General features: G+C 42.4%; 1 pseudogene across 1 annotated transcript; it reads right to left on the bottom strand.

Moving 5' to 3' along the window:
* Positions 1 to 46149: 46149 nt before the first annotated feature.
* Positions 46150 to 55847, bottom strand: LOC309601617 (transmembrane protein 267-like; annotated as a pseudogene). The gene is made up of 2 exons: positions 55524 to 55847; positions 46150 to 46485 (listed from the first exon to the last, which is right to left on the bottom strand). The product of its transcript is annotated as a transmembrane protein 267-like (transcript).
* Between the last annotated feature and the right edge of the window lie 5545 nt (positions 55848 to 61392).

Raw genomic sequence — 61392 nt, 5'->3', positions numbered from 1 at the left:
TCCCACAACTGGTGGCTTTCATTGTCTTTATTAATAAATTGAGAATATTCTGTCAATAATTTGACTTCATTATTTCCTAATTAAGTTTTTAAATTCATACAAAACACTTGACTGAAAGTTAGAAAATAAAACCCAAACCTGTTTGCTACAAGTAATACATTTGGTAATTCCCTTCGGCTTTTTATTTCTAGAGGACTTGTAGAACAGACTTTGCTCATGAAAGCAAAGCCACTTGAGGCTGTTTTTCAGAAGTTAAACAGCGATAATCTGGTAGCTTCAGTTACATCATTTAAATAAATCTAGTTATTCCCACACAGCTAAAAGGTTTATAGGTATCGAGTACAAGTACATGCAAAACACTTGTCCCGCCACGAGAGGTCACTGCTTTTACCCGGATTGCTGCAACTCGCCACGGCATGGACCATGCATGAACATCACCATGTCCCCCGCTCACCTCCGAGCCAAAAGAATGAGACTAAGTGAAAAACAAGCAAACAGCGTAAAAAAAAAAAAAAATCAAACCGCAGAAGACAGATCTTTATGAATGACTTCAAGATACTATCTGAAGCGTCAATCCCCGCGGGGGTCAGCGTGCCGCAGGGATCCAAGGCACCCTCCCTCTGGGTTTAGCCCCGAGCACATCCGAGACTGAGACTCCATTAGCAACACGGATAGGCTGGCAGGAAGCCCACACCTGTGCAACAAACGCTAATACGAAAGAAAGCTATGGCATCCCTGGGGGCAGCACCAGGCTGCCTTTGCCCTGCGCGATGGGGGGGGAGGGGTGTAACACGCCCGCCCCGCCATCTCCGGCTTGGGTGGGCGCCTCTGTCGCGACACAGAGACGATCAAGGAACACGCCTAGGGCGCCGTCGCTTTCAGGCTTCTTTGGGGGCACTCCGCAGGCGGGGGAAGAGCCCGGAGGAGTCCCGCAGCAACAACCCGCGGTGCCTCGCTGCGCGGGGCAGCGGCAGGGACGCGCCCACCACAGCTTCACCCAGCCGGAGTGCTTCTTTCGGGGGGGGGGGGGGGGGGGAAGTACGCGAGACAGCACCCAAGGTCCTCCAACACCAGGGCTACGGGATCTTTCACAATGCATTTTGCCTCGCCAGCTACACCGAGCAGCTCCCAGCGCGATTTACAGACTGACACCTACCTTAAGTGACACTCAGAAATACCCTTTTTTTTTTTTCTCTTTTCTTTCTTTTTTTTTTTTCCTCTTGCTGCACTGCAGACGCTACTTCAAACGCACTTACATCCACTGAAAACACAGCTCCCAGCTATGCCGACCCATCCCCACGCCCCGCGGGGGGCTGGAGCTCCGGCTCCACGCGGTGCCGCAGCCCCGGCCCCCTACCCCACCGCCGCTGCAAGGAGAGGCAGGGGACGCCGCCCGGCCCAAGCGCCTCCAGGGGCCGAGCCACCCTCACCTATCCGAGGCAATAGCTCCCAGTATCACTCACCTCTCCACACAAAAACACAGTGCGCTGGCGCGCGGCGCCTTTAAACAGACCCACCGCCCGGACTCCGGCCAGCATTCTGAGCGGCAGCTCCCCTGGCCAATCACAGCTGCCACCGCGCAGGTCCCGCCCACCGGCCGGCCCGCAGCTGGCGGAGAGGGAGGGGGGAATGGTGTGAGAAAGTGACGCAGCGTGGCCAGAGGGAAGCGCGCCAATGAGGACGCGGCAGAGGCGGTGGGCGCTCAATGGGAGCCGAGCGCAGTGTGGGGGCAGCCAATGGGAGCGCGCTGCCGACCGCGGGTGAGAGTAGGATGGCTGCCGGTCCCCAGCGAGGCGAGGAGGCAGTTGCCCGGCAACGGATGGCGAGGCCCGCCCGGCCCCGGCGAGAGCCGCCCGTCGTGTCGCCTCGGCCCCGGCCCGGGGGCCCCAGCTCTGTCCGGGACTGTCGGGGCCGCGGGTGAGGGGCTGGGAGGCAGCAGCGGCGGGCTGAGAGGAGCAGTGGGGCTGATGGGGGTGCCGAGGCCGTGAGGCGCAGGCCGGGGCGGGCAAGGGTCTGCGGGGGCGGGCAGGGCGCCCGGTGCCACCCGGTGCAGCAGCCTGTGACATCTCCCTTGCCTGTAAAACCTATCCTCCGTCCTTCCCGTGGGCGAGGACGAGGCACTCGGGGCGTGCACGGGGGCTCTGCCAGTGAAATTGCTTCACGGAGGATGTGATGTGATGTGATGTGATGTGATGTGATGTCCTACCTGCTCCGAATCTTCCTGTAACAGTCTCTTCCCAGCTTGTTAAATCCACAGTGTATCTCATGGCGTTATTTTGGCAAATTCACAATTAGCTAACATATGGGTTTCACATGCAAACCTCTGTAGCCTTTAGGCCCCATGATGATTTATATCTATAATCCATTGCTGCACAGGTTCCAGAGCATCCCCAGAGGATTCCTTCCTGCCGGTACTGGGAGTACGAATGTTTGTTGCAGATGGGAAATTGCTTGATAAATTCACACACAAATTTTAAAGCCTGGATAATTTGGTTGTAAAACACCACTCAAGTCAAAGAAATATACTCCCTTAGCAACTGGTGTCAGGTTCTGTGACATCTGATTGCTACAGCTAGCAGAAGACAACACCTTGCTCACCTCACACAGTATCAGGGTGTTACAACCAGGTTATTATTTTCACTGTCTTAGGGGCAGGTAAAAATAATGCAAAAGAAAGGGGAAAAACTCCCATTGAAAGTCTTAACTCCCATCCTGTTTGTTCAATCTGTTTTGAACTTGTAACTGTTCTGCTATCGTCATGTAAAATCATAGATTTGTCATATAACTCTTTGTAGTGCAAGTATTGAGAAATACTACTGAGAAATTGAGAGAAGTTTTGTTTGCGCGTGTTACCCTGCAGTCTTCTAATAAGCTTACGCCAGTTTGTATACAAGCTAGTTCCATTTGTAATTCTGAAAAAACATGTTGACAAAATGCAAACTCAATAGGCCATGGCATAGTTACATCATGTAGACACACTGTATCTTCTGTGCCTACAGACCAAGCAGACTTCTTGTTAGAAAAATTGAACTTTGCTCTGGGAATCTAAAACTTCAATTCCTTCTTCTTTTCCCTTCCTACCACAAAAAAAACCCCAAAAAAACCAAAAAAAACAAAAAACAAAACAAACCCGTAACTGTATCCTTGTTCTAGACTTCAAAATGGGTTCCTAATGCCAGCCTCTCATTATATGGTTTGGTGGCATAATGTTTCCTCGCATTGGGGTACTTTGACTGTTCTGGCTTTAGAGAAGAACAGACGCTCAGGAAGAGATGAAACAGTCCATCTCACTGAATTTGCAGGAGCTTATGTTAGGGCTGCGAGTGCACCCTGAGACTTTGCAACTCCTTGCCTGCTCCCTGGGGTCTTAGCTGCCTGTGCGTGAGGCCGGCTCTGATACAATGCACTCAAGTAGCCTGGGATGGGGCTGCAGTGAAAAGAGCTGTGTGAGAAGCCTCCTCGGTGGCCTCTTCCCCTTCACTTGGGAGCTGCATTCAAACTTGGGCCCTTGCCTGAGTGGTGCCATGGATGTGCCTGTGCCTGGCTACATCCCTTGCTGATCCTGACCCACTGACTTGACTTCCCAACTTCACCTCTGACCTGCCTCATCACTACAGACTTGTCTGAAAATCTGGACTCTTGGCTGACCCTGCTTGCCGTCACTGGCCTTGCTCTGCTTTTTTGTTTGGGCACTGTGAGAGTGTGCCCTTGTCAGCAAGGTCATGGCCCTGCCTGCCTTGTTGTTACGTTCTGGCTTACCCTCCCTTGCAGAGCAGCCTTCCCTTGCTGCTCCCTGACAGCTTAAATGTGCTTGCCTGTAACCATGTACTTACATGGTTGGGTGGGTTTTCTTTCTGATAAATGTTGTATTTGCTTTCAAAATGGTAAAGGCAGAATTGGTTTTTGCAATTGTTTTTTGGTGTGTAGTCAACAATATATGTAAATAGCAATCTTCTGGTTTTTATTATATCTTCACAGATCTGATCAAAAAAGGTGCCAAAATTACTAAGATTAACTTGGGGAGATGATCCATATTATTGCTTTCTTTTCCATGGCACAAGATGATTAATGACTTCTCACAGTCTTTGACATTAACTGTGTTGTAGAAGATAGTATGACATAGACATGCATGAAATCATTGTTATTAATTTAAAATAATGTATTTGCAAAAAAAAACCCCACCAAATTAACCACCTATAGCCAATAGAACTATAACCATGTTCTCCTATTGTGCCTGTAACAAAGTGCATTTAAAGATTACACCCTGCAGATGATGAAGGAAAGCTAAAAGGTAAAATGTAACAGTTCCTAGATTTTCAGAATTTTAAAACTGAGGTTAAAGACACAATGCATTCCTATTTTTTTAATAATTATCTGAAGTTAAATTCAGAGACCAGGTATCTAATCTACACTGTTATAAAAGCAATGTATTTGTCTCCTAAGGATGTTTCTGGATCCAAATACTAATTTAAGCTTACATCAAGTCCAGATGTCCTCCTCTTGCAGACTAGAATCATAGAATCATAGAATCGTTAAGGTTGGAAAAGACCCTTAAGATCATCGAGTCCAACCGTTAACCTATCACTGCCAAGTCCATCACTATACCATGTCCTCGAGCACCACATCTATCCGTTCTTTAAATACCTCTAGGGATGGAGACTCAACCACTTCCCTGGGGAGCCTGTTCCAATGCTTGACCACCCTTTCGGTGAAGAAGTTTTTCCTAATATCCAACCTAAACTTCCCCTGGCACAGCTGGAGGCCATTTCCTCTCGTCCTATCACTTGTTACTAGGGAGAAGAGACCAGCCCCCACCTCGCTATAACCTCCTTTCAGGTAGTTGTAGAGAGCAATAAGGTTTCCCCTCAGCCTCCTCTTCACCAGGCTAAACCACCCCAGCTCCCTCAGCCGCTCCTCATAAGACTTGTTCTCTAGACCCTTCACCAGCTTTGTTGCCCTTCTTTGGACACACTCCAGCACCACGATCCAGCCTGTCCAGGTCCCTCTGCAGGGCCTTCCTACCCTCCAGCAGATCGACACTTCCACCCAACTTGGTGTCATCTGCAAACTTCCTGAGGGTGCACTCAATCCCCTCATCCAGATCAACAATGAAGATATTGAACAGGACCAGCCCCAACACTGAGCCCTGGGGAACACCACTCGTGACCGGCCGCCAACTGGATTTGACTCCATTCACCACCACTCTCTGGGCTCGGCCGTCCAGCCAGTTTTTAACCCAGCATAGAGTGCACCCATCCAAGCCGTGAGCAGCCAGCTTCTCCAGGAGAATGCTGTGGGAGACAGTGTCAAAGGCCTTACTAAAGTCCAAGTAGACAACATCCACAGCCTTCCCCTCATCCACTAAGCGGGTCACCTTGTCATAGAAGGAGACCAGGTTAGTGAAACAGGATCTCCCTTTCAGAAACCCATGCTGGCTGGGCCTGATCCCCTGGTTGTCCCACACTTGCTGCATAATGGCACTCAAGATGATCTGCTCCATGACCTTCCCCGGCACCGAGGTCAGGCTGACAGGCCTGTAGTTTCTGGGATCCTCCTTCCGACCCTTCTTGTAGAGGGGCGTCACATTTGCTAACTTCCAGTCATCTGGGACCTCCCTGGTTGACCAGGACTGCTGATAAATGATGGAGAGTGGCTTGGCCAGCTCCTCTGCCAGCTCCCTCAGTATCCTCGGGAGGATCCCATCTGGCCCCATAGATTTGTGGGCATCCAGGTGGAGGAGCAGGTCAGTGACTGCCACCTCTTCGATAACTGGGGCTTCATTCTGCATCCTATCTCCATCTCCCAGCTCAGGGGCCTGAAAACCCCGAGGATGACCAGTCTGACTATTAAAGACTGAGGCAAAGAAGGCATTAAGTACCTCTGCCTTCTCCTCATCCTTCGTGGCAAGGTTACCTTCTGCATCCAACAAAGGAGGGAGATTCTCCCTGGCCCTCCTTTTGTCACTGACATATTTATAAAAACTTTTTTTGTTGTCTTTAACGGCGGTGGCCAGTTTAAGTTCCACCTGTGCCTTCGCCTTTCTAATCTTCTCCCCGCATATCCTCACAACATCCTTGTAGTCCCCTTGAGTTGCCTGCCCCTTCTTCTAAAGGCGGTAGGCTCTCCTTTTTTTCCTGAGTTCTAGCCAAAGCTCTCTGTTCAGCCAGGCCGGTCTTCTCCCCCGCCTGCTCGACTTATGGCACATGGGGACGGCCTGCTCCTGCGCCTTTAAGACTTCCCCCTTGAATAACGTCCAGCCTTCCTGGACTCCTTTGCCCTTCAGGACTGCCTCCCAAGGGACTCTGTTAACCAGACTCCTAAACAATCCAAAGTCTGCCCTTCTAAAGTTCAGGGTAGCGGTCTTGCTGACCCCCCTCCTTACCTCTCCTAGAATTGAGAACTCTCTCATTTCATGGTCGCTGAGCCCAAGACAGCCTCCGACCACCACATCGCCCACCAGGCCTTCTCTGTTCGTGAACAGCAGGTCCAGTGGGGCACCTCCCCTGGTTGGCTCCCTCACCAGCTGTGTCAGGAAGTTATCTTCCACACACTCCAGGCACCTCCGAGACTGCTTTCTCTCTGCTGTGTTGTATTTCCAGCAGATATCTGGTAAATTGAAGTCTCCCACGAGAACAAGGGCTAGGGATTGTGAGACTTCAGCCAACTGCTTGTAGAATACTTCATCTGTTTCCTCATCCTGGTTGGGTGGTCTATAACAGACTCCCACCAGGATGTCTGCCTTGTTAGCCTTCCCCCTGATCTTAACCCATAAGCACTCAACCTAATTGTTACTGTCGTTGAGCTCTAGACAGTCAAAACACTCTCTAACGTACAAGGCTACCCCACCACCTCTCCGTCCTTGCCTGTCCCTTCTAAAGAGCTTGCAGCCATCCATTGCAGCACTCCAGTTGTGTGAGTCATCCCACCACGTTTCCGTGATGGCGACCACATCATAGTTTTCCTGCCGCACAGTGGCTTCCAGCTCCTAGTTCAATAACTAATTCTTTATAGCCTAAGATTTACTACTTTTTCTTATTAATCAGTACAATTTATTTTATAATTGTAGTCAAGAGCATTATTCCTTTTTTTCAGCTTTATGAGGTGCCTATCTGCTTTTCCCATCACTGAGTGTATTGCAAGGGAACACTTATAAAAATTACTATTATTTCTTCACAAGAAAGGATCTGCCTATACTGCTATTGCAATAGAATTTATAACAATTGCTTTATATGGATTTCTCAGAAAGATTGCAATAATAACATTAAAGTTGTTGGTGGATCTTGTTCCAAACCTCTTAGGTAATTAATTATAGTCCTCTAACCAAATTATGCTCCAGACATGTGATTGCCACTATTTCCAGCCCAGCTTGTGAGAATGCAGGTCATTTTTCTTTTGTGGCTCTAGAGCTTAACCAATCTGTCCAGTGAGATTTTCAATCGAGACTGTATTTGGTAATTTGGACTAGTGTACCAAAATGAATGCCGCACCTTGGTAACCTTAGAACTGGAAACCTGAGAAAGGAGAGGTCCATTTACTAATGATGGTATTACCAAAGAAACTCAGAATAACTCTGAATAACCTTGGAGCAAAAACATGCTCAGATGCTGCTAGTGAGAGGACAAACGCACTTCCTCTTCCTCCGTTAAAACCCATTCATTGTTTGAGGCTGTTTTGATAAAAGAGGAGTTTGAATTTGAGTCTCTCTTGCCATTTTTCACTTGTGTAAAAATGGGTGGGATCTCTTAATCCACTACTGTTTTGAAAGAAAAATGTTTGTGGTCCGATGACTCACCTTTACTTCTAGTTTTAAGCCACTGTATCAAATTTAGGGCACTGGTTTTATTTCAATAGACCCAACAGGTATTTTGCTTCTGTTTAGTAATTCTTAAGCAATCCTATCTGTGACATTTTTTTCTAAAGCCTCCTAGAGAGATAGAGACTGTCATATTAGGTTAATAACTCTTAAAATAAATGAAACAGCCAGATGATTAAAGCTGTTTCTAAAAACTGTTTAAGAGTGAATTTATTGGAATTTTCAAGAATATTAAATGAATTCCAGGCCTAATTTGAATTGAATTCAATGGGAGCTAGGCTTCTAAAAATAAAATACTCACTGGGGTTTTCAGATGCAGCCAACGACATCTTTAGGCACCTAAACCCATTGAAAAAAGACTTTAGCTAGCATTTTCGGGGAAAACAAAGTCATGTGCCGTAATAATCTCTTCCACAAAACAAGATGTTGAGATGACTTCACTGAAAAAAATACTGATTTTATTTTGTTGCCAAGTACAAAATAGCAAAGGTCAAAAATAATGCTCAGGTACAGAGAGTGTGAGGTCAGCCAAGTGAAGGTTTGGAAACTGGAAGGTTTTTCTTTTACATATTTTTTGTGTCAGGGTTCAGGGATAAATTAAACTGTACCAGACAGTAGATCTTTCAAGTGCTGTTTTGATACTTCGTATACCAATATTGAGGAAGAAATTTTTTTAGATTGAAGTAGAAGTTACTTCTAATTCAATTCCCAAAAGAATGCACAGGAACCCAAACTTGAAACACACTTGGCAGCTGGGAGATGACTTCTATCTTCTCATAATTTCTCAGTTTGATCTACTGAATCCAAGAGAACCTAATATGAGATAACACACGCTCTGAAGAACTGGGAGATGTAAACAAACTTATCAAAGCCTGTCTTTTAAAGTAGGTCAAGTAAATGCAAATATTTCAATAGTATTTGAGTTGCAGATCTGGCTGGGTCTTAAAATATTTGTGATATTGTAACAATTCCAGTTATTAAAAACTATAAAAATGCATTTAGATCACACTTTGCTGCTTTTATACAGTATGCATAAGAGGAGGAAATGCAGCAGTGTCATAATTTCAAATGTGAAGCAGTAATTTTTGATCACCCAAGAATCTAGGATTTGGGGGCCAGAAAAGCTGACAGTCTAAAAAGGGGTCACGACTAGAAAGCAGATACTGCTCTCTAAACTGGAGGGAGAAATGAGTGAGCTGCACTGCATTCTTACAACCAGCAGAGGACAGGTCTGCAAGCCAGGATTGTATGAAGCTTCCCAGCAGCCTGTACCTAAACCAACAGGGACTACTCTTCCCATAACAGACTGAGTATCCAGGAGTTCCTACTCTTGATGGCAGCGCTGCTGTGGTCTCATCTAGAGCCACAGTTTCACTTTTTCTTGTCTTTACTGTCAGCTTGACTTTGCTCCCTTCTTTCTCCAATCTCCCAAACTTTCCTGACTTGCCTCTACCATGTGGGAATATTTAATGAATCTGTAAGTGAAACAGTCAGATGGTTCACAGGGGCCTCAGACATGCCTGCGTCAGCCTGGAAAGTTAGTTGCATAGCTCTAATCCTGTGAAATGCTGAATATCTCTAATAGGACAGGCATAGAAATTAGGGTACACTCCATACTTTACTCAATACTTAGGGTACACTCTATACACTCAAAAGGGCACTGGTTGCATTGATAGGAAAGCTATGAGGAGCTGAGATGTCATCATAAACCCACCTAGAAATCTATGACTCAAGACAGAAGCGTGAAGGTAAAATCTGGAATCATTAGCAGAACATGAGGAAGAAAATAAATAGAAACGGTAAGATACTGATCTGAATCTGATCTGAATTCTCTCAGTGCCAGGAGGCACACAAGGCGCGAACATCGTTCTTCCACTTCGATTGGTCTGCGGCTGCGTGCTCTGGAGTCACCCAAGGGCCACAGCGCAGTCTTCTGTTGTTTTTTTCCTCAGGACATGACTGATCCAGTTCCATCTCCTCCTCCTCACTTCATTACTGATTTTCTCCATCTCCGCCATTTTGTTTTTTTTGAAAGTTGATGCTCGTTGTTTCTGCAACTTTTTATTTTTTTTCCGAGAGGAGGTAGTTGGCCTCCTGCCCAACCCCCATGACTTGGAGGGCCAGTGGTTTTTCTGTCAGGGTGGCCTTCCCTTAGGCTGCGTTGGTTCGCGGCACCTTCTTCAATTTTATCCGGTGCACCCTCCAGAGAGGGATCCCCTATCCACCACCCAGGGGACGCGCCTGCTAGCCGTGCAGCCCCAGCCGAAGGAAGATACTGATACCATACTGTAATATATGGATGTTGTGAGGATATGCGGGGAGAAGATTAGAAAGGCAAAGGCACAGGTGGAACTTAAACTGGCCACCGCCGTTAAAGACAACAAAAAAAGTTTTTATAAATATGTCAGTGACAAAAGGAGGGCCAGGGAGAATCTCCCTCCTTTGTTGGATGCAGAAGGTAACCTTGCCACGAAGGATGAGGAGAAGGCAGAGGTATTTAATGCCTTCTTTGCCTCAGTCTTTAATAGTCAAGCTAGTCATCCTCGGGGTTTTCAGGCCCCTGAGCTGGGAGATGGAGATAGGATGCAGAATGAAGTCCCAGTTGTCGAAGAGGTGGCAGTCACTGACCTGCTCCTCCACCTGGATGCCCACAAATCTATGGGGCCAGATGGGATCCACCCGAGGATACTGAGGGAGCTGGCAGAGGAGCTGGCCAAGCCACTCTCCATCATTTATCAGCAGTCCTGGTCAACCAGGGAGGTCCCAGATGACTGGAAGTTAGCAAATGTGACGCCCCTCTACAAGAAGGGTCGGAAGGAGGATCCCAGAAACTACAGGCCTGTCAGCCTGACCTCGGTGCCGGGGAAGGTCATGGAGCAGATCATCTTGAGTGCCATTATGCAGCAAGTGTGGGACAACCAGGGGATCAGGCTCAGCCAGCATGGGTTTATGAAAGGGAGATCCTGTTTCACTAACCTGGTCTCCTTCTATGACAAGGTGACCCGCTTAGTGGATGAGGGGAAGGCTGTGGATGTTGTCTACTTGGACTTTAGTAAGGCCTTTGACACTGTCTCCCACAGCATTCTCCTGGAGAAGCTGGCTGCTCACGGCTTGGATGGGTGCACTCTATGCTGGGTTAAAAACTGGCTGGACGGCCGAGCCCAGAGAGTGGTGGTGAATGGAGTCAAATCCAGTTGGCGGCCGGTCACGAGTGGTGTTCCCCAGGGCTCAGTGTTGGGGCTGGTCCTGTTCAATATCTTCATTGATGATCTGGATGAGGGGATCGAATGCACCCTCAGGAAGTTTGCAGATGACACCAAGTTGGGTGGAAGTGTCGATCTGCTGGAGGGTAGGAAGGCCCTGCAGAGGGACCTGGACAGGCTGGATTGATGGGCCAGGGCCAATTGTATGAGGTTCAACAAGGCTAAGTGCCGGGTCCTGCACCTGGGTCACAGCAACCCCGTGCAACGCTACAGGCTTGGGGAGGAGTGGCTGGAGAGCTGCCTGGCAGAAAAGGACCTGGGGGTGTTGGTCGACAGCCGCCTGAACATGAACCAGCAGGGTGCCCAGGTGGCCAAGAGGGCCAATGGCATCCTGGCTTGTATCAAGAACAGTGTGGCCAGCAGGACCAGGGAGGTGATAGTGCCCCTGTACTCGGCGCTGGTGAGGCCGCACCTCGAGTACTGTGTTTGGTTTTGGGCCCTTCACTACAAGAAGGACATTGAGGTGCTGGAGCGTGTCCAGAGAAGGGCAACGAAGTTGGTGAAGGGTCTGGAGCACAAGTCTTATGAGGAGCGGCTGAGGGAACTGGGGTTGTTTAGTCTGGAGGAGGCTGAGGGGAAACCTTATTGCTCTCTACAACTACCTGACAGGAGGTTGTAGCGAGGTGGGGGCTGGTCTCTTCTCCCTAGTAACAAGCGATAGGACGAGAGGAAATGGCCTCCAGCTGTGCCAGGGGAAGTTTAGGTTGGATATTAGGAAAAACTTCTTCACCGAAAGGGTGGTCAGGCATTGGAACAGGCTCCCCAGGGAAGTGGTTGAGTCTCCATCCCTGGAGGTATTTAAAGGATGGATAGACGTGGTGCTCGAGGACATGGTATAGTGGTGGACTTGGCAGTGATAGGTTAATGGTTGGACTCGATGATCTTAAGGGTCTTTTCCAACCTTAACGATTCTATGATTCTATGATTCTATGATTCTATATTTCAGCAATTTAGCATTCTTGGTGCTCTGCTGCCCCAGGCCCATGAGGACTAGATTCATAGAATCATAGAAATCATAGAATCATTTAGGTTGGAAAAGACCCTTAAAATCATTGAGTCCAGCTGTTAACCTAACACTGCCAAGTCTACCACTAAACCATGTCCCTAAGTGCTACGTCTACCCATCTTTTAAATACCTCCAGGGATGGGGACTCAACCACTTCCCTGGGCAGCCTGTTCCAATGCCTGATAAGCCTTTCGATGAAGAAATTGTTCCTAGTATCCAATCTAAATCTAATAGTTGTAGAGAGCAATAAGGTCTCCCCTCAGCCTCCTCTTCTCCAGGCTAAACAGCCCCAGTTCCCTCAGCCGATCCTCATAAGACTTGTTCTCTAGACCCTTCACCAGCTTCGTTGCCCTTCTTTGGACACACTCCAGCACCTCAATGTCCTTATTGCAGTGAAGGGCCCAAAACTGAACACAGTACTCGAGGTGTGGCCTCACCAGTGCCAAGTACAGGGGGACGATCACTTCCCTAGTCCTGCTGGCCACACTATTCCTGATACAAGCCAGAATCCCATTGGCCTTCTTGGCCACCTGGGCACACTGCTGGCTCATATTCAGCTGGCTGTCGACCAACACCCCCAGGTCCTTTTCTGCCAGGCAGCTCTCCAGCCACTCTTCCCCAAGCCTGTAGCGTTGCATGGGGTTGTTGTGACCCAAGTGCAGGACCCGGCACTTAGCCTTGTTGAATCTCATGCAGTTGGCCTTGGCCCATCGATCCAGCCTGTCCAGGTCCCTCTGTAGGGCCTTCCTACCCTCCAGCAATGTGTATTCCATCATCTAATACACATTCACTGTATCTGTGTGGTGTCCAGGCAGTGCAGCATCAGAATGCAAATGAAATGTGTGTGCCATTTCAGCTTGCATCAGCCAGAGTCACATCCTCTGCCTTCCCAGTGTGCTGTACAAGGTGTTCGGGAGGAAGAGCTCCTGTGCATGTTCAGAGTCAGAGAGAACAATCCTGACTCCTGCTCCTGGCAGAATGCTTTCTACATGTCATTTTAGCAGGGAGAGGATGGAGTTATGCCAAATGTATGTGGCGTACACAATATTCCCTAGAAACTGGAAGAAGAGTTAGATGAGTTGCCTCATTGCTGTTAGGAGGCTGTTGGCTCATCAGAGATGATAATTATGTTTCTTATTTTATCTATTTTGGAAGGAGTCAGTTTCTTTCATCAGATATGCATCTGTGGGAGTATGCTACCTATTCTCTAGTGACCTTGTGTTGTGGTTTAACCCCAGCTAGCAACTAAGCACCACACAGCTGCTCGCTCACTCCCCCCCTTGGTGGGATAGGGGAGAGAATCGGAAGGGTAAAAGGGAGAAAACTCATGGGTTGAGATAAGAAGAGTTTAATAATTGAAGTAAAATAAAATAGAACAGTTAAATAGGCAAAGCAAAAGCTGCACATGCAAACAAAGCAAAACAAGGAATTCATTCACTACTTCCCATCGGCAGGCAGGTGTTCAGCCATCCCCAGGAAAGCAGGGCTCCATCACGCGTAACGGTTACTTGGGAAGACAAACGCCATCACGTCCAGTGTCGTGTCCCCCCTTCTTCTTCCCCCAGCTTATATACTGAGCATGACGTCATATGGTATGGAATAGCCCTTGGGCCAGTCTGGGCCAGCACCCCCCCTGGCTGTGCCCCCTCCCAGCTTCTTGTGCACCCGGCAGAGCAGGGGAAGCTGAGAAGTCCTTGACCAGTGTGAGCGCCACTTAGCACCTATTTAGAGACAGCTTAGCACTACTTAGCAAGAACCAAAGCATCAGTGTATCATCGACATTGTTCTCATCCTAAACCCAAAACACAGCACTATACCAGCTACTAAGAAGAAAATTAACTCTATCCCAGCTGAAACCAGGACACCTTGCTACAGATAGTAATCTTTTATTTATTTAGGGAACCTATCAGCAGCTGCTTCTGTCTACTGTCATCTGCCATGCTTTCTCCCATGTTTGCAGTATGTAGTTAGACATAAGAATTACAAAACAAATACAAGAGACAACTCTGAGGAGCTAATTTAAGTCAAATGTAGTGAATGAAAACAAAAAGTAATTAGTAGGGGAAGAGGAGGAAGAACAGAATTATGCTGCTATATTAAGTATTTTTGGCTCACTAGGAAAATATTTAAATTAGTTTGAAGTTTTCAAGGAAGGAGGGAGGGAATTGGAGACTGTGCCATATGGGAGAAGGCAGTGCCATGCAGTGGGAGGGAGGCTATGGAGTGAGTAGCCAGACTGGCATCATCATTAGTCTTCAAAGAAAGGCCTTGACAGACACATGCAATCCTCAATGCTAATTACGACAAATTCAGCAAAGAGGGTAGGAAGGACCCGGCTGAAGGATTTGAATATGGAATTGAATGAACAAAAGCAATAGAGATTATTTTTATTGCATAGCTTTGGCTGCCACGCTTTGAGCCCAATGAACAGGCTCGGTTATTATCACTGAAACGATATTTCATGATAATAACAGCTGGGAGCAGAGATTGTTTGGAATAGGTAAAAAATATGTGGGTTTGGCTAACTTAAACTGAACTAGTATCTGGAAAGGTATCTGTAAAATAACATAAGAAAAAAACCCACAGATTCATGACTGGAAAAGTAGAAACAAAATAGGCAACAGCACAAAGATGACTGCAAACAGGAAAGAATAGGGACCAAGAATGGAACTAGAAAAATGGAGCAATGAGAAGGAACTGCATACTGGCATGTTAAAATAGAAATCACAGGAGAGGTAGCTATGAAAGCAGGGTGCGACTGAGGAGGATTTAAGTCTACCAATAGAACTAGGAGGTACAGCAGAGCACTTGCTACAAGACATTGTCAGGAACACCTTGTCATTTGGCTGGTAATCTGACCAGCATCATTCTTGCGTACAGGTGGTGTTTTCTGCCACTGCTTTCTCTAGCACATAGATATTTGAAAGGTCATTTTAATGCTACAATCATCCATCATTGATGAAGTCTGGTATCTTTGTTCACAGTGCCATATGCCACAGGTATCTTCATCATGGAGCTTGCTTCATCATGTTACTGTTACTGTTTCTTTTCTTTTTTTTTTTTAATAATTTTGATTCTTCTCTGTTTTCTACCATGAGCTTTTTTTTCCTGGGAATTTTGTGCTTATTCTTCTTCATCCATTTTTTAACTTTTCTAATCCGTGGGCTCACACAGAACTTTCTGCCTTCTATGTAGAGACTGCCAGAGCAAAAATTAGTTGTCAGTTTCAAAGAAAAAATGTAAAAAGCCCCAACTTCATACTTATCACTCACATATGAAGACCATAAAGTTAGAATGGGTTAATCTTAAATTATATTTTATACTATGTCTATTCCCTTTTGTCTGGTTTCAGATATGGTAAAAGTTAGGATCTAAAGTTTACATGATTACACTTGTCTTCCAAAATCTGAAAAAAGCTTTACTACTTCAGTGAGTCTGAAGAGAACCACAGTGCAAAACAGTACATTTCTATTGCCAATAAATAAGTAGACCACTTTATTATTATTATCATGATCATCATGCAAATGTCAAGAAATAAAAAATGTCCAGAATGTCTTTGAAATGTATCGATTTAAGCCAAACAGTATGATATTGTACCAGTCAAAAAAAAAATATAAATAGCTTATGTACAAAAGTAAAGCTGATATAATGAGTTTAGGCAAGGTTTGTAGAGGATCAATAGTTGGAAAAAAACAGAGAAGCCTTAAGATGTGTAAGTCCTCCTTCAGTTCTGAAAATAAAGCAAGTGTCAAAGTTAGTGCAGGCTGAATAACAATCAATATTATTACCAAAAAGGAAATTCAGTTTTAGCAGTCAGAAATTTAAATAGCACAAGGAAAGACAGTTCTTAAATCACACACAGTCTTGTTTTTCATTGAATTTGTGTTAGCATTCTAAGATTCTACTTATTTAAATGGTGCCTAATAGGTTTTAACTTGACAGTACCCCTTTCACAGTGAAGCACCCAAAACATCTCTTACATAACAGCTTCTAGGTGACACAGGCCATCAGCTTTCTGGATTTCAAACTTCTCCACTCTTCTGAGAATTCCTTTGGGAATTTCATCTGAAATTTTCGTGCAACAGTTAAAGGCCCCAGGAAACAAAGCTAAAAAGAGTAATAACAACATTAGAAACAACATAGATATGAAGGGGACAAGCCATAGCTTGACTTCACAGAATCGCAGAATGGTTGAGGTTGGAAGGGACTTCTGGAGGTCATCTGGTCCAACCCCCCTGGCCCATGACCATGTCCAGACACCCTTTGAATATCTCCAAGGATGGAGACTCCACAACCTCTCTGGGCAATCTGCTACAGTGTTTGATTGCCCTCACAGAAAAAAAGTGTTTTCTTGTGTTCAGATTCAATTTCATGTGTTTTAATTTGTACCCATTGCCTTTTTTCCTGTCAGTGGGCACTACTGACTCCCTTGTCTTGTTTCATTCCCATCAGGTATAGGAATGATGGTTACAACACCTTGATGAGATCCACCCTGACCCTTCTCTTCTCCAGGCTGCACAGCCCCAGCTCTCTCAACCTTTCCTCATATGAAAGATGCTCCAGTCCCTTCATCATCTTAATGGCCCTTCACTGGACTCTCTCCAGTAAGTCCACATCTCTTTTTTACTGGGGAGCCCATAACTGGACCCAGCACTCCAGAGATAGATAGCCTCACCAATGCTGAGGGGAAGGATCACCTCCCTCAACCTGCTGGCAATGCTCTTTCTAATGCAGCCCAGGATACTGTTAGCTTTCTTTGCCATGTGGACACATTGCTAGCTCACGGCTAGCTCGTTGTCCACCAGGACCCCAGGGTCCTTCTTGCCAAAGCTGTTTTCCAGCTGGTTGGCCTCCAGCATGTACCAGTGCCTGGGGTTATTCCTCCCCAGATGCAGGACTTTGCATTTCCCCTTGTTGAACTTCATGAGATTCCTCTCTGCCTATTTCTACAGCCTGCTGAGGTCTATCTGTAAGGCAGCAAAACCATGTGGTGTATCAGCCACTCCTCCCAGTTTTTTATCATCTGCAAACTTGCTGAGGGCAGACTCTGTCCCATCGTCCAGGTCATTAATGAAGATGTTGAACAGCATTGGCCCCCATGTTGACCCCTGGGGTACACCACTGGTGACTTGCTTCCAGTTGAACTTTGTGACACTGATCACAAACTTCTAGACCAGGTCATTCAGCCAGTTTTCAGTCCACCTCACTATTCACTTATCTAACCTATACTTTGTCAGCTTGTCTATGATGATGTTGTGGGAGACAATATCAAAGGCTTTACTGAAGTCGAGGTGAACAACATCCACTGCTCTCCTCTTGTCCACCAAGCTAGTCACCCCATTGTAGAAGGATATCAGACTGGTTAAGCATGATTTCCCCTTCCCCATGCTGACTACTGATCACCTTCTTGTCTTTCAGGTCTTTGGAAATGCTTTCCAGGAGGATTTTCTCCATCACCTTCCCAGGGATTGAGGTGAGGTTGATCAGCCTGTAGTTCCCTGGATCTTCCTTCTTGCACTTTTTGAAGATAGGAGTGATATTTGCTCTCTTCAAGTCTTCAGGAACCTCTCCCAATCACCATGACTGTTCAAAGATGGTCGACAGTGGCCTCACAATGACATCATCCAGCTCCCTCAGCACTTGTGGGTGGTGCAACCCATCAGTCCCCATGGCCTTATGTATGTCCAGTTTTTTTAAGTGGTCCCTAATTTGGTCCTCCACTGATGATAAGTCTTCCTTGCTCCATACTTTCCCTCTGGTCTCAGGCCAATTTTAATGGTAAAGAGTGAGGCAAAGAAGGCATTGAGTACCTCAGCCTTTTCCATGTCATTTGTCACCAGTTGTCCTGCCCCATTCAGCAGCAGGCTCACATTTTCCCTACTCTTTCTTTTGTTATTTATGTACTTGTAGAATCCTTTCTTGTTGCATGCCACATCCCTTGCCAGATTCAACTCCAGGTCAGCTTTGGCATTCATAACCCTATTCCTGCATGATCAGACAGCAACTCTATACTCCTCCTGGGTCACCTGCCTCTGCTTCTACCCCTTGTACACTTTGTTTTTATGTCTGAGTTCAGTTAGGAGCTCCATGCTCATCCATGCAGGCCTCCTGCCACCTTTGCTTGGTTTTCTGTTTGTCGGGACAGACCTTTCTTGAGCTTGGAGGAGGTGACCCTTGAATATCAGCCAGCTCTCCTCGACCTCTCTTCTCTCCAGGGTCATATTCCATAGGATTCTTTCAAGCAGATCTCTGAAGAGGTTGTAAGTCTGCTCTCCTGAATTCCAGGTCTGTGGTCCTGCTTTTTTCCCTGCTTTCTCTTTCTAGGATCCTGAACTCCACCATCTCATGGTCACTGCAGCCAACACTGCCTCAGACTTTCACGTCCCTGACCAGTTCTTCCTTGTTTGTAAGTATCTGGTTCAGCTGAGCGCCTTTCCTTGCTGGTTCCTCGATTACCTGTGCCAGAAGTTATCATCAATGCACTTGAGAAATCTCATAGATTGCTTGAGCACTGCTGTATTGTCCTTCCAGCAGATATCAGGGTGGTTAAAGTCCCCCATGAGGACCAGGTCCTGTGAACGTGAAGCTTTTTCCAGCTGCTTGAAGAAAGCCTCATCTACTTCTTCCTGATCAGGAGATCTATAGCAAACACCCAATACAGTGACACCTGTGTTAGTCTGCCCGCTAATCCTGACCCATAAGCTCTCAGTTGGCTCATCATTCATCCCCAGGCAGAGCTCCGTGCATTCTTGCTGCTCTCTCACATAAAGGGCAACTCCCTCTCCTCGCCTTCCAGCCTGTTCTTCGTAAAAGCCTGTATCTCTCCATTGCAGCACACCAGTCACGTGAGCCATCCCACCATGTTTCCATGATCCCAATGAGGTCCTAGCACTGTACTTGCAGACAGACTTCTGACTCCTCCTGTTTGCTCCCCACGTGCATTAGTGTAAAGGCATTTCAGAGGGGCGTCAAGGGTTAGTTGTCTTTACAACTTATGAGATGAGATACCATCCTCTCGGCTTCTCCCACAAGACAGATGAGTGGGTTTGTTGTTTAAAGAACAGTTTCCTCCACCTCTCCTTGTGCACATATATGTAAAGGCTTGTTACAGTAAAAAAAAATTAAAAATTAAAAAAAAAGTATTTTATTTGTGGAAGAAGATCACCAACATTAATGACACCGGAAGTGTTCAGGACTATAATTTAAAAGCTTTGCCTTGCAAGGTTGAATCAGGCCCATTATCTTTTGTCTTTGAAATTATGAATGCTGTTGCTGGGTTTTGTGTTTTCTTTTGCCCCAAGGGCCTAGGGGTTTGTGGCTGAATGTGTTTCTGCTAGGGAATGATCTCCTGCAGATTTTTCCCTGCTTGCTAATACCATCTTGAAAAAAAGAGTCACTGAATTTTGGTGTTTGATTTTCTTCTGCTCTAGCACAGAAATATATCTTCTAAAAGGGATTCCCTCCATCAGTTCAAGGACAAGCAAAGCTGTGTGGTTGAGGGATTTATCTAGGATGGGAAGGTCTCAGGATCAAACCCATGTTTCAAAGTGACCACAGCAAGGGGATCCCTGTGTCCCAGTCAATGAACTAATCTGGGAGAAGTGGGGAGAGAGTCTTCTTCCTATTTGTTTTGATTTTTTTTCCTAGCCTTTAAATCATGCTGTTCCTTAAGTAATCATCTAGCCTTGGAGTGCAAGAGTCATAGAGCAAGAAAAAAGAAGCAGGAGAATCCATTTCAAATGTTTCCTGTAAACAGGAGATGAGAAATCCATTTAAAAATTTTCTTGTAAGCAAGAAGATTATGTGCTGTGTTCCTTACAAGAGTTCTCGCTGAGCGCTGGAATAACAGAAGATGCTGGCAAAGCTGTAGCAGTGAGCTCGAGCAGCTAGCAATATAGCAGGAGTCGCAGAAGACCAGTCATGCTATCTGCTATATCGTACCCGGTGGGGTTGATGACAGAGCCCTGGGACTTCACAGTCAGAAAGGAAGGCAAAAGAAAGCAGTTGGCAACCCAGAGAGGAGGACTATAAATAATCATATGGTGCAGAAGGATTAATTAAGTGTTGAATGTTACCTGTATTATTTCCCCGTTGTCCTTTTCTCTCTTCAACAGCATACTGCTTGTGAAACCAATTAATTCATGTTTGCAAATGGGAATTCAGCTCACTGAGCACCACTAAGTTTAATTTTTTCTGAGGGCTCAAGACAGTGTTGGTGACGCTGAAGTATGAACTTCTGTTGTCGCCAGTCAGCTCCTGGCAGAAGGATTATGCAGGAAAAAAACTCAAGGAAGGGTAATTATACCTTGAAGTCTATCTGAGGTTGCCAGCTGTGTTTTTTGGTGAGGTCTAGTCCTGTGCTTCTTTGGGGTCTAGTAAACTAAAATACTTGGCAAGGCCAGCACTGACAGCCTCCCATGGAATGGCTGGATATTACAGAAGGTCTTAGGGTGAGACAGCTGTCTCCTGAACTCTTCCTCACCTGTTTTCTCTGGTGCCTGGCTACCATCTCTTGCCCTCATCCCACTTTATGTACTCAGAAACATCACTTGCCTTGATCCCCAGATCTGGACCATCTTTATTGCACTGTCCTTTACACACTTCATAACTGAAAATTAAGAAATTAATATTGATGTACTTTTATAGCCATATAAGGAAAAATATACACAAACTCATATAAGGAAAATAAAGCAAAATTCTTGATGCCTCCAGGTTTATGAGTATCTCACTGGCCACTTGTGACAGACTGCCCTTTTGCAAGGAACTTAGCCAACATGAATTGCATCTTTTAAAAACTTGTTTATAATTGCACCTTTAGATACCACTTATATAACTAGAGTAGCAGTTTTAGAGCGAATTCAATTACCTGATGCCCAGTCAATCTTTGAATTGGAGCATTAAGCCACTCACATCTAATTCATGCATCTATGCAAAAAGCTGTGCCTCTCAACATGAGAATGCGCAACAGACTGCATGTGAAACTGGTGAATACACCAACAGAAAGCAGATTGAAATTTTGTAGTAAAATATGAATGAGGTGTTGCTTATGTCTCTGCTAAAGGGGCAAAAGCATTTCTTACAGAGATTGAGAGCCTGCTAGTAACTTTTTATTGGAGGTGTGTGCCTGGGGAGGCTGTCTTGCTTTCATAGGTTTGTATGGGTGTTTGCCTTGAGGAATTCTAATCTGCACTGGTTTTTGATGAAAAATAAGATGTCACTTAAATAATTTGTTGTTGTTGTTGTTCTGTACATAAAAGTACAGCTACAATATGGAAAATAGAAGTTAATTATCTTTGAATCACAGATGAATATATGGCATTGGGGTCTTTCCGTCAGACAACATGAAAGTGTCACCTGCAACCTTGTGTTGACAGAGGCACTTGTGATAACTTGTACCTTTTTACATGTGAGTCAGTTTTAAAAGTGATTTTTTTTCCTGAGTGGGAAGAACAATCAGGGCAGTGAGCCAAGGAATTCCTGTATTTCTCCAGAGCCCCAGGAGAGGGGATGCTGCTCTCCTGGAGCACTGAGCCATCCTGCAGCTCTGTTGCCAGTCCATTATTACTGTAACTGCACTCTAATCCTGCAAGTGAGAAGGAACCAGGAGGTAATAAGCAAAGCTAATGAATTCAGCTCAACCCAATACCAGATTTTTTTTGTGGTTTCAGCAATTAGATCAGGCTCATTAGTAATTGTTGGTCTAAACAGCGGTTAAAAGAAAATAATTGTGGTTTTCCACAAGGATGTTGGCATGGCCTTTTGTGTGCCCTTTATCACTCAAAGAGATTTTTCCAGTGCTCCCCATTTAATTTGTCTCTATGGCTCAATGACACAATCAGAAATCCACAGCTGCTTACCCAAAAATTATTTAGACCTGTTGTCTGACACAGAGCCTCTTTAATCAGAAATCTAAAGGAGCCGCTGAAAGAACCAACAAACTTCACAATGAATCTTGAGACAGGTCCTTTCTAGTGAGAATAAGTTGTTTAGCACATTTAAATAAAACCCACTTGATTTTTTTTTCTTAAAAAAAAAGAATCCCCAAATTTCTGAATTATTTTGAAATGGCGCTTGTTGTTCAAGGAATGTAGCACAAGAACTTAAACTTCCCACGGTGGTTTGTTTCCTTGGAAGCCTGTCAAATCTTGGTGGAACAGTAGTCAGTCACTTTCTTAGGGCTGAAAGGATCAAAAGCAGTTGGCAACTAGAGATTACTGTTTTCACCTGCATTCAGCTAGACCTGTTTTAGAAGCTCTTTTAGTAAAATGTTGCTCCTAAATGGAAAAGATCCCCAAAGTCTGTGAGACTCGGTGAGTTTGAATTGATGTAATTGCAGTGGAGTGCTAGAGAATGAAGCACAGTGAAAACAATGGCTTTGATGGAATAAGACCTCCATGATTACTGTTCATTATATCTGTCTTTACACTTCTGTTGATCAGTATCAAGTCTCTTTGCCAAAAGTTTCTTTTTCCATTTTCTATCTTCTACCTGGCCAAATTCAGTCCATAGAAACTTTTCTCATCCTTTCTGCTTTGCTTTTTTCGTCATCATTCTCAAACCTGAGAGCCACATGTTAAACAGTTGAGGAAGACCATGTCATCTAGGGTTCAGGCAAGAAATATTAAAAGCAGTTATTGCTTCCTGCTCAGTTTCTGGGGCAACAAAGAACATTTCCCTCTTTCTTCATTTTTGGGTTGATATTCTTAGATTTGCCTTCCTATTTAGGGAAACTGTAGTGCCTGATGAAGAGCCTTCCTACTGCATATAGTGGGAGTAGCAGGTGGCTGTTCTGCTGCTCTCTGGCTGCAGCTTTTAGACAGGACTGGGTTAATGTCTCAATATGGGTAGGGCAGACCACTGGGAAGGAGAAACACAGCAGTCATTGGTTCAGCCAGGCTCTTCTGTAGAAAATTTTAACACAGCAGGACAGGTCTTTGCCTCATATTTTAGCTGAAGGGGGACCAGATGGAGAAAAAAGAAAGGATGAAGCCACATGGAAATAGATGGCAAGTGATGGAGCCATTTCATTCCCCACCCCTGTGCTTGCTCTTAACTATCCTTGGTTTCATTTTGGCCTCTTTTGACTAAACACAATAGGAAATGCTGGACTCTAGGTGAGAACAGTGGGAAAGACATTTTTGGTCCCTGTCTCCATTTCTCTCTGCTCCTGTTCCCAACCCAGCTGCCTTACACAGGCCTTCTGCAGCTCTTTTCCTGACAAGTTTCACTCCAGCAGTTAGTGTTTTGACCAGGCCTTTGGTGGTCCCTCCTGAATTCTGCTGGCAGCACAGATGAGCCTGTCAGTACTGCTGTCAGAGCCCTTAGTTGACCTAAGTGAACTGGATGTGACCCATGGATTGCTGAGTGAAAGGCCATGCTGTAGACATTTTCTATGTAATCATAAAACCAGATAGTTCTTGCACTTACACAAACTAGGGGAGCTCAGCAAAAATGCATATAGTTATTAAGCAGAATGGGTTCTTCCAACGTACTGTGTGGTTTGAGGGACAGCTTCTCTTGCACAGTGAGTTCCATAAACCTGAGGCACTTTCTGTATCATCTATGCTGAAATGTGAGATCTGCTGCTAATGTGCCTCAAGTTCATCATGAACTGATGCGGCTCTGCACTGATTACACAACTTTGGCACACCTGGGGCTATTAGCAGCAGGCATTAGTGTTTCCTAATGGAATTCTTTTGTGGTTACAAAGTAGGCTTTGTACATCTGGAAAAAAAAACTTTGCATTGATTAATTGGATTAATGTTTTGCTTAGTCAGAACATGATATGTACTGAAATGTTCTGGTCTCAATACAGCCATTTCCGTAGACAAGTTTCACATCTTAATCTGGTGTCGTTGGCTTATGAACATAGAATCCAGGCTCTGTCCTTGGAAGAAAAATTACTATCACATCACCTACACTTTATATTAACTACTATAAGGCAGCTCATTTAGTACTCATTTGCTCATGAAGCTGCCAGAAAATGTTCCTCTCATCTAAAACAAACTTGAGGCTATTTTAAGAGTTCAGTAGCTCAAAGCAGGTCTTTTCAGTTTAACCCAAAGGAAGTCAGTAATTATTTCATTATGAAGAAGGCTCTGATCCTGGTTGGCAGGTGAACAAAGCAGGATGCTAGAATCCTTGGCAAATGTAGCATAGCTGTACTCTGCAAAAACAAGGAGCCTGCTTAACAGCTGGAGATGAGAGGGGAACTCAAATGCTGAAAAATGCCTTAATGCATCCTACTATTTTGACTGTGTGGTAATATGCACAGCTAAAGCATAATTCTGAGAAAAAGGTAAAGAAAAGATTTAGAAGGGATTCTAAGCTATACCTGCTGAAGTGGTGGAAATAACCATAAATAAAGTATAAATCATAATATATAAATCATACAATATAATTTTGTGGCCAAGAATAAATACAAATGAAGTTATGCAGTAAAGCTTTTCCTGCTCTGCTATGAGGACTGCTGTTAATATGGACATTTTCAAGTCTGGAAGGCCAACTGGAGATGATCAGGTGATTATGTCATATAGGTCATGATATTCAAATAGGTCTTTTTGTCCATCAAATCATCATCAGTTTGTAAGCTGTCTGTCCACATACAGCATCCTTGATGCTCTGGACTACAGAACATCAAGGAAATGCAGGCTGAAAATTGGCAAAACTGTGTGTAATACTGAGGTGGTCAAACAAACACTAGTATCCAGTGCCTTACCAGAAGGTGAAATTTCTGCTATTCCTAGCAAAAACAAACCACGTAATGTCTTGCACATTAGAATGCAAAAAGAAGCTGTTATGTGAACATACATCTGTATTTTTCTATGAAGCAACACAATTTGATAAGAGGGAACCCATCTCCCACACTGCACAGATCACCCTCACTCTGACCAGATCAGCATTACTGGAATAACTTGACTAAGATAACTCCAACTAACTCCTTCAGGACAGACCCAGAGTCTTATTTAGTTGTTATTCCTACCCTATAGCATTTAACAATTGTTTTGGATGCTTTTATTGTATAGTAATTACCAAACTTCTCTCTTGATATCCGCAAGATGAAACATATGTAGGAGCTGCTGAAAGAGCACTTTTGTCAAATTGAAATTCAAACCAACCGCCTTTGAAATAAGTTCCCTTGTCCAACCTGCTGCATAGTCTGTCATGCAGTGCTACCCACTTCACTGCAGGTATGACAGTGTCTGGCACTCTGTAAATCCCTGGCACTGAGAGCAATAGGATGATGGAAGAATATCAGGGATTTTTTAAAAGTAAAATTGCAAAAATTTCTTTTGAATTATATTAAGGAAAAAAAAAAAAACATCCCCGTCACACTTCCACAAAATTATCTTGATCTCCTCATTTTCTGGCACTGCCTGGTAGGGCCACGTTCCTGCCTGCGGCTGGGTGTAATTTTGGCCACCAGATGGCTTTCCTGGCCTCTGTCAATAGCTACCAATTCACATCCACAAGCAAAGGAAACTTTTGCAAGTTTGCATGTACCAGCCCAAATCTTATTTTTATATCTGTACCGTGATGCTGAAATAAATGGATGCATAATGGCCAGCCTAAGAAGCCTAACCCATTTGCTAGTTCAGATCGGGGTAGGGTGTGCCTGTACCCAGATAGCCACATGCAGTTCTGCCTATTTTTATTGTGGGTTCTGCTGTTTGAATATTGTTGCTAAGTACAGAGCATGTTTGCATGAGGAAAGTTAGGGGGTGAAGGTATTTCCCCTGTGCCAGATGGTTCAGTATAAAAGAATGTGTTCTAAGAGAACCTTTACTTTGACCTGTGTACGTACGTGCCAGTCCTATTGTGCAAGACCTTGCTGACTGGCCAGATCATAAATCTAATAGAAAAGAACTTGCAGAGCCTTCCCATGCCAGCAGGTGCAGAGGCCATTTTAACAGCATAAAATTTTAAGGCAGATTTTGCCCATGTGTTGTCTAAATCCCCAGGGAACTCCACAATTCCTACTCCTACTGAAGCCAGTGGAGCTTGAGAAAGGAGTATCTCAAAGGCTGAAGTCCTCCAGAATTTGAGTTATCTTCTCTGTGAACACAGCTTATTTTACAGTAGAAAATTACAAAGAAAAAACTAAGAATTCAAGCACAGCACTGGCTAATCTGTTTTGAAATTTTTTAAATTTTGATGAAAATGCAAGAAGACAAAAGCAAGTGTTATTAGATCTCCCAGATCCTCAAGATGTGCCGCACCGAATGCAGAGCAAAGCTGCATTGCAAAGCCTCTTTTCTGCATATGAGAAATCAGTTACGTGAAGTTTGTCATTATTTTTTTTTTAATCTTTGCAATTTAACTTTAAAGGAAAAATATCACGTGATTTTCTAAACATATTCCCTCTTGAGAAGCTTGGAAAAGAGGAAATTGCAGTTGAACTAGAGAGATCCCTTTAAACACTGAAATTTTAATAGGTGTTCCCTCAGGAAATCACTGCTTTAAACTTCTTACGCCTTCAGCAGTTAAAATGTCTCAGCTACAACGTTCTTGATAATATTTGCTATGACAAATAAACCACATGGCTTTTCCTTGTTTAAGTCATTTTACAGAATCAAAGTCCCCACGTCTGTTGTGGAAACATCGAGGAAATGCTCAGGTGAAGCCCTAACTCCATTGAAACAAATACCAATTGTTCTATGCAGTTTGAGAGCCATGTTTCACTTTTAAAGTCTTCCCATGCTACAGCACAGACCTTTAAGCTATCATCTGTGGTCCCGTACAGAGCTGCAAAGGCTTAAGCAGACACAATTCCAGGTAGACACCCTTCGGGGTTTTTTTTGTTTGTTTGGGTTTTTTTTTTTGTTTTTGTTTTTGTTTTTTTTTTTTTTACTTTTAGGAGATTAAAATATAGAAATAGATAAAGTACAATTTTACTTACTCTCAGATGTCTGACTAACCGCGACTATTAGAATAGCTAAAACAGTGACTAAGTTTACATCCATTCCTCCTAGGAGCTGTGGGAGCACAGCCACAGAGCAGGCAGTGAGCTGCAGGAACTAACGCCTGACCCTACCTCCCGGCTGCCGGGGATGAACGTGACTCAAAGCCCCACCCTGAGCAGCAGCTCGATGTCGGCTCTGTCCCATGTGGCACTATGGACTTTAGCAGGATTCCTCTTCTCACCTACAGATGCATGGTTAAGTGTTTTGCCAGATGGGAAAATAGGTTTTTTTTCCCACTTAGCAGCCCCAAGGCCGTACTGCCTTACGGCCAGATCCTCCCAGCCCTCCTCACTGATGAGGCTCTTCAACAATAGAAGTGCCAAGGGTAGAAATACTTCAGAAATAAACATTTGCAGGATTAAGGCAGAAGAAAAAAAACCAACTTTGCATCTCTGTGTGAAAGCTAAACATGCAATGTCATGGGCCAAACCTGCTGTAGTATAAACAGGCACAACCTCAAGAAGCCATGAGCCTTGCACTGGCTTTCCATTTGACCTATGTGTTTTCAGCCTGTAAAGACCCTGAGAAAGGGCTGTGTTATTTAGCACACCTTACTCCCCTTTTGACCTGCTGGTAATGCAGCAGCCATGGTTTTCATGAAATAGACTCTGCAATGTTTTTGGTGAAAGACAGCTGGAGAGAAACTGCAGCTGGTGTATCTCCCTCTATTTTTTTTTTCCCCGACTCTTGTTTCTGCAGCCCATTTCAATAACTTTCTGTGATATCAGAGGAACACTCAGTCTGAACAAACTTGTGGCTTTCAGTGGGGGGGAAAAAAATAAAAAGTGTATTTGGAGGCTGATAATTTCCATAACACTTCTGTGAGTGGCATCAGAAAAGTCTTTTTCTGACACATGCAGGTGATGGGGAAAACTGTCTCTGGGGAAAATAACTCCTCAAATTTCCTGCTACACTTGACATACATCACTGGTTCAAATCTTCTAAAACCTGAAAAGATTACTGTGCGGTCTCTGTCTGAATTGAACACTATGGCTGTATGGGTAGCAAGCAGTTGCCATATTTTGCTGCACTCCACCACTGCCATTGCACTGCAGGCTGTCTGCTTTGACCTTTTCCAGGGCTGAACTAGAAAAATCAGTTTGGGAAGTCCCTAGACTGTTCGACCAATCTCACCTTTGCTCTAGCTCATTACAGCCATTCTTACCATTCCTAAATTTCCAGAACACGAGATAAAAGAAATTGCTAACCTCAGGGACTTTAATCTACACTTACACTGTCCCAACACCAGTTTTGCAATTCTATCTAATAATAAATTAATATAGTGCAATCAAACTTTCTGGCTATCACAGTTTTACTTCATAACTCTTGGTTTCTGCTTGACACTGTTATCTACCAGGATAAGAGAATGAGGCAACTGCAGAGTACTACACTTTCGAATGAAAGTCTACTGTTAAGAGGAGAAAGAGTAGATAATGATGTGTGCCGTTTAAATTATGATTTCAGGGAAGTCATTTATGTTGAAATCAACAAGCTGATTCATTGTCACCATTTAATTACAGTGAAAAATCTGCATTATAAAAGCTAAACCACCACGGCCAAAGCTAAGACAGCTCACAACACCTTTATTAACATGAACTTAGATAAGGACAAGACTATTAGCAGCATTAATGACCTTTAAAGTAGCACAAAGAGGAACGAGCTAGATAAAAAGAAATATAATGAGACAGGTGTTACTGGAGTAACATGTTAAAGAAAGCTTCAGTCATTATTAATTTGATTTTGTATTCCAGTGTCTGCTTGGCACTGCAAAATAGGGTGATTTGTGTCCTTGCGGATAACTAACTAGTTTGTTCTGACAAATGCTTTGCATGATATCTCCAGATACAGTTTTAAAGGCTTGATACAGATTACAAAAGTCTCACCTCAGTAGGAGCTGTAGCAGTGATGGGGATGGGGGGGAAGAACCAAAGCACTCTGCGTTTAAGACCAGTTCCTGCAGCGACAAGTCCAAAGTGTTCCCAGATGGTTGCTCAGACACATACAGATGCTATGTTCTCAAAAACAGAGTAAATACAGATATCTGCAGGTATTAATTTCTCTGCTGCTAACAACAAACTACAGCATACCAAATAAAACTTACTTCTTCAGTCACACTGAGCTCAATTTGAGCTCAAGTTCTACATCTTATGTTCCTTCAGAGTTCACAGTGTCATTTATAGGTCCAAAAGAAAGTAAATGTCTATTTACTCCAATGGGAAAGTGCAGCAAGGAAACTATGATTGTCAGACCTGGAACATGCTTTCCACTTTATGGAGGCTATATAATGTGTCAACAATTTAAAATGTTAAACCTATTAGAACAGGACAAAAATGTAAACTGAGGAAACAATTCTATTTTATGACATTGAGAAATTAAAAATAAAAATAAAGCCAGGAAACAATAGCAAATATTGTGCTATGGCTCCACATGAACGTGCAGGCAGCCATCCAGCTTACAAAGGAAGAACAAGTTATCCAGAAATTATTTTCCAAGAATTGCACTGACATAGTTGACAGCGGCATTAGTTACAAGTACAGCTAAAGGAAAGTGAGAGTTTTATTGACATATTGGCTTGGATTGCATTCAAAGCTCAAATGAAAGTGCTAACTTGCAGGCAGAAAGTGTTACAAATGAGAAGGCAGTCATTCTTCTGTCCTGAGAAACAAAGCAAATCCTTGTTTTAGTCCTTTCTGAAGTTCTACCTTGTATTTGTGAATGTAGGACTGCTGGAAAGGCTAAAACTGACAGCTCTTTTAATCTGAGCCTTTAATTTTAGAGCGGAGGTTAATGATTGTGACTTCTATATTAATATGCATTGTAATATAATGCCTCCAGTTATATATACCTTTCTCCAGTTACTCAAGCAGAGGCAAGAGTAAACTGTCCTTCTTTAACCCACTCCTTAGACAATCTTCTTTTGCAGTGAAAGGTATGGCATGGGGAACAGCAGTCACGTGCTTCTGCTCAGCCAATACACCTGAACTCCAAACCAAAAAATTCTGTGCAACACACGAGAAAACTGAGTCTTTACAGCTTTTCAGTCTCTGGAACTGAACTTCCAACAGAAGTGCTGATTACTGAAGAAGACTAAAACCACTGACTCAATTTGTTAAATCAGGATAATTCATGTTAAAACAACTTTGGATCATTACTGTCTCCAGCAAGACTTAATTTGACCAAGGCCTCTGACATACTGATAGATGCAATAGGCTTCTCTGTTACTTCAGTACTTCCTATTACTCTGTCAATGCTCATAATAATCAACTCACAAAAATAAATTTATTTTTTTCCTAGAATGGCTAAAACAATGAATGGACAGAGGACACAATTTACAATTATACTTCGGACTTTCTAGAAATGTCTCCAATTGTTTGTGTGGGTATCAAAATCCCAAACTGTGACCTCTTCAGATGTCCCCTATTCTAGACTGCGTTGACTGGCCCTGTGCCTCCCTTAAAACCCCAGACTTTAAAATTCTCTGCATAACTGTCATTCAGCCTTCTGCATACCAGAAATTTATCCGTGGGTATTTTCCTTTGGGGGGGGGGGGGGGGGGGGGGGAACAACACACAACAACAACAACAGAGTCCAGAAGAAAAATTTGAGCTGTGACCATTTTAAATGGTTAATGCACTTCCTAAGAAGCAAGCCAGCCAGATTCAGTCCTCTGCCCAAGAGGGAGGGTACAGATATACTGTGCTTTGGAGGCCAGACCACAAGAGAAGGAGAGGATGCTGCAGCACAGGTGCTAACAGAGATGAGAATCTGACTGGCATTCAAAGAGAAGTGAAAATCTCCCTGAAGTGAGAACTAATTGGAAAATTGAGGCTGATAAATTTCTGTGACTCCTTTCCTCTGTGAAGGCAAGAAGCGGAGACTGCAGAGATGGGCATGAAAATGCTGCAGGCTAGAGAACAAGAGGCAGACACCCAGAAATCCAGTTACTGAAGAAGCAGGGACTACCATTTGATAGAAAGCTGTGTTAGTATCATGTTGCAGATGTTGAACCATTCTGGGAAGTCACCCCTGAGCAGAGCTCCAGGATTCACCTCAAGAACTTTCTTCAAGATTGTCAAGGAATACATCATTGCTGGTGAACTGGAAAGCTTGGCTTCCAATGGTGTGTTCCCATCATTTGAGATAGCCAAATTATAACCGTTTCCATACCTCCAATATGACATTTAAAAGTTGACATACTATTATGCAGGTTTAGAAAAAGGACCTAATTCAGTGAGGAAATGAGCAAAAGGAGAAACTGAAGACACTTCCCTTCTCAATCTCTATTTTTTAAAAATCAATCATAATTTGGAAGAGGACCGTGAGAGATGTACTGAGAGGATCTGCAGGTGCTGAAGAATGGCAGATGTTTTCCATGGCTGACTGGCTCAGGAGAAAACCTGATGCTGAGATACACAAAGAGGAAATAAGTACACCAGAATTTGTGTTTCTTAATAGAACAAAGACCAGTAATTCTGCATGCTTTCTTATTAAAACTCAAATATTTTCTTGACTACATAGCTTAGTCATTCTCTCAAACCAAGTAAAAAATGTGACATTTACATCAGTTGTCCACACAGCCTCTTCCCAACTCTGCCTCCCAAAAGACTTCTCATGACAAAGATGAGTGCCAAAGACCAGGTTCCCCTAATTTTGGGGTGGCTTTTTTCCATCCTAGGCCTTAACTGACTTTTTGAATGAGGAAGTGAGTCTATTATTTTGATTCCAAAATGAAAAAAGCAAACTGGGGGAGGGACTCATCACAAACATGAGTGAAAGCTCATGCCCTACAGAGGCAATATCTGACTACACAGATCAATGGTCTGGTTCAGCATGATGCTTTGTTTCTAACCTGCTTCTCCTGAGTTCTAAGAAGTTTGAAGTTGGCTTTCAGAATAACATATATTCTGAGCATCTATTCCGATTTCCCTGTCTTTTAAAAGCCAACACAGGGGGATAGCAAGAAGTGACAAATGTTCAATGAAAACTCATTAAATCAAGTTAAAAAAAAGTTGGTGCTCTTTTCTACTAACATAAATAAATACACAAATGTTCTGGTCTTACGCTTTGGCTGAAAACACGTTTACGGTCACAAGAGACTTACACAGGGTCAAGCGCAAACATAACCACTACACAAGGTTATACAGAATACATGCAGCACATTACATCTAAGCATGAGGATCAACAGATTTGCACCAATTTTACAGGGAACAAATGTGATTCTCCTTCTTTCCTGACCCAAATTCATTGACCGTTACAGTGGCTCGTGGAGTCATTATTAACCCTGAACTATGATCTCTTGCAGCCCTGGCTTATACCAGGAAATTAAATTTTGTCTTATAAACCATCATACCCACACGTTACATTTTTGTTATTTAGCTAGCACCAAGATTTTCATACTACCTCACATGATTTCACATCTGCCAGGTAACAGATAGTCCCCTCACAGCTCTGAGGCTATGATGTACGCTTTAGTTTCACATAGTATACTCGTTTTTTTCACTCACAGAGTTGAATTCACATTTTCTTTATGCCCAGTGTAGGTATGGAAGCTGGGGAAGAGGAAAAAGAGCTTCAAGACTTCTTTTATGCTTCTCATACCCTGGGCTAAGAAATAAGAGGGTGGCACTAACGAAGGATCTTTCTTTTCTGAAAGGCCCCCCTGGCCCACTGAACGCAAAACAGGAGTAGTGTGTTTTCACCCTGGGTCCTTGCATAAATTTCCTATCTATGTTCATCCTGTTTCAGGATCTGCCAGGTAACTTGGCAGAAGTGAGGAAAACTCACTATGTAAGGAGCATTCATCCAAAACAGCTTCTTCCCCACACCTTTTTGATTTATTTAGTTCCTCTTTCCTAGAAGGGCACAAAAGAACTTCAGTATACAACTCAGTCATGTGTTATTAAGAAACACGGTAGGTAGGACTACAGCTAGGTTAATGTAATTTCCATTGCCTACTTCATAGGAAATCTCATATGCACAGCTTTTGAAAAAAGCAATACTTTACCAACAATGGGAGACATAATATTAAAATTCTGAACAGTAAAATGATGCATGAGTTGGATATAGACCCTCCCCATCCTCCTCCATGATATCACCGTCTGTGGAAAATCTACTTAATTTTTTTAAAAGGGAGAGAACTAAAAAAAAATACGCGTAGGGCTATTTTTGGCAGCTCTCTTTTTGGAATACCAGGTGCATGAGTTTCACAAGTCCAAGAGGTATGGGAAATGCCAACATTTTGAAAAATGAAGTTCTAATTTGCATTTATTAGTTCTGATTTGCACTTATAAAGTCTGCTACTTGAAGCTAAACAAGAGCAGAATTACTTCCTCTATTTTCATATTTTTATAGTTAAATGTTATCTACATGATATAAAACAGATTATTTATATTGTAAGACTACTTGGGCAGGGACTGTCTTATTGTTACACAACAGCTAACATAATGAGTGACTGAAACCTTCCTGCACTACCCAGAACAAATACATTATTAAGAATGTTGATGTTAATATGCCTGCTTCTGCAGTTCTCACTCACTAATACCAGAAAGAGCTTTGGTTGCTGGATTTGGCCTACTTTTCTTTTGAATTCCACTTAAAGTAATGTGATCACCAAATATTCCTCATTTGCAATAAAGGTTACACTATGAAACTTGCACAGTGAACCAAGCTCATCTCTTGGCTAACAGATTGAGGCTGTACAGATGTAACAGAGTAAAATTTGATCCAGGAAAATACACAGGAACAAATCTGCACTCAAATCTCTTTTAGGTTATGTTAACCACTTAAAGTTGGGCAAGTAAATATTCATTTACTCACTCATTTACACTCAGGTACCACTGACTGTATGTTGCCAGTTAAAGATGGACCACCCTGACTTGTCCACTCCTTCAGGGATCCAGTCTTTGGGTTGCAACAAAAAACAAACAGGAAAAAGAGACAAGCTTTGCAGTAAGTACTGACTGTTCTTCCCAGGGATGGTTCCATGCCCTCCAGAAGACATTACATACACTCACTGCCGTAATCTCTTTCACTGACTTTTTTTCAAATTATCCAATGGTTTCCAGTCCATCAAATACTTGGATGGAAGAAGTCTTGCACATTTGTATTTATTGACTAACTTGGGGCAGGGAGATTTACTTTGGCAAGTGAATTTAGAATCTTAGTTCCTCATCATTATTCCAAAGCCTATTTCCTGGCATTGGAAAGTTGTTCACAATAACCTGCTCTCTTTTGGTAGTTTTAAAACCCAAACTGTTTCATCACTTTAGGTCAGCTAGCAGGAAGTGACTGATATATATCATTTATCCATGGAGTTTCATGGTTAATAATTACAGAGTTTGAAACAAGCTTCTCTCTAGAGCAGTCTTTTTCTTGAAAAACTACATTTCATCCTAACATTCCCCAGTCAGCTCTACTTCTTCATCTTTGAAGAATTTATCTTTGAACACACTTATCTAGCCCAGCTTCCCCATTTGTTTATAGAAGACAATAAAGCTTTTGTTTTTCTTTTTTTTTTTCCTGTAAACTAATTAGGGGACTGTCGTGGTTTAACCCCAGCCAGCAACTAAGCACCACACAGCCGCTCGCTCACTCCCCCCCTTGGTGGGATGGGGGAGAGAATCAGAAGGGTAAAAGGGAGAAAACTCGTGGGTTGAGATAAGAACAGTTTAATAATTGAAGTAAAATAAAATAGAACAGTTAAATAGGCAAAGCAAAAACCGTGTACGCAAACAAAGCAAAACAAGAAATTAATTCACTACTTCCCATCGGCAGGCAGGTGTTCAGCCATCCCCAGGAAAGCAGGGCTCCATCACGCGTAACGGTTACTTGGGAAGACAAACGCCATCACGCCCAATGTCCCCCCCCCCCCCCCCCACCCCCCCCCCCTCCTTCTTCTTCCCCCAGTTTATATACTGAGCATGACGTCATATGGTATGGAATAGCCCCTTGGCCAGTCTGGGTCAGCTGTCCTGGCTGTGCCCCCTCCCAGCTTCTTGTGCACCCGGCAGAGCAGGGGAAGCTGAGAAGTCCTTGACCAGTGTAAGCACTACTTAGCACCTATTTAGCAACAGCTTAGCACTACTTAGCAAGAACCAAAGCATCAGTGTATCATCATCGACATTGTTCTCATCCTAAACCCAAAACACAGCCCCATACCGGCTACCAAGAAGAAAATTAACTCTATCCCAGCTCAAACCAGGACAGAGACCTAGTGAGACTGGGTAATGCTTATAAAGCCCTTTGGAGATAAAAGCAGCTGTGTGAAATTCTACCACCAGGTGACTCATGAAGATAGGAATACTACAGGAAAGAAAACAGGTGTCAGTTAAGAAGTTTTACTTTGATACATTATGAAGGGATATAACATTCAATAGCATTAAAATGTATTTTATGCATGTCATAGGACACCTCTGTTCAACTGTTTTGATTTTGAAAGCCTAGCTGTTACCTCCTCCAGAAGGTCTGTGTGCTCTGAGTAACACAATAAACTTTACAGTCACTCTCACAGCCTAAAAAAAAGCCATCCAGCTCTGGCAATAAAAAAACAGGTTGGTAAACCATTTTCTCCTGCATATACCTCTGAAAGTCCTTTCCTTCTCCATGAAGTAGACTATTCAATTATTCCTAAAGGCCAGCAAGTATGGGTTACTTTGGGATAGAAAGTAAGCAGAAATACCAAATACCAAACACCAAACATGACAGAAGAGTGTTTTCAAACAATGTCTTAAATACATTCTGCCACTTTTTTTTTCAAGTCTGGATATAGTAGAAACTTGGAAAATTATAGAATCATAGAACATCCTGAGTTGGAAGGGACCCACAAGGATCATCGAGTCCAACTCCTGTCCCTGCATAGGACAACCCCAAAAATCACACCATATGTCTGAGGGCGTTGTCCAATTGCTTCTTGAATGTTGTCAGGCTTGGCACCATGACTACCTCCCAGGGCAGCTTGTTCCAATGCTCCCCTTTTTCCCTGCACCCTTTGGGTGAAGAACCTTTTCCTAATGTCCAACCTAAACCTCCCCTGGAATATCTTCCTGACGTTCCCTCAGGTCCTATCATCGGTCCTCAGGGAGAAGAGATCAGTGCCTGCCCCTCCTCCTTTCCTCGTGAGGAAGCTGTAGACTGTGATGAGGTCTCCCCTCAGTCTCCTCTTCTCCAGGCTGAACAGACCAAGTGACTTCAGCCGCTCCTCGTACGGCTTCCCCTCTAAACCCTTCACCATCTTCGTGGCTCTCCTCTGGACACTCTCTAGTAGCTTCGTATGCTTTTTGTACTGTGGCGCCCAAAACTGCACACAGCACTCAAGAGGAGGCCGCACCAGTGCAGAGTGGAGCGGGACAATCACCTCCCTCGACCGGCTAGCAATACAGTGCTTGATGCACCCCAGGACACGGTTGGCCCTCCTGGCTGCCAGGGCACACTGTTGGCTCATGTTCAACTTGCCCTCGACCAGAACCCCCAGATCCCTCTCCACGGGGCTGCTCTCCAGCCTCTCGTTCCCCAGTCTGTATGTACATCCAGGGTCGCCATGTCCCAGGTGCAAAATCCGGCACTTGCCCTTGTTAAACTTCATACGGTTGGTGATTGCCCAGCTCTCTAATTTGTCCAGATCTCTCTGCAGGGCCTCTCTGCCCTCGAGAGTGTCAACGGCTCCTCCCAGTTTTGTGTCATCGGCAAACTTTGATAACAAACCATCCAGTCCTGAATCCAAGTTGTTTATGAAGATATTAAAGAGCACTGGCCCCAAGATGGATCCCTGCGGAACCCTGCTAGTGACTGGTCGCAGGCCCGATGTAACCCCATTTACTATAACCCTTTGAGCCCGACCCGTCAGCCAATTGCACGCCCATTGCATTCTGTGTTTATCCAGCTGTATGCTGGACATTTTTTCCAGGAGGATACTGTGAGAGACAGTATCGAAAGCTTTACTGAAGTCCAAAAAGATTATATCGACTGGCTTCCCTTGGTCAACTAGGTGGGTAACCTTGTCATAGAAGGAAATCAAGTTAGTCAAGCAGGACTTTCCCCTCGTGAATCCGTGCTGGCTGGGACCAATGACTGCGTTGTCTTTCAGGTGTTTTTCAATAACTTCCCGAATAATCTTCTCCATGATTTTGCCAGGCACAGAGGTGAGACTGACAGGCCTGTAGTTACCAGGGTCATCCCTGTTGCCCTTCTTGAAGATCGGGACAACTTTTGCCAGCTTCCAGTCGACTGGGACCTCCCCAGGTTCCCAAGAGCACTGAAAAATCATTGAGAGAGGTCTCGCTATGACATCAGCCAGCTCTTGAAGACCGAGGCAAAGAAAGCATTAAACGTCTCTGCTTTGTCTATGTCCCTGTTTGTGAGGTGACCGTGCTCGTCAAGTAATGGGCCAATGTTCTCGCCTGCCTTTTGCTATTTATATATTTAAAAAAGCCCTTTTTATTGTCCTTCACAGTACGGGCCAGCTTCAGCTCTACTTGAGCTTTGGCCACGCATATTTCCTCTCTACAGTGGCAAACAGCAACCCTGTTGTCCTCCCATGTCACCTGACCTTGCTTCCACTGGTCATACATTTTCTTTTTTTGTCTTAGTTCTAGCATAAGATCCCTACTCAGCCAAGCCGGCCTTCTACCTCGCCTGCTTGACTTCTGACATTTTGGAATTGCCTGCTCCTGCGCTCTTAGGAGGTGGTACTTAAAAAGTGACCAGCTTTTTCCCACGAGACCTTACTAAGTAGTTCCCTGAGCAGCCTGAAGTCAGCTCTCCTCATATTCAGAGTTGAGGTCCTGCTGGCAGTTTTCCTCCTGTTACCATAGATTTTAAACTTGACTGCTTCATGGTCGCTGTGGCCAAGGCAGCCACCAATCGCCACATCACCCACGAGACCCTCTCTGTTAGTAAGCAGCAAGTCGAGGAAGGCACCTTTCCTGGTCGGTTCTCTTAGTACTTGTACCAAGAAGGTATCGTCCAGATGCTTTGAGGATCTTCTGGACCTGCTTGTACTAGCTGTGTGGTATTCCCAGTTGACATCTGGCAAGTTGAAGTCCCCCATAAGGACAAGGGCAGATGACTTGGAAGCATCCCTTAGCTCCTTAAAGAATAACTCATCCGTGTCATCATCCTGGCTGGGTGGCCTATAGTAGACTCCCACAAGGACATCCGCTTTATTTGTCTGTCCCTTAATCCTTACCCAGAGGCTCTCAACTGTGCCATTGCCAACTGCTACCTCCATGCATTCCAGCCCCTCCACTACATACAATGCCACCCCGCCGCCTCGCCTGCCCTGCCTATCCCTCCTGAAGAGCCTGTAACCATCCATCATGGCACACCAGTCACAGGACTCATCCCACCAGGTTTTGCTTATGCCTATGACATCGTATCTCTGGGACTGGGCCAAGGCATCTAGCTCCTTTTGCTTAGTAGAAGCTGATCTCATTACACAGAGAAAAATCAATGTTTGTTACCTCTGTAGATATAATTATGTCAGTGTGCCAAATCAGCTGGAATCTCAACTGAAAACTAAAGCTTTTATCTCCATCAATAAAGTAACTCCTGCCAGGGAAACTGGAGTGATATCCTGGCATAAGGAAATATCACCAGCGCCAGGGAAATAATCTGTTCTCTACCTTCAATCAGTACTGCTCCTTTTTAGAGATGCTTTCCTCCCGTCTGATATCGCATACCATCAGCAACTCAGGAACAGAGCATTCTGCTATAATCATGCAATTCACCTTCACCTGTGCACTTGAAACCTTTCACCTTCCATGAAACAGAGTATGTATACACTACATGGCAATGCGAACAAAGTCACTAGAAGGCCGGTCCTTCTGCAAGTTAGAGAGGTAGAATAATGAAAGATGATGAAAAAATTAGAGCAAAGCAACTCTGTCTTCAATGCTTTCTTTTTCAATACCTTATTTTATGATATCACTTACTTTCTTCCAGAGGAGATGCATCTACAGTCTGTTGCATAAGCAGTTTGGACAGATTCTGATTAAATGCTCAGTGTATGCCTAGTCCAAAGCATTTTCCATCTTTTATTGAATACCTTTCATGACCATGATGATAGGTGAATGTTTGTAAACATGTGCCAAAGGCAAAAAAGTTGTACCCAACTTTTTTTCCAAACTTTTGTATCTGTTCACTATAAAGAGGGAAAATGCTCACACTCTTGATGACTAAGAAGACACTACCTTTTTTGCAGAGCTAACCCAGGCAACAGAGAACCAAAGAAAGTGCCAACATTCATCCCTTTGAAATAGACAGCAAGAATATACTTTGTTGTAAATCGAGTCACAGCCAAACTGGTTTTCTAATCTGAAATGAGTTTTCAAGAAATTTGATCATTCAACAAGACCTTCAGTGGCAGAAATTCATTGGGAAACAACTCTTTCTTTGAAACTCAGGATTTTATTTTTAACAGAAGCAGGTTTTAACACCCAGGGGAACTGCTGAAGCATGGAACCCCATACACCACATACTCAGGCCTCAGTTTTCCTTAACTAACACTGAATGCGCAGATGGCAGCAGCAAGTACAACACACATCTTGATAGTGCCAGAGAGGAATACCAGAGGTTTCTAATTGCTTTGATAAATATTTATCATGACAATAACAGGTGATCAGCTTTTATATATTGCCATTAAGAGAGACTGACAGTACATAGTAAAAGCTCCACTGTAGGATACACAAGTAGAGCCTCTTCTAAGCCTTATAAACAGAAAAATCTGGGTCAACTTTCAAGGGAGAAAGAGGTGCAATCTTTTAACAAATTTCATGTTCCTAGTCCAAGTCCCCATACATTAGAGCTAGAGCAAATTAATTTTTTTAAAGAAATGTAAACTGAAGCAAAGACTTAGCATTGAAAATTTCAGCCACAATAAATGTAAGGATACTAACTTCAATTGTTAGTTTAAAGAGAAACTTCTGGCTTTGGACAGATTCTGATTTTGAGAAAGAAAATGGTCTAATTTTACAATAACTGTTTGTTTTGCATTAAAAAGTTACCATTCATTTTAAAAAGCTGATTATCCCTCTATTGAAATATGTGAGTCTAGAAGTGACATGAGTGCCTCATGAGAACTGCCTTTGGTTGTTTCACTTTTTCATGTTTCACTACATGTCAAAGTATCTATCTGCTGGATAAAATACTCCCTGAAGAGAAAGTTTCCTTCTCCAGCAACAGGAAATCATGGTGAATGATAGGAAGTCTAGCCCAATCTACAATTCCAATTTCAGTCAGCAGCCATCTAGTTAGTACAACCTGCAGTGACTAGAATGCAATTCAGTACACCAGAAGTAGACATCTTTTTTAGGAAGAGATAAATCATGTTTTAAGCACCAACGAACAGACTGATTAGCTACACACTGAATATAAAGGGAGTCTATGATGGTTTGCTATGAGATAGATGTCTGCATTGTAGGTATCCCCATTTAGTCAGCTGAACCCAGCTGAGGTATCTGGGTCAGGTACATTGAAGCAGAAGCATACTTTCATCCAACCTGAGGTAAGTCAAGCACTAGGAGAGCACATGAAACATTGCTGGTGTCTCCATAGCCATATAAAATTACTAGAAACGCTACTTGGTCAACATTTACATGTTCAGGATGCAAGAGCATGTTAAATTGATTTTACTTTGGGGAAAAAAAAAATATAAATAAATTATGTGCATACATTTTTATGGTATGAAGTTGTAAGTGCATTTGCTTTGCTTATTTATGTTTGATGTACAAGGCATACAGAACATTCATCCAAAAGATGCTTGCAAATCACTCAAACTTTCACATTAACAAAACATGTCTAGAAGAAGGGAAGATCAGTCTACCCAGGGACTAATGAAACAAAAATTACTTATGCTTTTTAGCAGGTTTTAATAGCTACAGTATTCTGTATTAAAACTCCCCAAACCCCAACCATACTTCCACAGTAAGACTATGAAATAACTGAGTGCTTGGGCCTATTATATACAGTTAAATGAACAAAATTACATAGGCGACTGTTGAAAATATATTGATAAAGCCTTATTACTTGAATCTTACAGTATTCATTTGGCCCAGAAACACTTCATATTTTTAGAGCAGTCATCACAAAATTTGCTTCTAAATTGTTGGCAGTAATATATGAAAAGAGGTTGGTTTTGTTTGACTATCAGCAATTTAAATTGAAATGTAAAAGTGAAACTAGTAGCATTATAACCTTGTAAATTCCTTATGCCATTGTTATGTCTGCTATCTTTATCATAGTTCCTGTACCAGAACTCACAGCTACCAACTTCTTTTTGTCTCATCTGTAAAAATTGTTGTGAAGGAGTGGACAGCAAGCAGATCAAGGAAACTACCCCACGCCAGTCCAGGAACCCTTACTCAATGTTATGCGATTTTTAAGGGGAAAAATGACTAAGATCAAAGTAAGATTGAATTCACTTGGCAACATGAGGAAGGCTCCAGGGACATTAATAACATTCCTTGGACAAAGGAATTGTTTCTGTGGTGGATATGGCAACAGCATATAGTCTGACCTGGTGAATTACCCCTCCAATAGTTTCAGTATACAAATCCATTTTCACACAGATTGTTCACAAAGATTTACTAATACAAATGTTTTCAGTCAGTTGGTTTTGATTAAACAAATCTGTTTAATCTGAGAATGTAAAATTTGTGGAATTTTAAGAAAGAACTGAAGGTACCAATTTAGTATTTTGAGGAAAAGTGTTACTACTGGTTTTTTGCAATGAATGCAAAGGGTACTTTAACCTGACAACCCTTCCTTTGTTTCAATGCAAGGTCTGCCTGTAGCAGGGAAACAAAACCTAGCTTGTGGACTCAAACTACCAGTTGATCAAAGCCCATGCTATGTAACACTTACTTACAATACAAAATTTCTTCTGCCCTGAATAAATTTGCATAATTGACAGAATTTATATTAGCTCAATTACTTAAACAGAAACGTATTCTTCTGATGCATTTCATCACTTAGCTTCATACTGACAGTAGCTGATGGAATAAAAATACATGTGTTCAAAATTAACTATGTACTAACATTTCCTTTAGACTGAATTTTAACCCCTTCCCTCTCTCTCTCTTTCTGGAACTTTATTTCCATTAGCAAAGGAGATGTCCTTCTGATAATAAGCTAATACCAATGGCCTGGCTGCTAAAATTATTTCAATTTAATTCAAACTCACCAGCATTTTCCTTGGAGCATGGCTTCAATTATGAATAATTCACTTCTCAATAACCAATTAAAAGCACATGATCATTAATAAAATATACTTCCCTGTAGAAAAAAATGGCACCAGCAGTCACGTGAAAATACAGATTACATTTTAAACTAGAATATAAACTGATAGGAAATGTGTTCACTCTTTCTGTTAATGCCACCAGGGAATTGGAAGAAATTTTATCTTGTTTCTGGAGGACTGGGGAGAAGAAACATTCAAACATTTTTCTTTTAACTTGGCAAGTATTAGTACCTACTTTCTATGACAGCAATGCATTAAAACAGGAAAAAAAGCAGCACAGTTCTAAACCAAAAGTAAGTCAGAAAAAAACCCACGCTTTCTTCAAATTTATAAGTACAACTTGAAAATACATGGAAAAAGTTTAGATTAGCATAGTAAACGAACCACTGAAATAACAGTAACATTTTAGTGATATGTCTCACACGTGCGTGAAATTATTAGCTTGAGTTTGTTAACAATTTTTTGTGTAATTCATGTGCTTTTTGTACTTCACGTTTACTTTTTATTGTAATGCATGCAGTAAAGCACAAATTCATTAAGATATGTTTTTAGTATCTTGGTTTTTATTTTTGTCATGGTTTTGCTACACATGGCAGGTATCAATGCATAGTTGGAAATATCAATGAATTTGAAATTTACATGAAATACTGGTAAGGAATTGTTAGGAAATTCATTCATAATAGGGAGGTGTATCTCCTAAGTGACATGGGCTGAAACAAATATTTAACTTCGCCTTTGTTCTCTAATCTGGCTACCCACAAATTACAGCATTACATGCAACATGTCAATTTACCTTAAAAAGTTGTCAGTGGCCTGAGCTAAAGCTGCCTAAATGTCAGGATGAGGCGTGAGACTGCCATGTCTGTTTGGAGGGAGAGAGAAAGAAGTTATATGTCACACGTGCTTGCTACTTTCCTTGATACATTTCTGAGTGGTGTTCATCTATTGCTGTGGTAGAACTGATATAAGAACATGACCAGAAAAATAATATTTTGAAACACAGCTAAAAACTGTTGTAAAAAAAAAATTGCTAGAAATACAGAGAATGAAAATATGTGTTTTTAAACTATTGAAGATGTACCCCATTAACTGATCCTTAAACATAGCTAGAACAGTACAGTACCAATCTTAAGGAGTGTTGGTGGACATATAGTTACTAAAAAGGCTACAGCTACAACCTAAAAATGAGAAAGTGTAATTTTCCACTTTGTTCCTATATACATTTCACTTTGCAACAAATCTGGATAAAGCACAAAAGTATACAAATATTATACCGTGAAGCAAGAATACAGAAAATTTTCTACACATTTGTGTTCACTTGCACAAAAAATATTCATTATTGGCATTTCATAGCCTATAGTTTAAAATACAGGTTAGAAGTAAATGAACGAGCAATGCTCCTCCTCTACTAAAACATCATGCCTTTGGATAAAAGAGATATCCAGTTCCTGCTCTGAGGGCAATAAAGCAAGACATTGCTGATGTTGTTTCTGGGAAACTTTTATATGCTATAAAAGACAGATCCACAGTGTGAGGATAGTCCTTTAAGGATTGTCCTACTTTTCCAATCTTCTTTCCAAGAAAAAAAATAATTTATTCCTTTTTTTGAATAAAGGCTAAACAGGTCCACTGTACTGTCAGACAAGTTTCCATAAGCATAGATTTCTAATGTGAAGAACAAATAGGGCAGAAACTATTCTTTTTGAGGGAAGGCACATTTTAAAATGATGCAACACTTTCTGTAAGTAGCAGCTTAGTATGCTCCAGAGAGCCATTACTACTTTGCAGCCACAGAAGGTCTCTGGTACCCATTAAACCAGCTATCACAGTTATTATTTTCTGCAACTTTTTGTACTTTATACTAATTGTGGTGAGTTGACGTTGGCTGGCTGCCAGGTGCCCACCAAGCTGCTCTATCACTCCTCTTCCTCAGCAGGACAGAGGGGAGAGAAAATAAGATTAAAAACTCATGGGTCGAGATAAAGGCAGTTTATTAAAGAAAAGCAAAGGCCATGCACAGAAGCAAAGTAAACAAAACAAACAAACAAATTATTCTTTACTTCCCATCAGCAGGCAATGTCCAGCCACTTCCTGGGAAGTAGGGCCTCAGTACACACAGCAGTTGCTTCGGAAGACAAACACCTTAATAACGAATGCCCCCCTCCCCTCCTCCTTTCTCTTAGCTTTTATTGCTGAGCGTAATGTCATATGGCATGGAATATCTCTTTGGTCAGTTTGGGTCAGCTGTCCTGGCTATGTCCCCTCCTAACCTCTTGCCTGCCCCCACCCCAGCCTACTGGCCTCTGTGTGTGTGTGTGTAGGGGGTTGGTGTTGGAGAGACAGCCTTGATGCTGTGCTGCTCAGGGTAACCAAAACACTGGTGTGTTATCAACACCTTTCTAGATACAAATACAAAGCACAGCACTGTGAGGGCTGCTATGGGGAAAGTTAACTCCATCCCAGCCAGACCCAGTACACTAATATACATTTACTAATGTAAATGTAGTGCGAACACATCACCTAATCTTTGCACCCTTCGATAACTTAAGTTCAGCACATGCTACCCTATATATATGCTCTTCCACAAAAATACTCCCTTGTGTCAGCTATTCATCACAAACTGGAATAATTAAGGCCCCATCTCCTTAATGGGCAATGGAGTTCAATGAATAAAAAATTAACAAAGCAATTATTAATAGACATTTCTCAGCTTGTACACTGTAAACTAGACAAGAGCTTAATTTTTACTTTGGGACTTTTTCTGAGAAATTTCTGTAAATGAAAACTGTTACTTTGAATAGTCCACAGTGCAAATTACTACGTTATGAACCTGCAACATAATAATATTTTTCCTTAAGGAACTTATTTATGAGGAAATTTCTATTTCACTATAATAATAATGCATTTTATTTTATGAAAATAAGGATGATATTGCATCTAATGGAAAATGCTGTTTACGAGTACAGTAGTAAGGCCTTTAAGAAAACTTGCATTTTGAGCAATTTTAATTTTATCTTCCTGACTCTTCCCTAAAGCTTATGTTTTACTGTAATAAATAAGTTTGCCTTTACACAATCCTTAAATATTTACTGAAATTCCTTAGTTCCAAATTAAATAATATTCATAATTAGTATATTTTTTTAAATTAAACAATTTGGTTAATGCACATAAAACTGCAACCAAACTGTCTTCTCCTTTCTAACCACAAATAATAGCTAGTAATTGTCTGCAAATTGAGTTTCAAGCAACTACAGAGGAATAGAATTTAGTAGAAACACTATATTATAGCAGCATTCAAAGAGGTGCAGATATGCAGCTGCACATTGTGAAATATAAACAGCATTTCTTTTAAAACAGTTGAATAAAAAAGTTTAGCAGGAAAACAAATACATTCAAAAGGCTAATTGATGTTTTTTAGAAGTGCCATAAAATACTAAATTCTCACTAATACTTAGCATTTATATAGTACTTTACATTTTTGAAGCGCTATACAAATGCTATCTAGATGAAATGTATTATCTAAAGGTAGAATACAAATCCAAAATGAATGGTGATCAGATGAATGGCACCATGACAGTAAAATGTAATGTAATTACTACAGAGAGACTAAGTATTTTATAAATCAGCTAGCTATGCATGAACTATAATGGAAGACCACATATTTTACAAGGGGAATGTATAGATATGAAATTATTACCATTCATGAAATAGGTTTCTATGACCACAAGGAATTGACACAGGAGCTGTAACTGGCTCCACAGGCTTAAAATGCCTAACTCCTAAGTTGTAGGAAACATAAGGAAACCCCTTCAGTGATAAACAGGCAGGTTATTTCAAGTACTAATATAAACAACTTTTAAGACCCATCATCCTTATACATCAATGCGGATTCCGTGTTTTATAGACATTAATTATCTAGTGCCTGTTAAATACATAATAAATGAACATAGATGAGGTAAAGATGCTGTAATTGCCACATACAGCCAATATGGCAAAGGAGTAGTTTTTCCAAATGGGCAGATCCAGAGGCCATGACGAATCCCGTCATGGATGTGATGAGAAGTCCAGGATATGAATAACATCCAGGGAAGAAAACACTGTGAGTTCTTAAGCCTGAAAAGGTGCATAATAAACTTTAATGTCAGAGCCACAACAGGAATCACAGTAGAACAATGAAGAAGTGGTCTCTGTGGAAGAGTCGGAGCAGCCTGCAGAAAAGAAAAATATAATTGGCAATGGCTACAATTGTTACAAGAAAATAAATATTTCATGGATGTTTACAGGTGTATTATCAAAGTGGAAGTGCAAAGAAAAACATACTGTTCCTTTCCACTGCAACTGATCAAAATCAACACTATGACTACTTAGATGTATGAGAGCTGTGTGCTGCCCTGTCAGTAGCAGGGCTCAGGGTGCTGGGACAGGCTTTTCTCTATTGTATGATATGAATCATGCATCCTACTAAGCATTACCAACAGCAAAACAGGAAGGGAGAGGGATGAGGTATGCTATTTGTCATATAGTCATGTGGTATACAGGAATGTGTATAGTATGCTGCACTGATTATATGTATTTAATTTCAAGATAATTAATATTTAATATGCTTTAATGGAATTTCTTTTCAAAAATACATCCTGTATAATACTATTATAATGTATAATGTATATGCATAATATACCTGTGAAGTTATTTTAGTTCGACAATATCCAATACAGAGCAGTAGTTTCCAATACAACAAAATTGGACAGGGAAAAGACACGTTCAGAAGCTAACGTCTGAGTCATTTGTGATTGGTGTTTTTATATTAACAACTTTGCTTAATGCTAACTCAGTTGAAAGCCTGATATTTAGGCTTAATAAAGGTGAACGTCTAGCTAGTGAGAGTCCTCACTACAAAGAAGATTAAATTTAGCTGGTTTAAGAAGTGATAATTATCAATTTAATATACATATTTGAGAAAATATTCTGGATGTACTTACTAGCAAGAGCTAGAACTATCTCTGGGTTTTTTTTTATTTTAGGGAACTTGTTTAAGCAACAAATAAGTAGATTCTTGTTTCTGTAAGCACAGGAGAAATGATAGCACATTACTAAAAGATCTATACCAGTGAAAAATGAGAGGCATGACTAGCAGTCAAAGCAGGGCGAGCCCCTCAGCAAACTGGTTACCAATGCCTAGTAACTAACATTCACCAGTTTCATCAGCATAACTGTAATCAGCAGCAAAGATTCTCCAGTAGTAGTAACCTTTCAATCTTCTCTCCTTCTAGCTCTCCAGAAGTCATTAATTTTTTGCTCATTTAACCCTATTTCCTTCACAGCTTTCCAGAGATTGATCAGCCTGGTCCTCAGTATCTTCTGTTCCATAAACATAACTACAATTTGCTGATGTAATATAAATTGGCTCAATTCAGATACTGGTGAACATTTGGAAAGACTGTAACAGGCCCCAGAGACACACTGTTTGCACATGATGGTGCATCTGACTTATGTTGAACATATCCCTCACTGCATCTACTGCAGAAAGCAAACAAATATCACTACAAGACACAAGCCAGTAACCCGTTAATGCTTCAGCTGTGTTAATTGTTGCAGGATTCATCAGCTACGGTACCTGCAACTATGGGACTCTGGAATAGCTTAATTGAGTTCTCATGGATAATTTAGACAACTGCTTGGAACCCTGTCTTCTCTGTAAGGAAACTTTGATGTAGCCTTAGCCAAGAAATACAAAGATGAGGAGTTATGGACTACCTTGGAATATAACAGCCTGTGCCCTAAACCAAAGCCAACAGTAAAAGGCTTGCAGAAAGCTTTGCTCTATTAGCTTCCCACCACGTGCTTGTCCACAACTCTCTTAATCAGGTGATGGGATTAAAAAACTCACAAACCATCTCAACAACTTTTAACTGTAATGGGACAGACCCAACTCCTTTAAGTTGGTGCAAAGGGTGTATTTTCTGCAACTTCATTTCTGTTTCATACAAGCAGATTGTTCACAGATTAAAATAGAAAAATCTTGTGATGGTGTAGGGTAGGTGATAAACAATTGCAAAGATAGTCAGATTTTTGTTACTGTCAGCAAGAGCCTAAAACATTCATACTAGCCTATTTTTGAAAAACCACTCTGGATGGCGATACATTTTGGCAGATATCCTATTGACTGGTCACTATTTCTACACTTTGGGAAAAAAAAACAAACAGTGACGCCTTCAGTGGCAAAGTGCAAATGATTCTTTTCCCTCTGCCCTATGGAGGTTAGATGCCAACAGCAACACAGTAAATAGGGAGAATTTGAATGTTGATTACTTATGCAATTTATCAGTATTAGTGCTGATCTTTATCCAGTTTTGGGGAGGTGATGCTTGAAAATTTTTCATACAGAATTTTAGATGGCAGGGTTGTTCATACAGCAAACCTGAGCGCTCAATTTTAGCAAGAGAAAACCCTATTTTGTAATTGCAGTACAGTCATCAGGCTTCTGAAATGCTGTTGCCCAAGTTCTGAGAGAATAGTCTGTTTTATGTTCTGTAACTAGAGGAACATTTACATCCTTGAGTTGCCAAGCCCAAGAGACAGAAACATAGTTCTATTTGGCAATATAAGCTGTTATACTCTTTCTCCTAACAGGCAAATTTGTTTGCCTTCAGAAATCACCAGATCTTTAAAAAAATAAAAAAATAAAAACAACACAAGCCTTTTCTGCCTTAAACCTCCCAGAAAAAGATCATCATGGTTTGGGTAGATTTAGGGAGATGTCTACCATGAAAGAGATCAGGCTGCAGTTGCAAACAGAATTTATTCACAACACAAATGACCTTTTCCATTTGCCTAAACATGCAATCAGGTGAAAGATCTTCTTGAAGTTCCTGCTCCTCCAGCCCCTCTCACACACTACAATGAGCAGCTGAAGACGGGAGACAACAATCACATCCAGTAGAACCCAAGCAAACTCTTTGCTTTAATACTCAAGGGGAGAACAAGGAATTTATAGAATCATAGAATTGTTAAGGTTGGAAAAGACCCTTAAGATCATCGAGTCCAACCGTTAACCTAACACTGCCAAGTCCACCACTAAACAACGTTATGTAACAACATGGGCTCCCTCGCTCATATTCTGTGATGCTTCACAAGCCTGAAGTCCTTAGTTTTGAGGCTGAGTACAGATCTGTAAATTCAATAATAAATTAATTGTGTATGTGCAAAGCTTATTCTCCAATTCCAGAAATGCTCCCGTGCAGCCCAGGTTGGTCAGCAGTGGCACATTAACCAGCTGTTATGTACATTTGCTGCTACAATCTTGTTTGCCACCAATTGCATTCTCTACACTTTTAGAAGCTGGTGAGTCTTAAGTAGCAAGCTAGCAATTCCTGTGCATCTGTTCCGCAACATGAGTGTTTGGGCTACAATCCTGGGGGACACTTCTCATTGAAGTCATACCTGTATCACATTTAGCCCATCATGCTGCTCTTGTTTATCAGCAATGCTGAATGTGATGGCAGGCTGCCATCCTGGTTTCAGCTGGGATAGAGTTGATTTTCTTCCTAGTAGCTGGTATAGTGCTGCGTTTTGGATTTAGCATGAGAATAATGTTGATAACACACTGATGTTTTAGTTGTTGCTAAGCAGTGCTTACACTAGGCAAGGACTTTTCAGCTTCCCCTGCTCTGCCAGGTGCACAAGAAGCTGGGAGGGGGCACAGCCAGGACAGCTGACCCAGACTGGCCAAAGGGCTATTCCGTACCATGTGACATCATGCTCAGTATATAAACTGGAGGAGTAGGCCCAGGGGGCAGTGATCACTGCTCAGGGACAGGCTGGGCATCGATCAGTCAGCAGGTGGTCAGCAATTGCATCGTGCATCACATGCTTTGTATATTATTATTGTATTATTGCTGTTTTACTTTATTTTACTTCAATTATTAAACTGTTCTTATCTCAACCCATGAGTTTTCTCACTTTTACTCTTCTGATTCTCTCCCCCAGCCCACCAGGGGAGAGTGAGCAAGCAGCTGTGTGGTGCTTAGTTGCTGGCTGGGGTTAAACCACAACAGCTGCAGTAACTTTCACCTTTAGAGCTAGTCAATGAGATGGATTCTTAGATTCTTCTACATTTGTGTGCACATAATACACAGTAAAAACTACCTGGAATACAAAGAACTACAAGATCTAAGTAGCAAAGTCTTTGTAGACTTTATACTTATTGCAAAAAATAATGTGGGCAAAAGGGTAGATCACATGCTACTTGGTACACAAGTATTTATCAGAGTAAACATATAAATACCACAGGTGACTATTTACCCTGAACACTCCAGAAAAATAATGATGAAACCATGAAAAACAGTCCAATAGCCAAATAGTCCAAGCAGCAAGCTGTATCAGCAGGAACAGGAGTAGATGACTGGAGGAGTGTGAAGGTAGCAACTGGAGGTAGATGGCAATACTGCTTTGTGCTGCACAAAGGGTTACTTCAAAAAAGTAACCCATCATCAAATTTAAGAGTGATGATGAAGAGCTTTATAGATAATTGTATATAGTAATGTGAAAAATACCATTGTTACAAATTAGTAATAGTGGTGTGGTTAGGTAATTAGATTTCTTAATTTATTAGTTACTTATTAATGTGTTGCATAAGCAATAAACATTGTAGTCTCTTAAATCAGTTATTCTCAATCCTGCAATTTAAAGAATGGGACTGGAACTAACAAATAAGTAGTAAAAAAAGTATCCCATGAAGTAATAAATTACATAGGCAACAACCTGAAATTACAACATGACACTGAAAGGTGCATCATATTAATGTGAGGAAAGCAAAATCACATATTATAATCAGGTCTAGCTAGCCAGGCAACAACACAGCAGAAAAGTTTATGGGGATTACATTATATCACAAACTAAAAAGACTCTGATGGCATTGCAAGAAGACATAAAACCTGTAACAGATTTTTTTTCTTTTTAAAAAGACAGAAGTGTTGTTTGCATGTGATATTAAAAGGAATTAATTTATGCTATTTGGCTCAAATGAAGTCTCACCTAAAATACTATACACAGTTTGGGACAGGACCTTTTAAAGATAATTTAGGCAAAAGGCAATCCAGAGGAGACCAGAAAAATAGTAAGAGCTTTAAAAAACATAAATCCAGGCCCTTCAACCTTTTCTTGCAAGCTATTTAGTCAAGAGGAAACTTTTTGTAAAGCATAATGGTTTTTCAAGTTGTAAGAGTAACACTGTTACTGCTGTAAGGGTCTAGAGACCTACACAGAATATGGTTTACAGGTAAACATACTTTATTAGCCCAATTACCATATGGAGGGAGGAGGAGTTAAGTAGGCAAATGACTATAAAAGAGCCTTTGGGCATCTTGCCTTCTTCTCACCTCAGCTATGTAAGTTTGGCTACTAAAGGGCTATTGTTCTACCTGCAGATCTTGTATTTCTAATTTGTAAAACATTTTTGGAGACAGCACAAAATTCAGCTATCTTTCACAGAGAAGCCTTAAAGAATAAGAAAACAAGATCTAATGGTCAACAACGATAATTTAGGCTGGATATTAGAAAAACAATTTCTAGCTGCTTGGGAACTGAAAAAACACAGGAACAAATTAACGCATTAAATTGCAATAATTTACTTTGTTTGGGATACTAGGAATAGGCTACAAATCTTCTCCATCATGGAAAGTGTAAGCATATTTAACCTTACCTCACTGAAGACAGTAAAGAGACAGATCACTTCCCAATTCTATGATACAATACAATACTCAGCTTTTTAAACAAACTGTGTCATCTAGTGGTCATAATTAAGAAAAAAATACTGGTGATAATCTCAAATGCAAGAAAAAGTAGCAAGAGTATTTTAACAATACTTTTTAATAAGTAGTCGTTCATTACTTGCATTTACTGATTTTCAAATAAGAAAATATACATGAGAATAATTATAGATTTAAATGCTATACCAAAATGTTAATATTATAGGACCCATTAATCAATCAAACCAACTTTCCTTTTCTTTATATGGTTTTATAGTTTTACAGTATTTCCATATAGACAAAAAGTACAGAAAAGGGGAGAACTAGGGACTACCTAGGAACAACCCTGGGCACCAGTACATGCTGGAGGCCGACTGGATGGAAAGCAGCTTTGTAGAAAATGACCTGGGGTTCCTTGTGGACAAGTTGAATATGAACCATCAATGTGCCCTTGCGGCAAAGGTAGCCAGTGGTATCCTGGGCTGCATTAGGAGGAACGTTACCAGCAGGTCAAAGGAGGTGATCCTTCCCCTCTACTCAGCACTGGTGAGGCCACCTCTGGAGTGCTAAATCCAGTTCTGGGCTCCCCAGTACAAGAGAGACATGAAGCTACTGGAGATAGAGTCCAGAGAAGGGCCACTAAGATGAAGGGACTGGAGAGCTGTGACTGCATAGCCTGGAGAAGAGAAGGCTGAGGGGGGGATCTCATTAAGGTGAGCAAATATCTGAAGGGAGGGTATAAAGACGACAGAGCCAGGCTCTTTCCATTGGTGTCCACTGACAAGGCAAGAGACAACGGGCACAGACTGAAACACAGGAGGTTCCTCCTGAATGTAAGGAAACACTTTTTCACTGTGAGGGTGACTGAGCACAGGAACGGGTTGCCCAGAGATGTTGTGGAGTCTCCCTCCTTGGAAATATTCAAAAGTTGTCTGGACATAGTCCTGAGCAACCGGCTCCAAGTGAGCCTGCTTGAGCAGGGAGTTGGAAAAAATGATCTCCAGAGGACCCCTCCAACCACAACCACTCTGTGATTCTGTGAAAATGCCCTCTTTGTCAAAGACAAATAAGGGGGAAACTGATCATATTAAAAGGTCTACCAAATGCACAAATAGGAAAACTTTTACCTACAACAAATAGTGATACTGTAGGTAAACAAAAACTATTTTCCCATCAGAAGTCTGATTTTAACATCTCAACTATAACCAATAATGCTTCTTGCATTTATCCATCTCCTATATACTTTTTTTTTTAAATTGATAAACAATTTTGTATTGTTGTTCTTTAATTAAAGATTACAAAGAACATCAATTTTCCCTCCACCTCCTTTCTTCCTAGGAGTTATTTTCTCTGTCATCCACGTGAAGAGTGTAACACTACTCTGAGCAAACTGGGGGAGAAGTAAGAAGGCGAGATGGTCAAACTACTAAGCTATGCTCTGGTTGAATAAATAAAGGCTGGTATCTTCCCCTTCTCTTGTGCAACAACAGCAGGTCAATCTGTAGGTGAGGGTGTACGTTTTTGGGGAGGGGAGAGTAAGTAGCATGTATGTATATGTATGCTAGCAACACCAGCATAATCAAACTGTGAGGACGTGTTGCTGAGCAGAGCAAATTCCTGATAACAAGCAGAGTGGCAGGGCTCTAGCTATGGGGACCAGAAGCCAGCTGATGGCAAGGAGTGTATGCCTGAGATACAAGATCTAGAGGGCAGTGTTAGGAGAATTGTGGCCAGGGTTGGCACAGATGGAGCTTGTGAAAGGTGCAAATGTTTTGGAGAGTATACAAAACAGACTGTTGTGGTCAAGGAAAGCTGGGTATATATGTTTGGAGCAGGCAAGAAGACAGGGATATATGTACATGTGTGAATGGAGGAGTGGGAACAGGATACACCTAAAACACTAGAGAACCACTGAAAAAGAATACCATAATCTGATAGTACTAATCCTACTGAGAAACTCTGTCCTAACAAGCAGTTCTGCAAATGGATGATCACATATATTCCTTAACAGGAGCCAATTCACTTTTTTCTTTCTGTTAAAAAGTTTGAAACTTGATTTATTTTTATTTTTTACAGCTGTATTGGGTTTGTGTGGCAAGGTTTTGGTAGCAGGGGGACTACAGGGGTGGCTTCTGTGAGAAGCTGCCCCCATGTCGGACAGAGCCAATGCCAGCTGGCTCCAAGAGTGACCCGCTACTGGCCAAGGCTGAGCCAATCAGCAATGGTAGTAGCACCTCTGTGATAACATATTTAAGAATGGGGAAAAAAATCCACACAACTGCAGCCAGAGAGAGGAATGAGAATATGTGAGAGGAACAACTCTGCAGACACCAAGGTCAGAGAAAAAGGAGGGGGAGGAGGTGCTCTGGGCACCAGAGCAGAGATTCCCCTGCAGCCCGTGGTGAAGACCGTGGTGAGGCAGGCTGTCCCCCTGCAGCCCATGGAGGTTAACAGTGGAGCAGATATCCACCCGCAGCCCATGAAGGACCCCACACCAGAGCAGGTGGATGTTCCTGAAGGAGGCTGTGACCCCGTGGGAAGCCCACACTGGAGCAGGCTCCTGGCAGGACCTGTGGACCCATGAAGAGAGAGGAGCCCACGCTGGAGCAGGTTTGCTGGAAGGACTTGTGACCCCATGGGGGACCCACGCTGGAGCAGTCTGTTCCTGAAGGACTGCACCCTGTGGAAAGGACCCATGCTGGAGCAGTTCATGAAGAACTGCAGCCTGTGGGAAGGACTCACTATGGAGAAGTTCGTGGAGGACTGTCTCCCGTGGGAGGAACCCCACACTGGAGCAGGGGAAGAGTGTGAGGAGTCCTCCCCCTGAGGAAGAAGGAACAGCAGAAACAGTGTGTGATGAACTGACCACAACCCCCATTCCCTGTCCCCCTGTGCTGGTTGGGGGGAGGAGCCAGAGAACTCGGAAGTAAAGTTAAACCCAGGAAGAAGGGAGGGGCGGGGGGAAAAGGTGTTTTAAGATTTAGTTTTTATTTCTCATTACCCTACTCCAATTTCATTGGCAATAAATTAAACTAATTTCCCCAAGTTGAGTCTGTTTTGCCTGTGACAGTAATTGGTGAGTGATCTCTCCCTGTCCTTATCTCGACCCACAAGCCTTTCATTATGTTTTCTCTCCCCTGTCCAGTGGAGGAGGGGACTGATAGAGTGGCTTTGGTGGGCACCTGGCATCCAGCCAGGGTCAACCCACCACAACAGCCAACAAGGACAAACTCAGACTGCCTTTTTAAAGGTGAACAGCTCATATATAGCTTGTTTGTGGGAGAAATATTTAGGGTTGGCTAAAACCAAACATACTACTTCTCAGTAAGACTGAATGAAACAAAACAGCAGCTGGATGATCTACTGTCTAGATATTTCTACCCCTTATTGTAAACAGAAATGGATGACCTACTTTATACACAAAGCATGCATGGCACCACTTAACTGTTTCATTTGGATAACAAAGCAAATGTGTGATATGCATAGGATATCATGTACAAGGACAATGACAGGGAGCCAGCAAGAAAGAAGTGGTCTGCATCAATGACAGAGGCAAGGAAGCCAGCCAGAGTGACTTCAGTGCAATCACTTTTCTTCCTGAGTCCAATCACTATTGCTCAGGACCACATTCCTAGTATACCATGCACTGCATTATCAGAGAAGGCTCGGAGCTAGTCATTTTGCTGAATGAAGGAAAACTGCAGAAGTCTGTCTGCTACAAAGCAGAATATTCCCAAACCTAGACTAGAAATAACTGAAGCTGTCCTGAAAGTTTGGAGAAGAGCATGGGCCTTTTCAGTCTCAGATGCCATGGCAAAAACCATGTCACAGCACACAAAATGTCATCAGGACATACACTGTGCATTGTCCTTTGTATCATTAGTTGTTCTGTAAATGTCAGAGAACAGAAAGAAAATTATTAAAGAAAAAAATCCATGAGCACAAAGCATTTGTTATCACAGCTACAACTGAGCATAAAAAACCCAATTCAACATTGGTATTTAATATTCCTAGGGAATCTTTTATTTCAGATTATTCGTTGACTAGAACACTACAGTTCTGAATGAAAACACTTGTCCTGTTTTAATTAGAACAAGCACCTTTGTAACATAGAAAGCTCTAACAAAATAATTTGAAACACATCTACGATAACACACTGAACATGTTTCAAGCTTCCTCCTGGTCTTAAATACATGATATCCATCAAATTAAATCCTTTACACTGTAATAGCAACAAAAAAAAGATTCAATTTGGAGGATTCCTAGGACTGATGCTCAAAAATCCCAAATCTCTCCATGCAACAACTGTTAAAACTGAGTTTCTAATTTATAATCCCAAAACACTTTTTTCATTTGCATACTTTGTAAACATATGTATTATCATCCTGGTACCCCTCTCTGAGCAACTCCTTGTTTATCTTGGAGACCGGCATGCAGAATAAGCATTAAGAAAACCAGAACCACTAAAATATCTTCACTATTTATTATAAACACAAAGACAACAACCATTCAGTCAAGCAGAAGTAACCAAAACTAACTCCTTACAGAGAAAAACTACACATGCTTTTCCTCAGTATGTGCTCCAGTAGCAAACTCTACTGTTACTTTTAGGACTTGTCTACTATGTGCCACATTAACTTCATAACAGCTCCTTTTTCAGAAAAAAAATAAAATTAACTAATCCCAGTCATTTTACTTTTGAAAAGTTGACCATTGTAATTTGAAGATAAAGGCATCATTATTAGCATTAATCATAGAATCGTCAAGGTTGGAAAAGACCCTTAAGATCATCGAGTCCAACCATTAACCTATCACTGCCAAGTCCACCGCTAAACCACGTCCTTGAGCACCACATCTACCCTTCTTTTAAATACCTCCAGGGATGGGGACTCAACCACTTCCCTGGGCAGCCTGTTCCAATGCCCGACTACCCTTTCAGTGAAGAAGTTTTTCCTAATATCCAACCTAAACTTCCCCTGGCGCAGCTTGAGGCCATTTCCTCTCGTCCTATCGCTTGTTACTAGGGAGAAGAGACTGAAATAATAATCACTTAAAAGTCCTTTAAAACTATTTACGTGCTGTAATTATTATGATACCCTCTTGTACAAAGTGATTTCTTGGGAATAATTACCCTGTCCTTAAATAACTGCTTGACACCTCAAAAGAAATTCCAAAAGTAATTCAAGGTCTAAAAGACTCCCCACAGGAAGCAACTACAGGATACTTGGATTATAAAGACAGAGTACTCATTTCTGTGATAACATTAAAAAGAACACTTTTGAAATAAAAATCCTCATATAAATGATGTATTCCCTAGCTTCGTTATGTTAAACGCACTGAAAAGTAGACTTTGAAGGAAAGTATCATTTCTAACTATCCAACTATCTGTCTGGGAAGCCAGGGAGATAGAATGTAGGCTTTGAAACTGTGCTCTATCTAAAAATGGAATCTTCTGTGCAATACATTATTATATTTCTGTGCAATACATAAAATCTTGACAATCCTTCTTCTTACAGTTCTATCAGGTAAATTTTTATACTAAATGGGCTTTTTATGAGTGTATTAGACTTCCTTTAAAAATAAACACTTCTGACAACACTGACACATAATATTTTATGATTTTAAACACATCATTGATTATAAGCCCCAGAAAATATAAAGTGTTTCTTCTAGCTTATTTACATACCTGTTTATTGTAGAATTATCCCCAAGACATAACTACTGGCATTGATCTTTATAGAAAAAAAGCTCACTGAAGCATTCATTTGATAAAGTTAAAAAAAAAGAGAAGAAAGCACGAATAATACATGAGCTTTGCACACAGATGAAAAAAAGTGGGTCAAGTTTAGAGTCTGTTAACTATGACTGTGCCTTTTCTGAATGAACATGTAGACACAAAGTATTTCCTGAAACACTGGAACTGTCATTTTCTGGGGGGTGACTTTACAATGTATAGTACATTGCTGAATAAATTCCATTTTAAAGAACAAATGGCGATATCCTCAAAAACGTTTCTTCTATATAACCATCATGTCAGATTGGATTTTCAGTCATAGAATCATAGAATACCAGATTGGAAGGGACCTCAAGGATCATCTGGTCCAACCTTTCTAGGAAAGAGCACAATCTAGACGAGATGGCCCAGCACCATGTCCAGCTGAGTCTTAAACGTGTTCAGCGTAGCGGAGTCAACCACTTCCCTGGGGAGATTATTCCAATGATTGACTGTTCTCATTGTGAAAAATTTTCCTCTCGTGTCCAATCGGAATCTCCCTGGGAGTAACTTGTACCCGTTACCCCTTGTCCTCACCATGTGACTCCTTGTAAAAAGGGAGTCTCCATTTTCTTTGTAGCTCCCCTTTAAGTACTGGTACATGGTGATGAGATCACCTCTAAGCCTCCTTTTCTCAAGGCTGAACAAGCCCAGCTCTCTCAGCCTATCCTCATACGGCAGGCTTCCCAGACCCTTGATCATCTTGGTGGCCCTTCTCTGGACCCCCTCCAGCCTGTCCACATCTTTTTTGTATAACGGGGACCAGAACTGTACACAGTATTCCAGGTGTGGCCTGACAAGCACTGAGTAGAGAGGGATAATGACTTCTTTATCTCTGCTGGTGATGCCCTTGTTGATGCAACCCAGCATCCTATTGGCCTTCTTGGCCACAGCAGCACACTGTTCACTCATATTGAGCTTCCTGTCCACCAGGACCCCCAGGTCCCTTTCCACAGAGCTGCTCTCCAGCCAGGTGGATCCCAGTCTGAGCTGCACTCCTGGATTATGTTTTCCCAGGTGCAAGACCTTACGCTTGTCCTTGTTAAACTTCATAAGGTTCCTGTTAGCCCACTCTTCCAGCCTATCCAGATCTTCCTGCAGGGTGGCTCTCCCTTCCAGAGTGTCTACTTCCCCACTCAATTTGGTGTCATCTGCAAACTTCATCAGGCTACACTTGATCCCGTTATCCAGATCACTTATGAAGACATTGAATAGTGTTGGGCCCAATATCGATCCCTGGGGGACCCCACTTGTGACAGGTTGCCAGTTTGAAAAAGAGCTATTTACCACCACCCTTTGGGTGCGGCCTGTCTGCCAACTCCTCACCCACTGCACAGACCACTTGTCTAGGCCGTAACGCATCAGTTTCTCCAGGAGGAGGCCGTGGGGAACTGTATCGAAAGCCTTGGAGAAGTCCAAGTAGACAACGTCGACCGCTCGCCCCATGTCAACCGAGCAGGTCACTTTATCATAGAAGGCCACCAGATTTGTCAGGCAGGATCTGCCCTTGGTGAAGCCGTGTTGGCTTTTCCCAATCACGTGCTTCATTTGACTTGTGATGGCCCCCAGGAGGATCCGTTCCATAATTTTCCCAGGGACTGAAGTAAGACTGATGGGCCTATAATTACCCAGATCCTCCCTTGAGCCCTTCTTGTAGATAGGGGTAACATTTGCCTTCCTCCAGTCCTCTGGGACATCCCCCGATCTCCATGACTTCTCGAAGATTATAGAGAGTGGCCCCGCAATGCCATCAGCCAGCTCTCTCAACACCCTCGGGTGGATGGCGTCAGGGCCCATCGATTTGTAGGGGTCAAGCTCCTGTAATAATTCATGTACGAACTCCTCCTTCACTGATGGTGGGTCTATGTTTGGATCAACCTGGATTTTCATTCCCAATGCCTGGGGCCCAACAGTGTTGGTAGAGACAGAGGTGAAGAAAGTGTTGAGAACCTCTGCCTTTTCAGCATTGTTGGTGACTGATTCACCTCTACTGTTTAACAGTGGGCCTATGTTTTCCTTCTGTTTCCGCTTGCAACTTACATACCGGAAGAACCTTTCTTGTTATTTTTGACGTCTCTGGCCAGTTCCAATTCAAGCTGAGCTTTTGCCTTTCTAACTGCATCTCTGCACACTCTGGCAATGCCCTTGTAGTTCTCAGTGGACAATCTTCCCCTTCTCCATCTCTGGTACGCGTCTCTCTTGGTTTTAAGCAGACCCAGGAGCTCGTGGTTGAGCCAAGGGGGCCTCTTGCTCTGCTTCCTTCCCTTTCTTTTATAGGGGATAAACTGGTTTTGTGCTTCCAAGAGAGCATTCTTGAAGGACTCCCAGCACTCACTGGCTCCTTTATCCTCCATGGAAGCTTCCCACGGAATGCCTCCCAACTGAGCTCTGAGCGAGCTGAAGTTTGCTCTTCTAAAATCTAGAACCCTTGTCTTGGTGCTAACCTTCAGCATGCTCAGCCGGATCCCGAACTCCACAATATTGCGATCACTGCAGCCAAGGTTGTTACTGACCGAGACATTACAAAGCAGGTTTTCTTGGTTTGTGAATAGCAGGTCCAGCAGTGCCTCCTTCCTGGTTGGCCCATCTAACATTTGTAAGAGGAAACAGTCCTCTACGCATTCCAGGAACTTGATGGATGACATGCAAGCTGCTGTATTGTTCTTCCAGCAAATGTCTGGGTAGTTGAAGTCACCCATGAGAACCAGGTTCTGTTGACCAGAAGCTTGCCTTAGTGTCCCAAATATTGCTTCATCAGCTTTATCGTCATGGTTTGGAGGTCGGTAGCAGATGCCCACTGTAAGGTCCTGCTTGGAGACGACTCCCTCTGATTTTAACCCAGAGGCATTCAACTAGAGCACTCACAATCACCATAGCTGACTTCGATACATTCGAGGTTTTCCTTAATATAGAGTGCGACTCCTCCACCTCTTTTTCCCTGCCTGTCTTTGCGAAACAGCCTATAACTGTTCATCATGATTCCCCAGTCATGCGAGTTGTCCCACCATGTCTCAGTTACTCCTATGATATCATAACCTTCTGACTGGGCACGGAGCTCCAGTTCCTCCTGTTTGTTTCCCAGACTGTGTGCATTTGTATACATACACTCAAGGTGGTTGCTCCTCTGGTACACATCTTGGGAGACAGCTAAGGAACATTTGTCGCCGCTCTGGTTGGCCTGACTTACTCCCCAGTTGGATGTGGTGGCATGAGCATTTCTGTTTTGGACCCCACCCCCCAAGTCCTTCAGTTTAAAGCCCGCCTCACCAAGTTAGCCAGCCTGTTGCTGAAGATTCCCTTGCCCCTTCTAGGCAGATGGATTCCATCCCTCCCTAACACATTTTATTTGAAATTACCATAAAATCTGTATAAGAATCCAATCTGGGAAGAGCTGATATAGCAACATACCCTTAAAAAGCACACCAGTATTCAAAGACAAACTTACCTTGGGACTAGGAGGACAGTTTTTCCATTGCAGACGTCTTATTCCAGTAGGAAACATGGTCTATGCCTCAGAGTCGAGCCTCTGTGCTTGCTGAATCCGGTCCATCCAGTCCAATGCAGGAAAGACCAAACACAGTTTGTTCCATACCTAA

Source organism: Platalea leucorodia, assembly GCF_965183815.1.
Source record: "Platalea leucorodia genome assembly, chromosome: W".
Classification (NCBI taxonomy): domain Eukaryota; kingdom Metazoa; phylum Chordata; class Aves; order Pelecaniformes; family Threskiornithidae; genus Platalea; species Platalea leucorodia.
This window is presented reverse-complemented; position numbering and strand designations above follow the sequence as displayed.